Here is a 72089-nt window from a genome sequence, read left to right as displayed (position 1 = left end):
CCAGCAAACACTGGCCCCGTTATACCCAATTTTTTTTTGTTGTTGTAATTCCTTCTCTCATCGTCCGGGGCAATTTTTTTTTTCTCCCCCTTCTTTTTTTTTCCACCTCCTCTTCCGCGAGCGCCCACGTTGTGTACCCCAGGACGAAAAAAAGAGGAGGGTTAAAAAAAAAAATAGGAGTGGGTGTGGAATGGGGGGGGCGAAAATAAAAAAAAAATATTTCGCACACGTCCGCGCTCTTCACGCAGTCACTGTCTTTCTGGCTTCGAGGACGGCAGGCCGTGTTCCTGGACGATGGGTACCTCTTCCTCTTCCTCCGCTTTGCGCACACGCACGCGAAAAGACACACACACACACGCACACGCACGTTAGTCCTTTTCTTTCGCGCTCTTTCTCTCTCTCGGTCCGCGAGAGGCAGCCCCGCTGGATTCTCACAATCGTTAGAACTTTATTATCATCATTAATTTCAATGAACAGACGTGAGCCACGGGGGTTCTCGTTGGAGGTCCCGGCAACACAGGCGCGCCTGGGTGTGAGCCCCGCGTATATCGGCGACGAGGCGAACGATCGGGACTCGAACCACGGACCGAACTAGCTCGGTTCGCTTCCCGGCCGCGACACATATAAGCGGACCAGTCAGGGCGGGAGCCGCAGCCACCACCCCCCAGCCCACCCCCTCCCCACCGCGCTTCGAACCACACCCCGAGCACACTACACAGAGCGCGCCCGCTAGTTGGTAACCCCGCGCGCGCACACACACGCACACACAACACACACACACACGGCCTTCGGGCACGCGCGCCCCGCGCGGCCGTACCTGCTACTGTTGTTGTTAATATCCATGTTGCTACATGTGCGCCACTCTCTGCTCTGTGTGTGTGTGTGTGCGGGTGGCTTAATTCACACCGAGGGAAGATCAATGTCAATTGGAGGCTAATAAACAGGGTTGGTATCCATGCCGGCGCGGGCCGGCTTCGCCGCTTTGTGTTTGATATTTGGGGCGACACCAACCCTCCCGCCCCACTCCCCCCCCCCCCGCCCTATCTCTCTCCTCTTCACCCACAAACCCCCTTTACCGCCATTGCACTACCCCCTCTCTATCAGACCCCATTCACGCCGACGTTGAGGGTGGGAAGGGGGGTGGGGGGTTTACTGTATCCCCTCCCTAACCCACCCACCTTTCCCCACTCCGGAGCACTAACTGATAGTTCGGGGCCACTATTATCCGCTGGCCTCCGTTGGCAAGGCTGCCGATAGGGCGTAACGTGAAAAAAAAAAGGGGATTCGGGTGAAATGCACAATACGTAGCCATTTTTTCCCCATTCACTTTTTACCGTAAAAAAGCGTGTACTTATGCACGAGCGTTGGAAGTCACGACAACTACGGCGTGGTCAAAATAAAACCAGAGAGTTCACAATCATCCTGAAAGTACACACGCGCTATGCCTTCAGCCGGACGAATGAACTGAAGCGCGCAGTTAACATCAAAAGGAGGAGATGGCAGAATTGGAGTTGTGGGTGCAATACTAGAAATGTGTTTATGAGCGAATTATTATTTTTTTTTCAACTCGTTAGTTTCATGAACTATTTATCGTTCGTTTGAAAACCAACCACACAACGCGATGAAACGCGCATGCACATTGGGATTAATCCAGTTACTTTTTCCGTTGCGTGGTGCGCACGTATTTTGTTGCATACTAAATTTTTTGTCTTCAACGCGCTACCACAAGTATAACATCAAACATATTTTCTACGCTGTAAATGTGCACAGCAGTGTGATTGCAATAAATATGCCTAAAATTAGTTCCAAGATATTGTGATTTTTTTTTTACTTTTGTTAGAGTATTGACTAAGGCCCACTTAGAGGAACCTGGAAACCTATTTTAGATATTTATTTTTTTATTTAAGCAGCTTTCACAGTTGTTACTTTGCCGGTAAGTAATTAAGGCAAAAGAAATACTAGACGTACTGTCGAAATATTCTTAAGAATTATATCCAACAATCCCTCGAAAATTCATTAGTGGCAAAGTAATTTTTACATTAGAGGCATTTTATTGTATTTTAACTTTATTGCACAAGTTTTCTCCCGGAAAATCAAACAGCCCAAACAAACCTTTAATATCCCATGTACTGAGAAACTCAGTACCAATGTTTTAAATAAAATAAGTGCCTTTTAAATCGTCATTACTCAAGCATTTGTAACAAACGCATGTTATTAATTTAAAGAAGTGTACCACTAATAGTATTAACAAAAATATTTATAATTATGGTACCTACTAAAATCACATGCATTATACATAACCATAAGTAGGCCTTTTTTAACTTCGTAATGTGTTATTTCTTTGGTAGTTTTAAAGCAACGTGTTCTATTACCCCATGAAATTTGTTTTTTATTTTCCAACTGTTAATAATCAAACATTGTCAGTTTAACAAAAAAAGTATTAAGTAATTTATCAATAAATTATTTCATAATTTATTGTTGTTGCAAATACTATGTAAATGTTATTTATTTTAACTGAGCATTTACATTCAAGGTTCTTAATAAATTCAAAATATGTGTATAAGTGATTAGCAAAGAATAAGATTGGGACGATACTATGGTATTTAGTTACATTATAACCGTACTACTACCATACTATAGGCCAAAAGTAAATTGAACTCCATTAGAAAATCTTGATATTTACGAGACTTTCGATATGTCTATATAGGTATTCACTTGCTTCACTTAAGTAAAATAATATATTTTACACGAAGTAAAAGAAATTTTACACAAAATAATGTGATATTGCACTAAAAACATAGGTTATAAAATTGATATTTAAAACAATGTATACATTAGTTTTGTACTTGTAAATAATGGTAAAAAAAATTTAAACTATAAAACACTTGGAAATCGTCTGTAAATAATTAATTAAATACTTTATATTTTAAGAAATATTTCAGGCACTGACAAAAGTAAATTACTTTACGTTTTAAGTTCTTTATTGTTTTATTTTTTATTACCTGATATAGATTAGCATATCATATTTTTAATTATTTTTAATACATTTTTAATTTTGAAAAAAAATTTTTGTGAATTAAAATGGGAGGGGGTAGGGAAGCAAAGAGTGGTGTTACACAAACGTCATGAAATCAACATTATTTTTAGCTACATTTTGTTACTAAAAAATATTTATTCATTAGAAATGAGGTGCCTTTATTCAATTCCCTTCTTGGTTATTCTTTTCTTTTGTAATACATTAGTTTGAAACCTTTTTTTAAGGTCATATTTTGATGTTTTACTTTGGACCAATTTGTATCCTAATAAAACTATACAACGCTTAAAATAATTTTATCTCTTCGCAACTTTCTACTTTCTTTGTCTGCTATGTTCTTCTGCACGTATTTTAGGGTTTTCCTTCCTACACAGTAAGAAAATTTGTGTTACTTTCCTAAATATATATTGGCATATTACATGGAAAATATAATAAACAAAAATTGTACATTTCCTACTAAATTGACGTTTTCCAAAGAAAATTTATCTGGGATAACACATTTTAAAGGTAAAATAATTTTACGATTGAATTGGTTAGTAAATTTCAATAACGTTTATAGGAAAATACCAAAAGTAATTTTTTTTTAGTCTAACACTACATATGTTCTATGTTCCCTCAAATCAAAAATTTTTGTGATATCAGGATGAACTTCACATAATTATACCCAAATAAGTAGACGTCTATTGTCCAGTGGTTGCTGCCGCATTTGACCATCCGGCTGGATTGCAAGTGACTGGATGATTTAAATTTTTTTAATGTTGTTATTGTTACTTAGATGCTTGTCAAAACCACACGTGGTCGAATAAGAAGACTGTTCAGTTCTGTAATTTTGTGTTTTCCGTCTCTCTACAAATAATAAAACTAGCTTTTAGTGTCTCTACTCAACAATTATTAAGTCAAACCAACTGCACACCAACTATTCAATTCGTCAAGTGTCACTATTAAATTGTGCATCAATTAGATGGTACGTTCTAGAAATTTGGATTTTATCGCCTGTTCCCCAATTTATTGTCAGCGTTATTCTCCAACACTACATTATGAACATTTCAGTATTTTGCCAGGTTTCCTGTGAAACATGAGTACAAAAGTTTCGAAATATAATTTTTTTGAATCGCTCTAAATCAAAGCCAGTTTTACTTTTTTTTAAGAACATTAGTTGTTAACTTTTAAATACAACCACTTAGTCCAGACATTGCAGTTAATCCAAATACTACGAACCATTTCTTCCCTCTAATTACCAATTTTCTTATTTCAAAATTAATGCATTTTTTGTTTTCATCCTACAAATTCATCATTTGGTCGTTTTCTCAATTAAAAATTATTTTCTATAAGGCAGTGTACTGTAATCTTACTACATTACTATTAAGATTATACACAGATTCAATCGTAATGTCATGTTCAAATCTCATTGTCAAAACTGTAGTAGGGATTCTTTTTATTTCTCAAACATTTTTTCTTTATGTATTTTTATGTGTAATAGTTGAACAGTAGTAAAAAATACTACAATGTCTTTCATTTCATAACATTAAATGCTGAGAGGCATTTTTACATAGAAAAAAGTCAATTTACATTTTGAAGAAAGATTTGTTAGGAAATTAGTTCCTAAATATTATTTTTTTAATGAATAAACATGATAAATGTCTGATTCCCAAATATTTTTATAATAAATACCAAAAATTGTATTTAAAATTTTTATGTAAATAATATTTAGTGTCCTGAATGGATTTAACATTGATATATTCTAAAACAAATTATTGAAACATTTTTGTGTTACATTTTTGTTACAAAATTTGGGCAAACGTTAAAAAAATTGTGGAATGTATAAAACTTGTTGCCATTCAAGAAAACGCTCTGAGTGAAGCGTAATTTGTTTTTTTTTAATAAGCCAAGAATTATATTTTACTTAGGCCTATATTTTATCAAGTTATCTCGCATTATAATGAATTATGTAATTGATACGATAAAATGGCTTTCCCTACTATTAAAGTATACACTTAAATAAAAATATTATGCTGAGATATTTCCAAAATTTAAAGAATATATATTTTTTAAAGTTAATTTTCCTCTAAATATAGTTTGAATCCTCAAGCATTGATATATTTTTTAACCAACTTCAAACAAGGAGAAGATTCTCAATTCGTCTGTTTATATGATTTTTTATGTATGTTCGGGCATAACTTCTTTGTTTATGAACAAATTTTAATATTTTTTTTTGCCTTCGGTTTAATACAGTTCCAAGGTGGTTCGAAAATAATTTCATTATTGTTGGACCTTATACTTCGAAGATACACAAGGTAACTCCTCAAAATCAAAGCAAAAGTGTATAGTGATTGAGGTAGCGTTAGGTCTGTGACAATTCCAAAAAAATTTGGGTACCTAACTATAGCCAAGGAGCTGCAGGTCTGGACTGTACTGGACTAGACATGACTTGGACTAGGAAGGTTAACGGCAAACAGCACGAATGTGTAGATGGGTTATTAAGGATATTATATCAATACTATAGAACTAATCAGAAACTCTACAACAATACAAACCAGCATAAATACGGTGAATAAACATGATAATACAATAGAGATTAGCAAAGGTGTGCTCATTTTTTTAAACAAATTAGTTGGGTGATTTGCTCAAACCAGGAATCAAAATTACTAAGTTTTCCCATTTATGCAGGTCAGAAACACAATACTCGGAAGTTGAGATAAGATGTTTCTACGAAAATCCAATTATCTGTAACTAAGAACTACCATTAGTTTATTATGTGTGAATTATACAGTTTTTAATATATGCTGCAAGTAAAAAGGATAATTACTTATTATACGATATCAATTACAGGACGAAGTTATACTTCCAAATCGTAAAATTTCTGACAATGCACTTTCGTCGTGTGGCCTAATCAATAATTTATTTCATTCTAAACCCAAAAATACTATTTATTCCAATGTTTTCAAACGACTGAGAACTACACACACACCTGGCCTTTAGAGAAATTTTTTTTTCCTAAGTTTATAACAACTTTATCTAGTGTAACTCTTTACTTGTAACCCTGTAACTCTTTACTTGTAACCCTGTAACTCTTTACTTGTAACCCTTTAACTTGTGTACCGTGACTGCCCAGCTTAGAATCAAAGGTAACATTCGGCACTCGACGTCTCCGTATTCTTCAGTCGCCTGAAATGTTGCAACAACAAGAGTTATCGCAACCAAACCTTCTTCATCTTTCATTCTGCTTCCAGTCGTATCATCATCAAATTTCATTACTACACATTCAGGTAATTCGCCTTCTTTGATTTGTTCTCTCCGAAGAGCAGTAGATACACCTCAATTTCTTCACCATCCCTATTACTCCATTTACAAGCCCGAAAATTTAAATGTAAAAAAAATTAAGTATAAATTTGGTGTATAAAACAATTTTTTTTTGCTTTTTAGTGAACTTATGTTATTTTTGTGTATTTTGAAGTCTCTTTTTAAACGTTGTTTATATTTGTGTACCAAACCGGGTTACTGCTGTCCAATAGGAAAACAACTTATTTAATTATAACAATTAATTGTTATAATTAAATTGGAACATGTTGATGTTCTTGTAAGCAATCAATCAATTAGTTTATTCTTTTAGAATTTTGAAGCGAAAAATTAAATTTTTAAGCACACTAAGCCTAAAGTAACAAATGAATCTGACATCGATATTAAATGAGCGCTTGGTTATTAGTTAGATAAATATTACATATTGGATAGCAAGTTGTAACGGTTCTTTCTTGACTTAATTTTGATACAAAAGAGATTAGTAAAGGTGCGCTCATTTTTTAAAACAAATTAATTGGATGATTTGCTCAAACCATGAATCAAAATTACAAAGTTTTCCCATTTATGCAGGTCAGAAACACAATTCTCGGAACACAACACTCGGAAGTTGAGATAAGATGTTTCTACGAAAATCCAATTATCTGTAACTAAGAACTACCATTAGTTTATTGGAGGTACATTCAGTGCAAGAAAGTTCATAAATTTACTTTAATTTCTAACGATATACGAAACAATATACAAAATAACTGAACGTATTGTACAAGCACATTGTGTTTGTCTGTGTTGTCCTTAATTTTGTTGTATATGTACCAAGCTTATTGGTACTATAGTTTTCTATGCTGTATTTTTTTTATCCAGATCTGTTCATCTGTTGTCAACAGTTTTCTTCTTGTTCTTAAGCTAATTTCATTACTCGTTCCTCGCTTAAAATATGTTAGTATTTTGTACATTATCAGTAAGAGAAATACTCAGATTGTTCAGCAACGCGTAAACTAAATGTAACAAATTATATGGCTTGTCAAGTTAATCGATATTCCAAACAAATATTTAAAATTGAAATATCAATGAATCAGAACTAATATACCACATAATATAATATATGAAGATAGCTTCAAGCAATATTAAGGTTTAAATACACATTTGCTCACATTTGTTTTAGTTAATTCGATGTCTAAAAATCGCAGAGGCGTATACTTGTTATTATAGCCTAGCTTTTTGGTCTAAAAGTGTTGTTTTCTTATAACTAATATAATAGTGTGTTTATAAATACAACAAATTTTACTTTCGCTTTTAACTAATTTACAGTTTATGGGAATGTACTGAAACAAACATGTATAAACAGGGATGTAACAACAATGGAAAATAAGTTATAGGTTAGATTGTAAGAACGGGTTATAATTTTAAAATAGCGCTAATAATTTATCCATAAGAAATAATAAATGAATAACACTGGATGTTACAGCACTCACGCCTATATAAGGAAGAATATTTTAGTTTTCTGCAGCTATTCAATGATTTTTTTTTAAATTTTGAATGGACTTATGTAGTCATAATATACTTGAAGAAAATTAAGAAAAATATAAATTTTATGAGACAGTTTTTTGAGTGCTTTCACATTCATATATGAATGTTCAACATTATTTGTCAGTTTACATTTTTAATTGGCATTTTTTTAGTTTAGAAATATAATTGAAGACTACAGGAGAACAAATAGCACCCGTACAACACTACTATCTCACACTGCTTATTTCTTACGCCTCTGCTTAGCTTAATACGCCAAGGCAATGCTTCAGTAATAGCTAGTAGACAGGGAGACACCACAATGCTAGCATGTGTACATTTATGAGCACCGAATAAGTAGAAACGTCACATATGCACATACAGACATGACTGGCACATACTTGCACACAGAGCTCAGCAACCACATTGCATCAAACGAACCCTAAAGAAACTAATGAACGCTGGGCCTAGTACACACAAGTGCATACACCGCAGACAAATGAATAATGTTCTTACGTGGTGTTCTTTCCTGTAATAATAATGTCTTAATTTGCTGGCTTCGAGATAAATGTTAAAATCAAAATGCAAAATCATTTATGCAACATCAACAATAAGTAAATTAAATTTCAGTACTGCTTTTTTACAAACACATAATTATACAGTTCGTATAATATGTTATTTTTATTCCCATATTGATCATTTTCTACAGCTTATACATTAGAATAAATATTTTGTCCGTAAGAAGACATCAGTGTAGTCCATTATATTAATAGTAAATCAACTGAATGTTAGTGGCTAAGTTTGTAAATTTAAATAAATTAAATTTCTCTACCATAAAAATACGACAGTAATTTATGATTTTTATCATGGTATATGAACCAGATAAATATACGGAGTAGACTCAGAATATGAGGTCACAGGAGAATGTGGAGAAGCTTGATTACCAAGAATAAACTATATAAACTATCGATGTAGTTATAATAAAATAGAAATAAAGTTTTAAACTAATAAGTTTAACTTAATCTTAAGCATCAATTAATATGCGCTAGACTACAGTCAATACATTGGATGGTGGAAGATAAAACTAAACGAATTTGGCTTTCTTTTATTTTTATTAATGCAGCAATTGAATATAATTAATTACCTAGGGCCAGAGAATGTATTAACATTTAACTTATACGCCCCCTCATTCATGTATTGCTTTCAAAAACTGCAGTTTAATTTTATCCACATTCTTTTCTTACTTGGATAAGTATAGTCGAAATAAATTAAATGAAAACTTACCCGAACCTTTAAACAACTAACGTAAGGGTGAATTTTGTCGCAAAGTTATCATCGGCGTTAGTGAACAACATATCCGACATTCTCGTGTATGCTTCTTTGATTATTAGCCTCTTGAACTTTTTAAGGCCTACAATTTTAACTATTTCACTCTTTCTTATACTTTGACGCAACAACAGACATGTTGATCTCGGATTGATTTTAAAAAATTCGAATGCATTTGATTTAAAAAGATAACTTTATTTTTACAGAAATAAGGACATACAAAAATTGTACATATAAATCATATTATCCTTTGCTATTATATAATTAATATTATTTTAAAAAGTCTCATAAAAATTTGGCTGTTTTACAAAGCACATTTCAACGACGTATCTACTTGCTCGGTGTGAGCGATGGTGCTAAATGTGTAGCTAAATAAAGGGGAATAGACATAACTTATCAACTACATTATCATCCCCACCCGCGTACACAAACATTTCACCAGCAAGCACATCCTACAAATTCAATCGGTAGTCAGAACACCACACGCATTAAAGAAACCAAAAACAACAAAAAGAAAGGCGGTACATAAAAATCTAGACTTGCCGAACATGCATGGGACAAAAGTCACAAAATACTTTGGGACAATACAGGAAGAACACCCAATTATAAGCAAACTAAAGGAATCAGTATTTATTGCCAGCAATTAAAATATTTTCAGTCAAAAATGTTTTCAATTAAAATATAATGATAACTTTAATTTAAAATGAAACTGATGTACCATAAAAATCTCTTGCAAAACAACAACCCTCACAGCATATCAGCTCTTATATATGCGGCCAATCAGGGGAGCCCTCGCCTGCCATTGGCTAGGTGCGCGACCAATCAGGGAAGCCTTCGCCTTCCATTGGCTGTGTTAGGTGAGTAGGTCAAACATATCTAAACCCCCTGTTTTCCAGTATTAGATATAAGTCTGTTTGTGGCTTATGACGGTAACAGATGCCAGTTCCTGAAACGTCGCAATTGTTTTGTCATTGGATACTGATTTCGTTGGTGTTGTCTTCGTTATGTTATGTTGTCCATAATACATGTTTAGGTATCTTCATCGTTATGTTCGTATATTTGCTGCGTTTTATTGTCTACCTGCATTTGCTGTTGTTGAAATTGTCTCGTCGTTGTTAGTCCAATGTGTTCGTCTGTGATGTTATTAATTTTTCATTACTAAATTATTTCCATGATTATTGTGCTGTCTTAAGTTTATTGTGTTCGACTGTGCTGTCGTAGTTGTTTGTGTTCATCGTTGGGTTTATCTGTATGAGATCAGATGATTTGGCTTGCTCTATGTGGGCTTATGTATTCATTTTTAATTCTTAGTTTGCATTCTCGTAATTTTTTCTGAAATGGCGTATGTCCAAAAAATTGTATTATATTAGAACACGACAGTTCAGTTGTCTGTTATCTGAGTGAGAGTTTTCTTCAAGTATAAGTGTAGTAATTATGATATTGTATTAATAAAATAAAAAATTATGATCACAGACGCTTGTAAGTTTACAAAAAGAAAATTTAAATAGCAATGATGTACTAAATATGCACTTTCCATGTAAGCAAACCAATGCAATTATATAATTCCATCACATATTTTTTTATAAAAATCATGATTAAACTATATATTCTTAGTCACTTAAATCATATTTAAAGAGTAATAAGTCTACAGCTAATATATAGTTTAATATTTTTTATGGTTGTGTAAACACATGAATATATATTTATAAAACTTTAAATTTTTTATAGCGTGCTAGATGATAGTTAACGTAAGAAGCCATAGCTCATCTTTGAACGTGCTTTATGCCTCGAAAATTCAACTTGCCAAATTTTGAAAATGACTCCGACTCGACCCTGTTCGATATCGTTTAAATTTTGAAAGACTGCTTTCGATTGTCTTACAGGAAGCAACTTACTCGAATGGTTACGGCACCAGAGCTCAGTGTGGGGATGGCTATATATAACACAGAAGCGATTTATGTAAATTCTGTCAAGTTTGATGTCCTACAGCTGTGCAATTAAGCAAGACGTGCTGAATCTTGGCAGTCGAAATCATCTTTTACTTGAGAATGCAGACATGCCTTGTTTGAATATCTTGATATAGTAGATGTCTTACAGTTGGCCTTTAAAGTTACTGAAAAAACTATTTAATACTAATTTTAGTCATAATTTGACCATCTATTTTGTAATTAATTTTTTATATCGCCTATAACTATAGCTAAATAATGATGTAGCTATGCTTCGGTGAAAAAAATTAACATTGACCTAAAAAATCGAAAATGTGAAATTTTACTAATTTTTGGAAGACAATATCTGATTGGGTACCCTCCAATTTTGTTGTGATTAGTTTCATTGGAAGGAGCTAGAGTTTAACGTAATGGATATTTTAATCCCATAGTGTATATCCTGATATAGAGACCTGCAGAATCACTTTGAAGGTGCTATATATATTCTCATTGATGCTAAATGTGCGTTTAACTTTTAGTCATCGTTCAGCTGCAGATTGATCCATTGTAGGTGATTCTATAGCAGAACAAATCTAAAGAGTTCGGGGAAGCTATCTTCTGCATGCTCTCATGAGCTACACATTTTGGTGGAATGTACACATACAACTCTATTTCGTTTTCGCTGTTCTTTAATTTTTAATTACGGAGCATTTACCATTTATATATCTGAAACTGTTTTCCATCTATCCATCCTTAATACAATATACTTCCAGGGGTCATTTGAGAAAATTTGTCGAGTTCGAAAAAAGAGCTTTAATTTTCTTTCATATTTTCTGGAAGAGACGTTCCTCGCTTGTTACTTAACATAACTAGTATACCATTCCCTATTTTCAGTTTTATAAGTGTTTTTATATGTCTTCTAAGAGTTTAAATTCTTCTTTTGGGTTTTTATGGACAAACTTGCTGATTCTAAAGTCAGAATTAGATTTGTATTTCTATTGTTTGATATTACATTTTTTTGCTTAAATTCAGCAATAAATTGGTTGTAATCCGAATAATCTGAACGTAGTTTATTTGGACCAGGCTTCATCCACTTGTAATCAAGCTAACATACAGCAGCTATATTTCTTGAAATTGTGTCTTTTAAATGACTTATATTTAGTTTTACATAGTTTTGCATAGCTTTACTAAAAGTGCATATAGATTTGAGAGGAGATACACCAAGGGCTGTCAGACTAATTTTTACAGGATCAGAAATATTCATCCTTGCATTATCTTTAACATTGATACTTGATAACAATGTACCTACGTATCTTTAAAACAAAATAAAATAGTTGTAATTTATCACACCAAATGCAAATCTACACTGTACAAAATGGGATCAAAACTGCTGAATTGACAGAAAATATTCACAAATATGCTGTAAACAGAAATATAGAGCATTTATTAATGAGCAGTAAAAAAAAATAGAAATATTCAGGTTTGCCAACCCTAACTTATGAATGTCTCCTTCAATAAAAGTATAATTCTGTGATTCACAATTAATTAATTTCGTCACACTTCTCAATTCTGCCAGCACCAACAACATGCATTTATGACTGTCTCCATACTTTAACACTTTTAACTGCTCGCATCAAATTTCTCACACAAAAATGAAAACTAGCATATAATTATAGTGTTTATAATAAGGTTCTGTGACACGCTCGGTCTACCATCGATGTCTGTCTGTCTCTTTCTCTCTCTCTCTCACCATTGGTACTGACTTAAAATGTTGAAAGAATTTTTACACCATAGGGGGAGAACAGTCCGCAGGTGAACATGTACAGCATAGTTAGCTGCCTGACCACTAAGGCTGGTGTACCTTTATGCAGTTGATCTTAAAATGTTGCCAGTTTATAATAGGCGATTTCTTCTATATCAATTGGTTACATGTTCGATTTTGACTAATTCACTTGAAGCATGCTTGAGAGACGTGCGTTGTGCACTCCAACGAAAGCGATCGAAAAAAGAGTTCAGCCAAAAAAAGTTACGCAAATTGGAGCTGCAGTGACATTTAGTGCGACATCAACCTTCCAATCACCACGTAGCATACTGGTATTAGAAGACAACTTAATAGCAAGACAACTATAAAAGGTTTGCAGGGGACAGCTGTCTTCTGGACGCCCTACGGTTGTCTTTCTGTCTCTCCCCCCCCCCCCTCCTTTTCACTCTAGATAAAAATAGGCCACAACCAAGAAGCAGATAAGAATTGTGATTAAAAGTTAAGTACATCTTTAGCTTTAATGAGTATATCTGTAGCATCTCCAAGGTGATTCTATAAGTCTCTAGCTACACGATCCACGATAGGATGAAAATATCCATAAAGTTAATATCCAGCTTCTTCCAGTGGTACTAATCACAATACATTTGGAATTTAACAATTTTAGATATTTGCTTCCAAAAATTAGTAAAAGTTCACATTTTAAATTTTTTAATTATAATTTTAATTCAATGTTGGCAAAATAATACTTTTTAGAAGCGTTGCTACATAATGTTTATCCATGTAGACGATTTATTAAAATCTCAAAGTTTCAATTCCTAAAAAAAAATTCATAAAAAAATTTATCGTAATAGTATGACTGAAATTGGAAATCAAATGAAGGATTTTTTTGATAACCTCAAAAGAAAACTTATCAGCCAGCTTATCAAATGAGGCATTTCTGCATTCTCCACAGAAATATGATGTAAAAAGGCAAGACTCAACCCGTCGTCTTACTGAAGTGCAAAGATGGAAGTCATCAAACTTGACAGAAGTTACATAATTCAATTCTGTGCTTTCAACAGCCAGCCACACACTGGGAACTGGTGCCGTAACCATTTGAGTTAGGCACATCATTTTTTCTTCAAGACATCTGGAAGCATTTTGCCAAAGTTAAAAAAAAATAGTTTCTCGAGCTGGAGACATTAAGAGAATTAACATGGAATCACCCTTCTTTAACTAACCATTATAATTGGTTTTGAAACAAATACTGACATATGAATGATAATATTCCATTCCAAGTGCCTCGTCTTCTGCCCCTTTTCTAGGCGTATTGATGCCTTTTGTAAAATCATATTATACCTTTAGAAACACGGATTTTATATGATGACCATTATTAGAATATTTATTTTCTAAACAGCTTTCAATATTTTAACATGAAATTTCCATGAAGGTAAATTAGCCTAAACACAACCAACTGGCGTTTTATTAACTCGATTAGAGCTTCTAAATCAGTGTAAAAGCTCTTGAAATGTACTCTCAAGAGAAATATACTATGTGAGTAGTATTCTGTGTGTGAGTACTACACACTGAATTTTAAAAGCCATTGAAGTAGTATGATTAACTTGTGTTCACAATAAATGTATAACGTGTAAGTTGTATTCAACATGCGAGTACTGCACACCGAATCATAACAGGCTCCTGAAGCAGTGAGATGAAACATGTAGTGTGCATTAGTGAGAAAGCTCTTGTAAAAGGCTCACTGGATATTTATACCATCCGTAAGTAGTAGTCTGCTTGTAAGTACTGCACATCCTTACTAATATTATAAATGCGAATGTGAGTTTGTTTGTTTGTTACGCTTTCACGCGGAAACTACTCAACCGATCATCGGGAAATTTTGTGCGCATATTTTCAAGGGTTTAGTAAAGGATATAGGAAACTTTTTATAAATTAAAAAAATAATATTTTTTTGAAGGGCAAAAACATTGATATTGGTATGTATGATCGTCTGACTGAGATTTTGAGTAAGTTTAATGAAATTTAACGCCATTTGGCGTTTCAATAAGTAAATTAAGTAACTTACCAATCTAATATTGTAATACCAGCGGTTAATACACTATTCAATTTAATTTTTCTGTCACCGCCAAGCAATAATTAAATTTTTTTTAACTTTTGGGGTTAGTTCTGTTAATTTTCTTCGGTGATGGTTGTTTGGACGTTGATGCTGAAGGTTATATTCTACTTTTAAGAGATTTTTGTAATTTAGTAGAAAATGATGTGGATCTTACTACCCAAGTTTTTCCGGACTTGCAACAAAATTTGAATAGTGATCAGTGGTTGTGCGCAAGAGCAATATTGGCAACAAAAATTAAATCTTTAATAAAATCAACATTTATATTTGAAAAAAGGTGCAAGGGGAAATGGAGTATTTGTCAACAGATACAATCATCACTTGAACTTTCGGGTGTACCCTCACATAAACTTTAAATGTAACGAAATGTACAAGTTATGCTTATGCGAAATATAGACGCTCCTCGACTATGTAATGGAACGAGGCTTCGGATCATACATTGGGGCAGAATATACTTGGTGCCACTATTTTAACAGGTGTCCGTAAAGGGGAAAGTGTTATCATACCTCGAATTCCAATTATCCTCACTGATCTACAGTTCCAATTCAAAATAGTTCAATTTCCCGTCAGGCTTAGTTTTTCTGTTACCATCAACAAAGCGCAAGGGCAAACATTGCAGGTAGCAGGGGTGAATGTGGAAAAGCCATGCTTTTCCCATGGCCAACTATATGTAGCCTGTTCGCGTGTGTCCAATGCCTGAAATCTACACATGTTTGCACCGGACAGAAAAACTTATAACATAGTATACAGGAGCATCCTAAAATAATACTATGATTGAAGCTCTTTCAAAAAAAAATTAATTTATTAATCGTTAATACTTTGAACTTATTAACATTATAATTTTTTTGTAATAGTGAAACATATTTCAATAAAGCATGTTTTCAGTTTTTTAATATAAATTGTATGTTAGAATTTTTATATAGGCCCCTATTGATGATCCCAGTCACGCAATAAAAAAACCAATTACCATATTATTTTTTTTTGCAATGATCTTTGATACTTATTTAAGGATATCAACGCGAGCGAAGCCGCGGGTAAAAGCTAGTATCAATATAGTTGCTCTCGGAAGCAGTGTCATATATATTGCGGTGTGCAAAATAATTTTCTAGGCCCTTCTAAGTACAAACAAAATCTGTACAAACCCACATCTTCATCTTAAGCTAAATTACATTTGTTTTTATTGATTAATAATGTGTAACATTATTTATACGAAGTCAACTTCAAACTATCAAAGATCGGTTTATAATATCCACGTTTCGTTAGTATGTACAAATAAATTTTTGATAAAATATAATAAAAAATACTGAAATAAAAATCTTTGAGCGAATTGTAAATTGTAAATATTTTCTTGACAGCTGTTGTTTATAGAATGATTTGTTGTGAATATCACTAATAATAAAGAGACAAATAGGCAATTTAAATGAAAATTACTGAAACTGTCAAACTGATCCTTTTTTTATTCAAAGCTCACGAAATTACAGAAACTGACGTAGCACCAGTATAAAAATAAAACTTATTAAAAGTGTCCACTTTAACAAAGAAACTTTATTTTTGGTTACAGATTACTTCTGAGCTTTGCCCTTTGTGTTAGTTTGATTACAGTTTTGTCATGAACAGTTTTGAGATCGAATGTAGATATAATAAAATATAAAGTAAAAATTGCAGTCCGAAGTAGCCCCATTTTCAAGCAACACGTTTCGTATTACTCATGAGAACGAATGAAGAACGATGTTCAGCAGTGGCATTTCTTGCCGCAACTGCCGTGGATTTTGCTGCAGCTGTGTCAAGATATCACAGTGTCTGTTACTTTATGCTTTACCCGTGTATAATTTTTTCCCTCTATTATAGGCCAGAATAAGTATAGAATTTAAAAAAAAACTTTGCCTTTTCTTTAGATAAAAGACAGCAGGTTTCCTGAAGTACTAATGGAGAGTTAAAAAATGTTCTGGAATGTGTAAGCAACTTAAGTTTCTTGTTACTATGAATACCGTATCACTTTCGCAGAAATTTAAAGGAAAATTAATTATCAACTTGCCTGTCTACTGTATGCTGTGAACAGCCTTTGATTGCTAAAATATTTAAAATACATGTCGTGACATCGCTGCAAATATACGAACACAATGCGAGACAGGCCGGTTGTCAAAAATAAATGTTTTAAATACTTCATTTTATATTTTTTCAATTTAAGGAGGGTGACATTTCTGTATTATATCCTTAACAATATGACATTTATTTTGTATTTAAGATACGGTACTACTCAAAATATTTAATTAAATTAATTAAATTTATATAGCTTAATAATGGAATTTTCTTGAAATTTTTAACAGCATATACAAACACCATTTGAATTTCGTGTTTGGAAGGACAAGCATAATATGTAACACTACCATAATTAAATAAGTACATAAATTAATATAAATAGGGATCGCAGGTTGCTTAGTATAAGATGTTTGCACTGATTGGTATTGGTGTTTCGATATGACTTTAAGCATAAAACAATTAAATTCAATACATATAAAACAAAATACGAACCTTTTTAATAAAACATTTCGATCATAAATATATTGGTAGTGTTGCTAGATATATTAAAATATTTCAGTTTAGTCCATTGTTATAATATCAGGGTTAGTCTCGTATTTTAAATTACCAAAAATTTTATTTGACAAAAATATTGAGCATATTTTTATCCAAAAATTTTAATTTGGTTACCGCGGGTTACAACGAAGTAATATTTTTAACTCTGGGAGCCTTTTCGTAAAGGTAAAATTTAAAGATTATTAATAATGGCGTACAAATAAAAATTTAAACTGATAAACACCTAGAAAAGTCCCTTTATTTTAATTGATAGGATAAGAAAGTAAAAAAAAAAAAAACTTTTATAAAAGTAGGTAAAATGGTTTGAAATGTATTTCATTGCAACTAAAAGTTTCAGGATTACAGTATAATTAGTTATTTAATGTCTAATTTATGTGATTTTGTTTACAAAACAAAGTTAACCAAAGTAACGTTAGGTATTCAAACACTGAAACTTAAAATATTATATACTTACATAAATTTGTTAAATAAAAGTTTTAGAATACTAAAATTTATGAAAAAAAATAGCTGATCAATCATTTCTTTAATAAATATTAAATTTTAATCAGATGTTAAGTCTAATTTAGGTACATTTTACCATATAACATTTTTATGCGTTTGTTTGAAACAATATTTTACCACAAATTTCACGATTTTATAAGATGAGAAGCACCCAGTTATGAAATTTCATCGAAATTGGTTAACTATAAGTATTAAAATAGTGTTAAATATAAAAAGTGGATACATGGTTCAAATATTTACTAAGAATATAATCATATTTTTAAAAAATATTTTTTTTTTGTATTTTTATGCAATGCATTTTTTAAATTTTTCTAACAGGCCACATTGGTGAGAATACTCTGTGAAAATTTCAGTTCAATATCTTAACACTAGATTTCAGTAGCGCAGTTTTTGTAAACACATGTTTCATAGTTGTGAGCATGTCGAAACACAACACAACCTAGTGATACAGTGTTCTTGTAGTTTGTGCTTTACCTAGTCATTATTAATTAACTTCAGTGATGAATATAACTGAGACAGTTTAAAAGAAGAGACGATTAATGCATAGGTATGTAGATAAGAAACGAGAAAGTTCAAAAATTAGTAAAGTTCGAGGTGGAGAGTATATTACACACAACGGTGAAGTATTTCCATCAAAATATTCAACATTGGTTAGTGAATGTTGTAAAAATAGATGTTACGAAAATTTTCCACTTCAAGACCAGTGTAACTTATTTGACTCATTCTGCAATGGACAAAATAAGGCACTTCATAATGCCTACCTATCAGCTTGTATGACCCTGTCTGCTAATATCAACATTGGTAACAGACAAAAGGAAACCTCATCTCAAAACTTAGTTTTACTCCATGAAGCAGAATGGCACTAAAGTTATGGTGTGTCAAAATATTTTACTGTATATTTTTCAGATATCTGTTAAAAGACCGTGTTATTCAGTCTAAGTCCTTAAGTGGAGGTTATATTCAATAAATGCTTAGTACTCACGATCAATGTCCGCATGTTACATGGTGATGATGTAGACTTAATGAAGGCTCATTTACAACTTATACCTAGTGATTTTAGCCACTATTGTGCTCATGAAACAAATCCGAAGTATTTTGAATATCCTTAAATCACTGTTAAAAGTCTTTTTGATATGTTTAAGTAACGACCAACAGCCTCTCAAACTTCCATATGAACGCTATATTAAGCTGTTAAAAAGCCATTTTAAGTACTGGTTTATATGTTCTAAGACATACACATGTGATTTTTGTTATGATTGTTCCTAAAATCTGTTTAGAGATGCAAAACGATACTTGCAAAGTGAATCTGGATATCTACCAAAGGAAATACACAAAACATCACTCTCTAAGGGAAAATATTACTTTCAAGGCTAAAGATGACAATGCGTCTTAATTAGTTGTAGAGTTTGATTACAGTTTTGTCATGAACAGTTTTGAGATCGAATGTAGATATAATAAAATATAAAGTAAAAATTGCAGTCCGAAGTAGCCCCATTTTCAAGCAACACGTTTCGTATTACTCATGAGAACGAATGAAGAACGATGTTCAGCAGTGGCATTTCTTGCCGCAACTGCCGTGGATTTTGCTGCAGCTGTGTCAAGATATCACAGGGTCTGTTACTTTATGCTTTACCCGTGTATAATTTTTTCCCACTATTATAGGCCAGAATAAGTATAGAATTTAAAAAAAAACTTTGCCTTTTCTTTAGATAAAAGACAGCAGGTTTCCTGAAGTACTAATGGAGAGTTAAAAAATGTTCTGGAATGTGTAAGCAACTTAAGTTTCTTGTTACTATGAATACCGTATCACTTTCGCAGAAATTTAAAGGAAAATTAATTATCAACTTGCCTGTCTACTGTATGCTGTGAACAGCCTTTGATTGCTAAAATATTTAAAATACATGTCGTGACATCGCTGCAAATATACGAACACAATGCGAGACAGGCCGGTTGTCAAAAATAAATGTTTTAAATACTTCATTTTATATTTTTTCAATTTAAGGAGGGTGACATTTCTGTATTATATCCTTAACAATATGACATTTATTTTGTATTTAAGATACGGTACTACTCAAAATATTTAATTAAATTAATTAAATTTATATAGCTTAATAATGGAATTTTCTTGAAATTTTTAACAGCATATACAAACACCATTTGAATTTCGTGTTTGGAAGGACAAGCATAATATGTAACACTACCATAATTAAATAAGTACATAAATTAATATAAATAGGGATCGCAGGTTGCTTAGTATAAGATGTTTGCACTGATTGGTATTGGTGTTTCGATATGACTTTAAGCATAAAACAATTAAATTCAATACATATAAAACAAAATACGAACCTTTTTAATAAAACATTTCGATCATAAATATATTGGTAGTGTTGCTAGATATATTAAAATATTTCAGTTTAGTCCATTGTTATAATATCAGGGTTAGTCTCGTATTTTAAATTACCAAAAATTTTATTTGACAAAAATATTGAGCATATTTTAATCCAAAAATTTTAATTTGGTTACCGCGGGTTACAACGAAGTAATATTTTTAACTCTGGGAGCCTTTTCGTAAAGGTAAAATTTAAAGATTATTAATAATGGCGTACAAATAAAAATTTAAACTGATAAACACCTAGAAAAGTCCATTTATTTTAATTCATAGGATAAAAAAGTAAAAAAAAAAAAATACTTTTATAAAAGTAGGTAAAATGGTTTGAAATGTATTTCATTGCAACTAAAAGTTTCAGGATTACAGTATAATTAGTTATTTAATGTCTAATTTATGTGATTTTGTTTACAAAACAAAGTTAACCAAAGTAACGTTAGGTATTCAAACACTGAAACTTAAAATATTCTATACTTACATAAATTTGTTAAATAAAAGTTTTAGAATACTAAAATTTATGAAAAAAATAGCTGATCAATCATTTCTTTAATAAATATTAAATTTTAATCAGATGTTAAGTCTAATTTAGGTACATTTTACCATATAACATTTTTATGCGTTTGTTTGAAACAATATTTTACCACAAATTTCACGATTTTATAAGATGAGAAGCACCCAGTTATGAAATTTCATCGAAATTGGTTAACTATAAGTATTAAAATAGTGTTAAATATAAAAAGTGGATACATGGTTCAAATATTTACTAAGAATATAATCATATTTTTAAAAAATATTTTTTTTTTGTATTTTTATGCAATGCATTTTTTAAATTTTTCTAACAGGCCACATTGGTGAGAATACTCTGTGAAAATTTCAGTTCAATATCTTAACACTAGATTTCAGTAGCGCAGTTTTTGTAAACACATGTTTCATAGTTGTGAGCATGTCGAAACACAACACAACCTAGTGATACAGTGTTCTTGTAGTTTGTGCTTTACCTAGTCATTATTAATTAACTTCAGTGATGAATATAACTGAGACAGTTTAAAAGAAGAGACGATTAATGAATAGGTATGTAGATAAGAAACGAGAAAGTTCAAAAATTAGTAAAGTTCGAGGTGGAGAGTATATTACACACAACGGTGAAGTATTTCCATCAAAATATTCAACATTGGTTAGTGAATGTTGTAAAAATAGATGTTACGAAAATTTTCCACTTCAAGACCAGTGTAACTTATTTGACTCATTCTGCAATGGACAAAATAAGGCACTTCATAATGCCTACCTATCAGCTTGTATGACCCTGTCTGCTAATATCAACATTGGTAACAGACAAAAGGAAACCTCATCTCAAAACTTAGTTTTACTCCATGAAGCAGAATGGCACTAAAGTTATGGTGTGTCAAAATATTTTACTGTATATTTTTCAGATATCTGTTAAAAGACCGTGTTATTCAGTCTAAGTCCTTAAGTGGAGGTTATATTCAATAAATGCTTAGTACTCACGATCAATGTCCGCATGTTACATGGTGATGATGTAGACTTAATGAAGGCTCATTTACAACTTATACCTAGTGATTTTAGCCACTATTGTGCTCATGAAACAAATCCGAAGTATTTTGAATATCCTTAAATCACTGTTAAAAGTCTTTTTGATATGTTTAAGTAACGACCAACAGCCTCTCAAACTTCCATATGAACGCTATATTAAGCTGTTAAAAAGCCATTTTAAGTACTGGTTTATATGTTCTAAGACATACACATGTGATTTTTGTTATGATTGTTCCTAAAATCTGTTTAGAGATGCAAAACGATACTTGCAAAGTGAATCTGGATATCTACCAAAGGAAATACACAAAACATCACTCTCTAAGGGAAAATATTACTTTCAAGGCTAAAGATGACAATGCGTCTTAATTAGTTGTAGAGTTTGATTATGTCCAAAACTACCCTATTTCCAAGCTTATTGTGAACAGCCAGTTTTACCAAATATGTCTTTGGCTGTGTGCCTTTAATGTTAATGTGTTTAAAGACGATTCGTCGTACTTATATTGCCACATGGAAATACAGGCGAATAAAAAAAGCAACTCGGTCGTATCCTTTGTATATGACACATTGAAGAAAAATCTGCATAAGTTCCCAAACACCAAAACAATCGTTTGAATGTCTGATGCAAAGGGAGGACAGAACAGGAATGCTACTGTAACTAAATTTTGTACCTGGTTTGCAAAAACTCATGAAATAGAAGTGGTTCATTTATATACAGTACGTGGTCGCTTATTCCGCCAGTGTGACCGTAACTTTGGTCTTGTTTGTTCAAAAAGAAAGAAGAGGGAAGTGATTGGAAGTTCAAGTCCTTCGTTAGAAGCTATTGTTACTTGTAGGGAAAATCCTTCATGATTTTAAATGACGATGGATCGAGCCTTGGTCAAAGATTGAGTAACGCCACTAATCCAACTTTTTCTTCCAGCACCAACATCTTTTTAAAGAAAGTTCACTATAATGAAGTTTGTGATGATGAAATACACTAAAAGTGAACTGTATTGTGTCCAGAAAACTACTCCCCAATGTACATACCATTCCACCTTCTTGGCAAAATATTCAATTTTGAAACTCTGAAGAATGTTGAACTATCAACCGTCCCTTTCCCACTGTAAGTGCTTGTAAAATAGATTATGCAAAAAGGTTGTGTACACACTTACCCCAAAGAGACTGTGATTGAATTGTATAAATATTGGATGAGCCTAATCAGTAACAAAGGCCATCCAACTTTATGTTATCAACAGATTTGATTTTCTAGGCCTCTTTAATCACATATAGTTATTTTTCTTCCACATTCTTATTAATACAACCATGATATTCTATACTTTTTTAGTGTACAGGAAATTAATATTAATTTTTTTAGATATTAGAGTTCACATTATTTTAAACCTAACCCCTGGTTGGAAAAAGGGCACATAACAAACTCATTTCATTAAATTGTCTAATTGAAAATAGAATTTTTAAGATAAAGACACAATACCGATAAAACTTATGTAAGTATTTATATAAACACTTATGATATAAATTAAATAAATAATTTATATCTTAAGAGTTATAAGTGTTTAAAAACTTTAAGGCTTAATATCTCAAAATAAACTTTTGGCTTATGTACCATTTTTTCCGGATGCCGCCTCAATTTCAAACAGCGCACAGCTTATTTGATTACAAAGTGAGTTTATACACATTTCACTTAACAACTACATAGTTTGTACACATGATATGTAATATATATTATATATATGGCAATCACGAAACATATGAAAATTTAAAAATTATGAAAAAAATTCACTGTCGTAAAATATAATTGGAATGACAAATATTTAATCCACTACAAACTAACAAATTACTAAGCATGGGTAATAAACGTTTATTTCAAAATACGTCAAAATAATTTAATGGTAAATCAACATTTTTCTTAAATTGTAGATACCAATTCTGTGTAATTCTAGGACGGTCTATGAATGAGTAAAATAGGTTAATTTCCAAACACTGTAATCTAGAAATTTTTTGTAAGTAAGTAAGTGTAAAGGAATTCGAATGTTTTTCAAAGTTAACGTTTTGGTTTTTCATTATGAAAACAGGAAACAATTGAAAAATTGCATTAGGACCAACAAGAGCTTTAAATTTTTTTAAATGTTTGGACTGTTGTTTATCTGTAAGAATTTTAGTTAGGTTATTTTACACACATTTAATGTAAAATAAATATCACTAACCACAAAATTCCTGGATTTTGTAATAAAATTCATATTAAAACAATGTAAAAATATAAGGCCACAGTTAGTCCAACATTTCAGGGACCTAATTTTTTTTTGTGTGTGTTAAAGATTTTTTTTTAACAATTTCGCTAATAATGAATGATTAATTAAACTGTTATATAGATTATAGAAAAAAATAAATTTAAATAATTTATATTATGTGATAATTATTTTAATAGGTTTAGAGTATTTTATTAACGTATATGTTAAATGTTCACGCAAAGAAATAGTAATGATTTTAAATAAGAACATTCCTCGGAAAAACTAAACTTTAAATTTATATGACCTATAATTATAATATCCCATGTAGTTAATGGATAAATAATATTTACTCAATTTCCTTTTGAATTTCAGAAAGCAATGGCGTACCACCGAAAAATCATACCCTTACGATGGGTGACGCTCAGAATTGAGCATCTGTATTCATCTTCATTCGTATTAATGATTAAAATTAAAATTTATAGAGATATAGTATCAGTAAATATGAACCTCTCTTTAGAAAGTTTGAAAGCTCTAGCGAACTAATTTTAACTAGATATTATAGTTACGTGATATTTTACTTATTCCTTAGAAATAAGCAACAGTTTTGCTTGTAATACAAAGTTTATACAAAAAACCTTATGAGCAGTATTTTATAATAGGAAGTGAAAATTTTCTAAATTTACTATCTTTCATACATTTTATATCAAATAGTTAAAAAAAATGTTTTTTACGTCCGATAGAATTTTAAAAATCAAAGTCTTATATTTTTCTTCAAAAAAATACTGTTACTTTGTGAGTTTAATTTGTGTTGAGATACCATCCAGCAAAAAATGTGTATAAAATATTATTTGTCAATTTTATGTAATGGTAAATAGAAATACAGTCAAAAGTTGTGTTATACATAAAAGTTAAAAGCTTTAAAATTAAAAAGTTATACATTAATGTATGTTAGATGAATGGACATTTACTGAATTTTTTTAGTGGTGTAATTTTTACACTGATCAGCCTGGTTTTATTTATGTTCTTTTGAGGTACAATGCAAAACTTTTTTTTTTTTTTTTCAAAATTCATGCATGCAGTGGTAAAGTTGTCTGAAAGCAGAAATAAAATTTTGCACCTAAGACTTGTGCGCTGTTGCGTACCTAAAATAAAATATATAAAGCAGTGATTACTAGGGTTTGGAGTTAATTTAACACAATACTATAAATACTGTAACTATCACGCCGTTCTGTGTGCAGACGTTTTAATGACTTGAAACTTTCTTAATGATACCTTTCACATTACAACAAACAATAATAATCAACATCTATATAGGTAAAACTCACAAGCACGATCACACCTTGGAAACTAAATTAAAGACAATACGTGTTTAATTTAGCAATGATTTATTGTCACGATATAACTAATGTACTATGTATATGCTGTTTTCATATTCCTTACACTTACATTTAAGTTGTTTAATATCGCTTTGGATATGGGTAACACGCATGATGTACGATGAGCACAACAACACAATATCAACAGTTCTCACAAGAACAATATTAAACTGTCAGAAAATCGATATATTTGGTTCACTAACTATTAAATATATATTAAGTTGGCTCACGATTTAGTTTTTCAGGGTAGTTATATGCACAATTTCTTTTGCAACATCACTGGTTTAAACAACAGCGATACACTGATTTTGCAGTAATGTTTGAAATATTTATTTTACCTTTAGGGATCAAATAATACAGTCTTTTAGTAGAAAAACCCGTAAAGTTCATGTATCACGTAAATTTTAGTTCAGAGTCTTTCGAATTATTCTACATTTTACGTTACATCAGTACGCAGTTACCGTTAACAGGAGATTCTACAACTTACCTAGGTTACCGATTGTCTTTAATTTTAAAAAGATCTCCTTTTAGGTATTGTCAGATACCTCTCTATACAAATATTAACTGTTGCATCCGGCAATCCGTAACGGATGCCTAGCTAATTTATTACTATGGCTCGATATTTCCGGAGCGTGTCAGTGACATACACACAATGGACGCCGGGCCTAGAATGAATTTTTCTTTGATGGTGCATTCAAAATTCAACTTAACTGTCCTGATGCCAATTACGTCACAACAAAATTTCAGAGTACTGCTAAAAGTCTTAGCCTTGAAAGAAAAGTTTGAAATTAATTACAAACATTTATACCGATTGAATATACACTAAAGATTGTCATGTGATTAAAATATTTTCTTCATGACAAAACAGTTAAAGAATATCTTTTAAGTGGTCATGCATGGGTATTTTTTAAAATTTTAGTAGGAACTGTTTTAGAGTTTTCAGGGTTATATTTTACCTTAATGAAATCACACTAACCTCCATTTCATTTCTTGAGGTACATGATTAAAAAAAAATTAATTACGCACTTATTTCATTTAATTTAAGTGTATGCCATTTTTTGTACTAAACTGTCATTTACTATGATTAAAGCTATGCTTATAATAGTTAAATAATTTCCACTTATTACATATACCTCCCATTATTTAAGGATAATTTTATACAATCGCCTTTATATTTGAAATGTAGAGTACAGATATTAAGTTTCGTATCCAGCGTATTAGTTGATTCTTAGTTTGCTTAGTCTAACTTAAACCAAATCCCCAAATTTTTCCCCTTCTCCTCTTTTCCAATACGGATGCCCAAGTAAAACTTAAGATCTAAGTAAATATGACAGTATCCGTCAACTAAATAAAAACCGAACTCATCCAGTTTTTTTACTGCAAATATTAACTCCCAGTTATTTTAAATAAACTGATATTAATATTGAGTTAAAATTTGTCTTGCCAAAACTGATTTAATGGGTTCCATGAGGGTTTTTATTTTTAAATAAACTATAAACTCTTGTTACAACTTAAGAGGAGATATTTCGGAAAACGTTGAATAATTGAATGAATTTAAGGAATATTTTATTATTATTTTCAGTAATTTTCATTAAGTTAAATGAGAAGATATTATTATTACAGTTAAATCCATATTTACAATTTTAACATTTAAGCAGTAGTGCTTCGGCAAGTTATAAAAAAGAGATGCTACATTAGCACTTTTATCAATCATACCACATAACTTACATCCCACTTGATTAGCTTTATAGATACGACTTTTATAGTAAAAAATGACAATTTTTCACCTTTTTCTAGTCGAATTCAGAAAAATTCTAAATGCTAAAACATGATATTAAATATTTATTTCGTACGTTATACTTATATACGTTTTATACATTTAGTTTTAATTTTGTTGGATATATGATTATTACTATATTAACTAACGTGCCCCATTTCACTTAAAAAATTATTTGAATAAGTAAATCATGTTCAGTTTCTTACACCCACCTTTATTTGCTATGGAGATATGAATTGTTTATGATAAAACAAAACTTGCTCCCTTTTCACATCCTTTAAATATTAAATCCAGAAAACTGACAATACAATTTTTAACTATATATGCTTAATGTTAATTCATACGAAAACTACCGTAGATCAGGCAGATTCGGAAATATGCAATCTTTTTTATTTTAACCAAATTTATCCTTTTTAAGCATATAAGGGCGGATTCAAGCAAATAAGTGAAATAATTATTTTTATGTTTTTGCCGCTTAGTTAAGGTCTTGCTAAATTAGTTCTGGATATAAGGTTTTTAAAAACAAATAAAAACTTATCCTGTTTTCATCTCCATTAAAAGACGAATTTCAATAAACACAAAAAATGTAACTCTATGTGTAAGACTTCTTTAGTTTGTTACTTCCAGTTAAAATTGAATTGCATGTGTTATTATTTTTTTAATCTACGTAATCCCTTAACTAACCTTAAGAGTTGAATTTCGCAAAATAGTAACATTTTGGTTCGTAGTTTTTGTATGTTTAAAATTGGTAGCTTTTTTATTATTTGAAGTAAACTATATTTATCTTAAAATCATATTCACACCTTTTTACCCCTTATGGCAGGAAGTTTTTCAAATGGTTAAAATGTGGTTGGCAGTTTTTGTGCGTTTATTATTAGTCCCTATAGTCTAAGATCCGGAATAAGAAATTGATACCCTCATCTGTTATTTATTAGCGATAAGAAATAAATGATAGATAATTTATTCATTGCCATATCGCGAATAGGTTGCCTAGTTTAATATCGTGCGGATAGTATTAAATAATTAAATTTTTAATTAAATTTATTAAATATACTTCTCTCATTAGTTATTTTTAAAAAATCGAACACTATTTAAGAGAACATGCCCCACAGAATTGAAAAAGTAAAGGTTGCCTTCTTCCGCCTCTGCGCAACTGTGGAGTTGCCATGAATAAGCAGGTTACTGATATACTATCATCAGTTATTTAATCGTGTATTATATCAAATTAAAGCTTATTTTATTCTGAACCTAATTGTATTAGGTTGTCTTATTAAAAAGTTGATCCAATCCATGGTTGCCTAGATTTTAGATGTAAATTTTAAACGCGAGCGGCGAGATTGACAGAGATGCGTTGCGCGCGCATTTCCATGCGACAGACAATAATGAAGCGAGGCAGGTGTGCTCCTAGCAACTGCTTTGTAAAGGAGAGTCGGAAATGCTTCAGTTTGAAGTAAATCTCGCTGTTACATTGTAAACAAACGTGCTATTGCATAGACGAATTTAAATAATATCAATTTTGAAAATAACTTAATTGTATTTAAAAAATGAAAAAGTGTTTATGTGGTTCAGAGGATTCTATTAATGATTATAATAATGAATCTTTCAAAAATTTATATTTGAAATTATTATTTCGAAGGAAAAAAATAATTCGTGCATGTTGAAGTTAGGTTATTTTTAGATTTGATTGATAATAGGTATTGGTTATCATTCTACTTGCTACAAAAAAGTTACTGTTTTAAGCAAGAAATATAACGTTATCTTTAAAAGATTTGTGCAATGGGAGTGCATGACTTGATTTAAGTTTTTGGACATACGCCATTGCAATGGCGTATGTCCAAAAACTTACATCAAGTCAAGAAATATAACGATGAATTTACGCAATTTTGCAATCAGCTTTATGTGAGTATAACATATTTAGTTTATTATTTGAATAAGTAAATTCAATAAGTAATTGTTCATTCTTTGGTCGACCACTTGAATATTCATGACTTACTGTGAAATGATTTTTCCAGGTATCGACACACTCAATCTATCCATATTTTGTAGCTATTATCGCAAGTAGTTAAATTAATTGTTAAAATTTATGCAACAAAATGTTTGTTCTAGGTACCCGGCGGTGTACCGTCAGGTGAGGTGTATTTTGATTCTTCATCAGTGACACCTGACCAAACAGCACCGAGTGATTCGGTAATATCGGGTGGCGGGGCCTCATCATGCATGGAGCCCGGTGTTGATGCCGCTTCTGCTGAAACTTCCTCATCGCGGCGGTCGTCTACCACAACGGTTGATGAAGCAGTTTGTTTATTTTGCAACTGTACTCGGAAACAAATTGGTCAGTGAAGAGTAAACGTGATGTTTCCGAAGTCTGAAGATACTGTCACCAAACTTAAAAAAAAAAAAAAATTGCGTCAACATTGTATGGTTCTTCGGTACTTGATAAACTTGAGATTCAAACTGTCGCGTATCATCCCACCTTTTTCTCGTCATATCAAGTTTTTGGATGGCTATTTGAAGCCTAGATGGTTCGTAGGGGACCCCACACTTTTACAAGTTGAGGATATACTCAAGAGTATCAGAAGAAAAAGAAAACTATGAAGAATTAGAATTAGATTTTGAAATAGCCACTATTGATGTGTCAGAATCCGAATAACTTTTTACTGATCTATTTTATTGATAAATTCTTGTATGAATAAAAAAAAATTCATATAATTATGTCATTTTAAGTAAATAAATGTGTGTGAAAATAATTTGATATTGTTGTTAATATTTAATCTGCATTGAATTCAGTATTTGATCCATAGAACGCGCTTAGGCTATGGGAAAAATATTTATTGTCAACTCGCTTCATCATTGTCTGTCGCATGGAGTTGCGCGCGCAACGCATCTCTGCCACTCTCGCCGCTCGCGTTTAAAATTTACATCTTAAATCTAGACAACCATGGATTAGATCAACTTTTTAATAAGGCAACCTAATACAGTTAGATTCAGAATAAAATATGCTTTCATTTGATATAATATACGATTAAATAACTGATGAGAGTATATCAGTAACCTGCTTATTCCTGGCAACTCCACAGTTGCGCAGAGGCGGAAGAAGGCAACCTTTACTTTTTCAATTCTGTTGGGTATGTTCTTTTAACTAGTGTACGATTGTTTTAAATAACTAATGAGAGAAGTAGATTTAACAAATTTGATGAAAAATTTAATTATTTAATATTATCCGCATGCAATTAAACTAGGCAACCTATTCGCCATATGTCAACGTGTATATTATCTATCATTTATTTATTATCACTAATAAATAACATATGAGGGTGTAAATTTCTTATACCGAATCTCGCACTACTAGTATATTTTACTATCCTTGGTTGGTTTATTACCCTTGGTTGCTTTTAGAGATAGAATTATCTTTAAACCATATTTACTTTTTTTCACCCTTAAGGGTTTTTATTGTACAAAATGGTTAAATTGTGGTTGATAGTTTATAGTATGTTTATTATTGGTAACCGAAACTATTTATTACGCTTAATTAAATTTTAAAAATATATATTTAGTCTTAAAACCATACTTACATTTTTCACCCCTTAGGGTTCGTATTTCACAAAATATAAAAATTAGTTTTGGTAGTTTTCGTATGTTTATTATTAGTTCTTAAAATCGTTTAGTAGGTTTATTTAAATTCGGAGTTATAATAATAATTATTAAAAACATATTGACTCCTTTTGACCCCCTTACGGGTTGAATTTCGCAAAATATTAAAAAAAAAAAAGTGGTTGTAGTTTATGTATGTTTATAATTGGTACTAAAATCAATTACTACTGTTATTTAAATTTTGAAACATAATTATTAATATTAAAATAACTTACCTCAATTTCGGCCCTCATGGTTTGAATTTTGCAAAATACAAAAAAAAAAATGGGTTGGTAGTTTTCGTATGTTTTTTAAAGGTACTCAAATTAATTTTCTATGCTCAATTTAATTCGGTGATATAATTAATAATCTTAAAAATACTTCTACCTCTTTTTTACACTTTAATGTGTTGAATTTATAAACTGTAAAACTTGTGGTTGTTATTTTTCGTATGTTAATTTTTAATACCCAAATTATTATTAAGGATGATTTAATAAGGAGATATGATGAATAACCTAAAAAAATACACCATTTTCACACCTTAGTGTTTGAATTTAGTAAAAATATAAAAATCGTAATTGGTAGTTTTGTTATTTTTATTGTTGATTCCGAATAAAATTTAAAACGCTTATTTAAATTTGGAAATAAGTTATTAATAATAAAAATATTCTTAACCTTTTTTACCCCTTAGGGGTTAAATTTCAGAAATTTAAATATTGTGTTTGATAGTTTCATATGTTTATTAGTGGTAACCAAAATTATTTATAATGCAAAACAAATTTAGATATATGATTATTAAGCTTTAAAACATTCTTACCCCTTTTTCCTTCCTTAGGAGTTATATTCGTAAAAATATAAAATTAGTAGTGGTAGTGTTTGTATGTTAATTTATTATTCGTACTTAAAACCTTTTATTATGGTTTAAAAGTTTCAGAGATATAATTAACTATCTTGAAATTATATTTACTCCCTTTTTACCCTCTTAGAGGTAACATTTTGTAATTTTCTTTCAGTCTAGTTTTTTAAAATACTAAAAGACCTCTCTAAAAAAATAATTCATCAAAATCCGTAAGGTAGTTTTCGATTGATACTCGAAAAAACACACAAATAAACCAAAATTTTAAAAACTATATTTATGAGTTCTCAATAATGTTTCAATGCCATTTTTAATACTTTATTTTTCATAATTTCATTTAATGTACAATAGTTTTGTCTTGAATAATTTTATTTGTCAAGATTGATTTACTATGTATTAAAATGTACCCTTTACATATTTCGCTTGTATTTATAAATTAATTTCATGTTTATTCTTTGACACTAGTTTTCTTGCACTTCAATTACCAATTATTAGTCTCTATATTATATATTCTTTGAAATTTTTTAAATTTAATTTAAAAAAAAATCCCAAAATCAGTCAAAAATGCTATCTTAAATACATATTTTATTATAATTTTTTTTCACATTGCTGATGTTTTATTAAATATATATTTTGTAATTACATTTCTGACAATATTTTGTTGGAACCAATCAGATTGGTCAAGACATAAACCAACTTTTAGCATATACTCCAGACAACGGTTAGGAACAAGCAGATGGTTCTGGCCATTGATAGAGTTGGATACCAATTATATTCGTCGTGCATAATTTGATTTTTCGACTTGTAGCATTGATATGCACGGTTAGGCCTATGCATTATTGATGTGCAAACATCTTAGCTCTTGTTACACAGTATTTAGTAGGAGTATTTTCGTGAAAAAGGAACTGAAGTCGATGAACGGAAATGTAAAAAAATATGGTAGACCCATGTTTAGCAAAATAAAACTATATATATGGTCCCTTTCGTAGAATTTAGGGTGAATTCCAATTTATTAGTGTGCCAAATGAAACTTTATGATAAGGAAACTACCCTGAAATATATTTGGTAAACTTAAATATTTATAGAAAAAAATAATCCCAAGTTTAATAAAAAAAAAACTAAGAGAACTGACATTACAATGAAAAGTATGCAAATTCTCCCTATGAATTTCTAGTAGTCCTAATAATGTTCACAGGCTTTCGCAGCTTTGGTGAATTATTCGCCAAGTACGTGGCTACAACCCAGAAGCTAAGCTACTTCTAGAAGTCCTGATGGCAAAGTGGTATAAGGAAACGCTTGTTAAACTCAAAAGAAACTTGGTTCAAAGCTTGTCACTGAAAAAATTCTTTACTTGTTTTAATAAAATTATAATATAATAATGAAAAATATTAATACGCTCACTGACAAACTCTGTAACGCTGAATGAATTAAGTTTTCATGCGTTTACAGTGTACCATTTTCATTGCATTTTACTAGCCTGTATCTCCTAGCATTACTGCCGAGTCCGTGGCGCCTAGATCATATACATGGGGGCATAGCGTCATATTTTGACGATGCCTATAGTTTCAGCATTTTTTAGTGGTAAAGTAGTGAGCCGTGGCTTTGCCACGTTTTGGCCGCGTATATCAGTTTAATATAGTTCAAGTTGTTGGCTTCCACTTGCAAATATGAATCTACCGACCACCGTTTTGTCAATTTTCCAGCGCTAATGATAGGATTAGATTGATCGCGAGTAGATGTTGAGGCACATTTGAATTGTTGCATGCTTATGTTGTTGCGGACTCTATTAAATTGAGCACCTTCATACAAATCGCACTTCCAATAGGTATGGTTCCCATCCTGGTTTATAATAAATCGAATCCACAGCAAGGAATGTTATTGAATGCCCAGAGACAATTAACATGCAATCTAGTTTTCAAAAGGTTATTCATTAAAGACCATTTTTCGTCAAAGATATTTTTATCATTCTATATGATCAGAAATAATTTTCATTCGCTCAATATTAAAATAAATTTAATTTTAAATACATATTTTGTATAAAATTAAATAAAAATGTTGTCATATTAATATTTTTTCAATGGGTGCCTTAGGCTCTTTTCAACTAATTGGTATTATATAATTTTAAATTTTAATCAGCTCAATAAGGTTAAGGTTTTGATTTTTAGGAAGTTATTACAGACTGATTTAAGTTGTTTGAGCAAAAGAACAAAAATTCAAACATAAACTTAGTGTTATGTGTTTTAAAATGTTCATGTTAACACGTTAGTGATGTCATAGAAGTTTAATTTCTAAAGTGTGAGTCCGATGATCCCTAAACATGCTCGGGTGCAAGTTGCCACACGTGGGGTCCGCTATCTTCGTCTCGTGGCTATAGCAGTTTCTGCACGCATGCGCATTGAACTTTCAGCATGTCAAATTTTCGTTGTGTAATGCGCGCTTATTTAATTGAATTTATAGTACATTATAAAATTTCACCCTCAACGCGTCTAAAGAAGTATAACACCAAAAAACGCAGGCAATAATATACCGGTATAGGGAGAAATGTCACAGGTTTAGCGTTGAGGCATTTACATGTGTAGCGTTCGGTAATTCCGTTGCTCGGTTAGCCCTCAGAAATCAATGGTACCATCTTGTTCATTAGAATTTTATTTAGGTTGTAAAAAGGGGAAATTTTTTTGACGATTTTCCTTTAGGTGAATACTTTTCGTATATTTATCACGCTCAGCATTATTTTAAAGATTTTTGTGTTAAATTTCGTGTCCAAGTTTCATATATAAATTTATTTGCAACATTAGAAAATATGAATTTGCTTGTTACCAAGGTTAGATGTTTACACATCACTGGCAAGTACAGAAAGACTGCCTCACATTAAAAAAAAAAAAAGAAACTAGATCACGATATAGAAAAATAATATTTCTACAAATGATCTTGGCGATATGATTAAAAACCATAATAACGTCGAGTATTGAAGACTTATAGTTACTGGTGATCTTCCCTACCAAATATATATAACCGATGTAACAGTTCTATGTTCTACGAATTAGTGAAGAAGTGAAATTGAACATTTCGTCAGAACTATTTATATTGGTGCTACTTTCGAGTTTTTTCTGTGTTCTACGTGAGATATGAACTTAGTTTTGCTGGTTGACCGTATGCGAGTCTTCTCTCCATAGTGATTGGAGAGACTTAGTAGTGATCCCATACTGGTGGAGTCCCGATCAGCCAGTTCCCAGCTGAATGAGTCCCAACCAGCGTGTGGCACAAGTTGAAGGACTCCCAATCAGCGTGTGGTACGAGTTGAAGGAGTCCCAATCAGCGTGGGGTACGAGTTGAAGGAGTCGCAATCAACATGGGGTACGAGTTGAAGGAGTCAAATCAGCGGTGGTACAAGTTGAAAGAGTCCTAATCAGCGTGTGGTACGAGTTGAAGGAATCCCAATCAGCCTGTGGTACGAGTTGAAGGAGTCCCAATCAGCGTGTGGTACGAGTTGAAGGTGTCTCAATCAGCGTGTGGTACGAGTTGAAGGTGTCTCAATCAGCTTGCGGTACGAGTTGAAGAAGTCCCAATCAGCCTGTGGTACGAGTTGAAGGAGTCCCAATCAGCGTGTGGTACGAGTTGAAGGAGTCCCAATCAGCGTGTGGTTCAAGTTGAAGGAGTCCCAAACAGCATGTTGTACTAGTTAATAGAATCATAATCTGCGTTGTAATTGAAGGTTTTTGTAAAGAAGTTTTAATCTTTAAAAGCTGTTGGTACCAAAATTTAAAACATTACACGTGACAACATAATTTCATATACACGTCTGGTTTATACATTGAAATAACAATTTTTAAGAATTTAAAACTTGAAACCAAGTTTTAGATTTGGATACAGTAGTCCGTGCTATAAATTCACTAAGCCAAAAGATATAATTAATTAGCTTTAAATTCTGAAAAATATTTCTAAAAATTATCCAAAAAATTAATTATTAATTTACTGACTGACGCCATCGATCCTTTTTTAGATTCTTGGAAATGCAAAAGTATTAATTTTCGGTAGAATAAAATTTACTGAATTAAATATAATGAAAAACCCTAAAAGAGACTTAAATTCCTCATTTGCCAGCCTCCAGTAAGACGCTGATATTTTGGCCGCCATCTTTAAATTCTGTAAATATCATCACAGATATTCAAAACAAATTCTTAAAAATATTAAAAAAAAAACACATATAAATATAATGATTTATTGGATTAATTTAAGCTCTTAGTTAGAACAATGGATAATGCAAAAATACATTAAATTGTCTATTTAATTAATCATTGTCACTGCAAACAAGAGCTCCTGCCCGCCTGAATAAATTGTTACTCTATATTACTATGCCTAAAATTGAGGCATATTTGGTGCACTTTTGTAATAATAGAGTGCCAACTATAGGCATATAGGCTAAGTGTCACTGAACCACAATGTCTTTTATCAGTACTTACTGTGCAATATGTCCAAGTTAAAACCAATGAAATGCATATAGAACGAGTGTCTGCAAACCACGAGGCCAGGCCATGTCCAATATCAGGCTTGTATACCAAGTGTATCCAAAACACGAGGACTTTGTTTGATACTTTGCATTCCTTTCAAACAAATCATTACCAATGGCAAGCAGATAATACTAAATTCTATGAAGCACAATACCTTCATCGATACTTGTTATAACTTAAAAATGAGTCATGTTCAATCTCAGGTGTATATACCAAGTATATCCGAACCACGAGAAACTTCTTTTCCGAAACTTGGAATACATCTCAACCAGTAACGTCCAATGTAGGCCTACACACCAGACGTCTCTGAAACACGAGGCTAGGCCATGTACAAAGTCCGGCATATAGACCAAGTGTATCCGAACCACAAGAATTTCTTCGGCGATACCGATATACATGTCAAACAAATATGTCATAATTCAAGCAGATAAGATAAGAGTCTCCGAACTGTCATGACTATTGTATGGATACAAGCTACAAAAATAATATAGCCCAAGCATCTAAGCATGTTTTACGGTTACTACAAACCCAAGAATCCCTAACAAATATATTAGTCTATTAGCAGACCAAGAGGTTTTGAGCAATTAAATATTCAGTCTTGACTACAGACTTGATTACGTATATTTAACAAAAAAAACATACGTTGGTACAAACGTTCAAATCAGTAGGATACGATATCATTAAAGTAATACGATCCCATATGGATAAGATAACATCATTAGTTATACATCATTAAAGTGGTACGACTTAATCAAAGGGATATGGTCCCATCAGTTAGATACGATCCCATCAGTAGGAAACGATCATATCAAAGGGATTAGATCAGTAGGATACGATCTAATTAGAAGGATACGATCCCATCAGTTGGGACACGACCTCATCAGCGAATTACAATACCATCAGTAGGGATATCATCCCATCAGAAAAATACGATCCCATCAGTAGGATACAATCAACAGGATACAGTAAAATACAATACTATCAGTAGGGATATGATCAGTATATAATTTTATTAAGTTGATTACCAAGGACGGTAATCGCTAAATCAGTAAATTGTTGAGTATTTTTAAAAATTATTTTTGTTTTTTTTTCCGAATTTCAAGCTAAATAATTATATATTTTCAAGATGGTAGCCAAGATGGCCGATAAGATGGCGTATGTCACGGTAGTAAATACTACTGCACTCTAGCAAGTAAAAAAATAAACTAATATGAGGACAGCAAACTCTAGCAGATGATGTGTGCACTACCTGACATTAGTGCTTCTAGTATCGAGTATTGAAAACAGGATGGTGGCAGCGCCTTCTAGCAATCGATGTGTACACTGCGTGACACTAGCGGTTCTAATATGTTGACAAGGGTCATGACAACACTGATAGTTAATGTAACAGCGTCCTTGTGAGCATGAGACTGATTGAAGCTGGCACAATATAGGAAGAAATAATAGAAACAAAAATTTTGGAAATTACATCATCCAAAATGGAGACCTCCAGCTGAACAAAAAAAAATTATGGTGGCTGTTACATCATCCAAGAAGACTACCTCCAGCAGGCAAAAACAAGATGGTGGATGTGACGTCATAAATGAAGAAATTGGCATATCATATCCAAGATGGCAGCTGTGATGTAAAAATTCAATTGCTGAAGGTTCTACCATAACGGAAAGTGGAACAATCCGAAGTGGCGCACTCGATTCCAATTTGGCGGACATGATGTAATAATTCAAAATGGTAGGCGTGGTAGAGGTCAAATGTCAAGATCATAGGTCAGGTCAAAGTTAATGGTCAATTTGCAGAGGTCAAGGTAAAATGTCATGGTAAATGTCAAGGTCATATGTCTTCCAAGATGGCCGCCGTGACGTCACAATCTAAGATGGCAGACTTCGGCTCCAGCTCCACGACCTGGACCCAGACCACGGACCTATACACTACTATTGTACTATCGTATTGAGTGTGTTCTGGGTGGTTCATGATTTCAGATTTATTTTCTGTTAATTATTTGTATGTTTTAACGCTAATATGTTGTGTTTTTTTAAGCCGTGTGCTTCAACACGAAAAGTGCAAGAACACTTTGGTATAGCACTTAATATCTTCTATGTATAAATCTGGGCTAATAGTTATATCATTTGAAACGAAAAGAACCTTCCCAAATCTACCACGACGAATTTATTGAATGCGCTATAGTTTTTTAGTAAGTTACACTCTGGTGTGACATAAAAAAGGTATCCTACTACAAATTTCCAACGACTTCTAAATTATAACTGTGTTAGATGTGTCTTGATTATGCACTGAAAACTGAGCTTTCTAATACCTGCTGCTGCTGAGCAGTAGTGGAAAAGAAAGGGCAGGTGGGGGTGGAATGATATTTCCGTGGCAAGCAGTCTTATGACACGTCACTTGGGAATATTTTGCAAACATGAAACCGAAAATAAAGCGACGCAGTTTTTTTATGTTGCGCTTCAATTCCAAACATTTCTGTTCCGGAATGCAGTATGAACGGGGAATTGCTTGCACGCGCGTGCAGGCGTGTGTTGTTTCCGTTACATTTTCATTTATTTTTTTTATAGTTGATGATTGTGTTTGAGTATTTTTTTTAATGCATGCTTCAAGCGCTGCATCCCATGCCTACACACTTACTTCTGCTGTACTGCCACCCCCTCTTCAGGTATTTGGACCTTCCCCTACCTCCCTCCCCTACTTTACACGCTGGCCATCATTACCAGACAGAGGTGGGAATTTTTTTTTTCTCTCTACATTTTGTCACGGGAAACTGTTCCAATGGCGGAACAAACAGTTGCATGGCGGGTAAAAAAAAGATGGCGCTCTTTTCCAGGAGTATGGAGGGGGTTCGAGCTTTTCCCGCGTCCAGTTGCAGTCCGAAAACTCTCCGTTAATAAATTAAATTAAAGAAAAATACCCCCGCTCTCTCTCTCTCTCTCTCTCTCTCCCTTACCCAACTGTACCTTGTCACTCTCAAAGAGTATTTTTAAACTCCAATGTCAATATATTGCACTTAAAAAAAGGCCTTAATTAGATCGACATTTTTCTTCTCGCCACACTTTCCCCTGCGGCAGGGCTTCGACTGTATGACTCTACAGCTCCATAAAGTAATCAATAAATACAATAAATATTGAAATGTATTGTACAGCAAAGTTACTGATGAATAGGAAATATATATTTAAACCGACCGTAGGAATATAATTTGCTTCAAATTTTTTACCACCGAGACGTGTAGACATATTTTTAATACCTGCTGAACCACCCAACTACTGTGACTCTTCTTGAACCAAGCCAACACTTTGTTGTTACGTCAGGATAAAGGATAAACAAGTTAGATCATATCTTAAAACTCATGTTAATGAAACAACCGTGGTAGCTACTTTCCCTATATGCCAGTGATGCAGCATCGATCAACTGAATTTATCGGTATTACGTACAAACGTCACCATTTCATGTTAAATTGTCTTTTCATTATATGGGTTAACTAAATGCCTCTAGTCCAACATAAGCTTATTTAAGAAAATATTAAAAATTTTACTTACTAAGCTCACCTGTAAAGTTTCGTTTAATTATGAAGTCCATGCACATCTACAGAAGCAGATGCAACGATTTTCCTTCCAATAAATAGTCGTGATAAAAGAAGTTCAATATAAAAAATGACTTTTATAATACTTACGGTTCATAGGGCGAACAGTTTGGATAAAATCATATTTCTTTACGTGTAATTTTTATGTTTATGTGTGTTTGCAGGTGATCGTATAAAGATGAAAAAATTGTATTTATTTATACATTTAATTATTGTCATTGGTTTTTCCTGTTGTTCAAGAATTGTATTTTTAAATTTCATGATAAATTTATATTTATTTCAGCCGCATTGTGTTGAATAGATTTTAATACATATTCCAATTATTTAGAAATTGTTTAGGTATAAATGATTATTACAACTATTTAGAAGCTCTTTTTTTAGAATCAAACTATACATACATATTAAGCACACAAATGTAATAAATAAACGCAACACCCAAAAAATTTTCCTCCGAATTTCTCTCCTTTATATTGTACTTAAAGATAAGAGAATCACATACTATTAAGATTAATATAAATTAAATAAAAACTCATTTTCATACAAAAAATATCCTCATTTGAAATACATCGTTAAGTATCCTCTTTTAAAATACATCGTCATTACGTGGATTATACCTACCCAAATTTCTTTTTAATAAGTGAATTCTACTCAGTAAGATAAATAAAAACAGTTAAACTTTAAATTTTCTTTTATGTTTAAACTTAACCATGTTTTATATTAAAAAAAATTTATACAGTTTATGAAACATGACTTTACATCCAATACATTTGGAATAATAAACCGTAAGTTATATAGTACGTATGACAGTCTATAAAGCAATGCATAGCTTTAAACCCATTTAATAAGCTACTTTAATTTTTCCAGCCACAATTAAGTTTTAAATGATAAATACATCAACAAAACATTTGGCTGAAATTGATTTACGTATTTTTCAGTTTAAAAAAGTTGAAAATACCACCGTTGAATTCAATTAATAACGTCTTAGGTTTTTATAAATAAACAATGAAAAAATGCCGATTATTTTGTACATGAAAACGACTGTCATTTTACCAAAACTGCAAAAAGTATTAATTTATTTGTAATTCTTTAAATATCATATTGATATATTCCATATAAAGGACAGTATTAATAAATTAAAAAAACATTACCTTCTGAAAGTTTCAGGCTATTTATGACTATGAACTTCGCTACACGGCTCTGGTTACCGACGTACTGTCCTTGAAATCTTGCGGGACACCATCCGTACTTGAGGCAAGTTGCGACATAAACCACGGCCGCTTTACCGGCGGTTTTACGTTCAGACGGTCGGCCAAAGTGATAACTAACACCGACATAATGTTTCCATCAATTGTGGGCCTTGAACTCCAAAGTACTGATCAGGATTGCATTTGCGCCCTAGGAGCCGCGAAAATTTGAAGTGGTATTTATCATAAAATAAAACTTCTTTTTAACGTGTGGCACCACCACCCAGTAAAATATTTACTACTTTGTATTTTTGAGTTTTGATTTATCAGTACGCATTTGTGGGAAGTAACTTGTGAGCTTTAGTTTGGCCCCCACAGTGAAAGGGATATTGTGTAATAGTAAATGATAAGTTAATTCAAGTCATTTTCTTTAGTTTCAGCCTTTCATGTGAAACAGGCTTGCAAGATATTTGCCAGGCATTTGTACACCCCCGCGCCACGCTGCAGGCTTGCTCTCAGAATAAATACTTTGTTCACATCATGTGATTGTAACATAATTGGGAATAGCGTACTTGTTTATAAATGCGCTATGCATTTAGCCACTTTGCATTGATAATTCTTTATAAGTTATTTATAAGTTCTTTATAAGTTAACATTCGATAAAGAATTAAATGGTTGATATCCCCAAATAAATTTATTATACACAATGGACCAAGTGAATTCTATATCAGTTTTGATCCCTTCCTTGCTACACTCGTTCGCCAGTGTATGCTACATTTAACTCATTAATACTACAGTATCAATTTAATAATGAAAGTACAACAGTATTTTGTATTTATGAAAGTAACGCGGTGTTGGGAAAATTGTTATTTAGGGGCCTTATCAGATTTAACTGTTAAAAATTATTATAAATAAAAATAGTACTGTATGAAAAGTGAGAAAAAGAAAAATACGATCCCAAAAGACCGCAAGGAATCTCGTAAAACTTTCAAGAGCCACGTATAGCCATTTGAAGCCATTGTGACAAGGTGGAGTCATTAGATTGTACATATTTGAGCGATTATAGCAATTTAGAGACACTGGACTTAATATTGTGGAGCCACTTCATGCTACTTGTAGCGTTATAGGCGTTTTGAGTCATTGCAGTATAAATATTTGGGACAATAAAATGTTTATAAAATTATTGTCTGACAACGCAAGAAAAGAGAAACCTGGTAGCGAGTACTGAAAACAAGATTGCGGTTCTGTCTCAACAGGCGTTGCAATTATTCCTTCAAATTAAAAAAAAAAATTCTATTATGAGTAATATTTATTATATGCCTATCTTATTTAATTCTCAGTCTGGTAAATGTCTTGATGACCGATATGTTAAAGGCGTATGGTTTCCAACCCAGAGGTCATAGCTGTATTGGTTTATATCAGCATTTATAATATATTTTGCATTAAAAAATAAATTTAATATGGCGATAAGGACGATAACAACTCTGGTAGGTAAATACCTTATGTGATGAGACAGAGCAATGTTGGCGCTCTCTACGCGTAAACCGCGGAAACAAAGATGTCTTTATACAATATGGCGGCCACTAGCAGAACAGAAAAACAATATAGCAGTTGTGACATAAGCCAAGATGTCGGCCTCCAGCAGATGAAAATAAAATTGCGGTCATGATGTAAGAATAGAAAAAAACTGACTGTTACATCAGATCCAAGATGGCGGACATGTTTTTATTATTCAAGATGGAGGCCTAACAAAAATTACAACGTTCTAGAATCCAAGATGGTGGCCGTAACTAAATGTGCAACGATAACTTCATGCACATTGAATATGACGTGCGTAACGAAAAGTGCAACATTAGTGAGTGGGGTGCTCGATTTCAAGATGGCGGATCCAATATGGTCTTAGAGGTCAAGGTCGTCAAAGGTCAAGTTCAATAGGGCCACCGTGACGTCATGGTGGTCGTTCATTGACCCCATCCTCAATCCTCGCATCGGTACCAGCGCCAGAAGGCACCTATACTACTTAGATCGTTTACAAAATGCAAGATCAGGTTTAGAATCATTCTTTCTAAAGTTCTAAATAAAGGGCAAAGTAACGCTGCAGGTCTAAGTACTTTTTGTTACTTATGGTAGTTTCCTGGTACTTATAAAGACCTCCACAGGAGCATTTATCCACATCTCAAGTACACGAAGAGTTGTAAAGCAGAATACCATCATCTCTAGCCATCCTGGTGGGGCAACTGTACATCACAAATAGCAATGTGAATTTGAATCAATCGCTTAAGCAGTCTAAAAAAACAATATTGAAGAAAATGTAACAACAATTTAGACAAACTTTAACTTTGTAACTAACGTATTGAAACGTTTGTTTTATTAATACAGAGCATTCTTCAATAAATTTTCTTTTTTTTCTCAACAGGCTATTCTTAAAAATATAGTTGTGCTATTTAAATGTAAACCGCCGATAGTAAATTGAAACTACGCGATAAAATTAATAACCTTCCACTACCTGTAATAAACCTCTCTTTAAGTAGTCAAACTTTTTTTTAAATTTCTGGATTTCATTTCATGAACTGTAGTTTATATTAACTAAGATTTATGAAAAAATTATTCTTAGAGTAGTTTTATTTCATTGTTATTATTACTTATTAAAATTATATACTATTTATATTGGTAGTTTTATTCAAAGTTAATTATTTTGTTTATTACTAGTCAATAATCCGCTGCTTCTCTTGCGTAATTTCACGGTATTTTTGATATCTTACCACTGAAAGAAATGTATGTGATTATTTCCCAACATTTTTACTAAAAAAATAGACACAATCAATAGGCAAATATATGAAATATTAAATTAATAACTAAACCGTTTAAGAATGAAAATAAAATTCTTTTACAGGCCTTTTTAATTTTAAGTATGGATAAATTATCTCATTTCAAACTTCTGTTTTAGTATGTTTAAGGATATATTTTATCCTGATGAAAACAAACTGATCACATTTTCATACAATGAGGTATACAAAAACAAAAAAAAAATTATCACCCTTATTTCATTTTAATTAAGTTTATGCCTAAATTTACACTTACAACTTCTTTAATTAATATAAAATATATGCGTAGAAAAATTTTATGATCCATTATTTTAAGATATTTGATACAATTGTACCTTAATTGAAATTTGGAGTACATATATCAAATTTCTTATCAAACGAATTAGTTGATTCTTTGTTATGCCTAGTATAACCTAAAGCTAAATTCCTAAAATTTTGACCCTTCTCCCCTTTTACCTCACGGATGCCAATGTAAAAATTCAGAACTTAGTAAATATGGCAATATACTTGCCAAATAAAATGAAACCCATTCCGTATTTTTTTAACTGCAGATGTGAAAAAAATAATTATAATAAACATATAATTATATTTAATGAATATTTATCAGGCCAATATTTATTAAGTGGATTCCATAAACGTTTGATTTTTGTTAAATATAGCCTATCTTGTCATAACTTCAGTTATGACATTGCAGGTAACGTTGAATAAGAGAAGGTAGATGAAGGTATGTTTATTTATTATTGCAAATATCTTAAGTTAAGTTTGATTTGATTAAAAGTTAGTTTTAATGTTTAACCCATGTTTATAATTCTTCACTCCATAAGAATCAGAATTCAAGCGAGTAGTAAAAATGAGTTGGTAGACATTGCCTGTTTATAAATCATAACGCAAAACTTATATCCTGCTTGGTTGGCTTCAGAGATACGATTTCAAAAATAAAAAAGGACAGCTATTTCACCCTTTTTGCAGTCGAGCATAGAAAAATGGCAAAGTTAAACAAAACATAATACCAAATCATATAATGTACGTTATACTTGCTTATTTCTTACCTCCATCTCAAAGAGCTTAGATATATAATTTATTACCTATTAAAACCAACGTACATCGGTTTCACTGCCTTTGAGGTCAAATATCTAAAAATGGTGAAAGCACCCTAGGTAATTATTTTTTTTAGGATATTCATACACAGTTTCTTAAATCTAGCTTTATTTTCAATTGAGATATAATTTTTTTTATAAATATAAACTGTACTCCCATTTCACAACTTTAAAAGTCAAAATCCGGAAGTTTGAAAGTAATAAAATTCGTATCTTTATATTCTCAGTGTTTGTTTTTAATTTCTAACATATATACTTATTAGATTCGGATATATTTATTTTTTATCTTTAAACCAAATTTAACACTTTTACACACCTTAAGGGCGGAATCTTTCAAAGTGTAAAATAATAATTTGTAGTTAATTATTTTTATTATTCTTACCAAATAACTTGTGTTTTTCTTAATTAGTTTTGGAGATACATTTTAAATAAAACAAAACTCACCTTATTTACTCCCACAAAAAAAACTAATTTAAATAAGACTAAATATGGAATATGTAATTCTCGATGCAAGTAGTTTTTCCTTAGTTGCTTACTTTATAGTTTAAATTGAATCAGATATTTATTTATTTTTTGTTTTAAACTTACCTAACCCGGTTACCCTCTTAGTCTTAATATTTCGCAAAATGGTAACGCTCAGGTTGGTAATTTTCGTAAGTTTATTATTGGTACCCAAATTATATATATATGATTCTAAGATATAATTATTTATCTTGAATTCATATTCACACCTTTTTCAGCCATTAGAAGAAGAATTTCGCAATGATGTGGTAAAATTATGCTTGCTAGTTTTCGTATGTTTATTATAGTAGCCAATATAAATTTCTTATGCTTGATTTTATTTTAAGTTATAATTATTTATCCTGAAACAATATTCACCCACTTTCACATTCTAGGGTTTAAATTTGGCAAAATATGAGAATTGTGGTTGGTATTTTTTGTATGTTCAAAATTGGTACCCAATATCTGTCATTATTTTTATTTACATTAGGAGATAATATTCTTAAAACAATATGTACCCTTTTTTACACCCTTAGGGGTTAATATCTGTAATTATGTATAGCATAGTTTTTGAGTTAGTCAAAGACTTTTCAAACAAAATGTATTTATCAAAATCCGTCCAACAGTTTTCGATTTATGCTAGAACAAACAGACAAAAAAGATGAACATCAAATAGACGAAAATTGTAAAAACTATATTTTTAATTCTAAATCTACATATCCATTAAGAATAGTTTATTCATCATTATTTGTTTCCAATGTATGGACCTTTTACTTCCAACAGTTATATTATTAGTATAGATTTCACTATGTTATTCATGAAGATTTAATTTTTTTTTCGATTTGGGTGAATACCTTTTTTATTTGAGCTGGTAAAAATATAATTCTTGAATTTTAGAGAATGTAATAATATCATTTTTGTATAAATAATTCTATTTTCAAAATGTTTCTATATATGTTCATACATTTAAAAGTAAATATAAAATACAGCAAGTTATTTTTTTAGGGAAATAAAAACAATCAATATTTCAATTTTGTTTTGATAGAAGTTATCATCAGTAGGATTTCTTACAGTTATTTCAAGAGGGACTCATTATTTTTTTATGAGCTCACAAAGAATTTGTAGATACGTGAAAACGATATACCTAATAACGTCCTCAATAAAGGTTGCATTTGTTTAATTCGATTATAAATTATATTGATATAAATAGTAATTTGTATTTTGTATTTAACGAATGAAATAACTGAAGGTATTAATCAATAAAGATTATTTTGTGCTTCAATAGAGAAGTCCACTCACAAACCTTAGATGTATGGGTCAAATAATTACATTTTGAGATAACACAATTTCTTTAGTAACTTTAAGGGCAGAAATTATTTCTTATTTATGTCTTCGGCACTTTGTATTTTAAACGAATATATTTAGTAATATAGATAAGTCAATGATGTATACCAAAATATTATTTATAATTTGTATTTAATTTTAAATATTCGTTATTTCAGTGTCAAAATATTTTTTAATGTATGCCATTTTACTATAAAAAAAATATGGTTATATATTAATTAGGTTTTCAACGAAACAAAAATCATAAAATGAGTTTTAAGGAACTTTTGTTCAAAGATAATACATGGGTATAATATGTATTTATAGGAATAAAAGAGTAATATAGCGTCGTTTTTTATTCTGATTTTCTATATTGTGATCCTAAAAATAGTAGTAACCTTTTTTAAAACTTTTATCATTATCTAGTATCGATGCCACTAAATTTTATGAATATGTGTCATACAATTGTTTTTAAACGATAAAAAGTACTTAAAATTCATATAAATTTGCGTAATTGTTTTAAAAATGGTAAAATATTTATTATATTTTCCCAAAAATATATATATTTATATGCGAAAAGTTGAAAAAAAATGCTAAATAAAGTCGTTTAAGGTAATTTATAAATTTGATCTAAAAAGGGCGCAATGGCTTAATAAGTGACCAAAATAAGTATGGGGAAATATTTACCAACACAAAAATTTATAATTCTTATTTTTCTTATTTTTTAAATATGAAATGCATTTTTCAGAAATTTTTAAATTGGTATTGAACTCTTAAGATTATATTTTCTATATAATTTATTAATATTAAATGAAATTCAAGTAATCTTTAATCATTTCTACACAACTGAGGTATTATTATTATTGCTTTTAAATAAGTTAAAAAACAAGTCAAAATTGTATATTTTGTATTTGTTTGAAATTGTTTGAAATTGATTGAAATTTAACATATTAATGGTGAAATTTAGATTTAATTTGTTAACGCACGGCCTTAATCGTACTAAATAATACTTTAAGGAAATAATTACCACGAAAATTATCTTTCCACAAAGAATGAAAAATAAAAATTGTTTGTTCCAATGACACCCTCTACCAATTTTTGAAATTTTATTGCATCAAAATTTTTTTTTCATATATTTGAAATTATAATTTAAGAGAATAAACGCAGTCACAAGAGTTTGAAAAGTATGTTTAAGTGACGAATCGGAGGTAACGTGCGGAACTACGTACGGACCTGCGAGACGTGTCAGGTGCTGAAGTTAACATTTTCAATTTTTTTATTTTCATCAAAATAATCTTCTCAAAAAATATCCATAAATACCACAATTTTCTTCCGTACGGAGGGTAAAATAATTGTCTGAACACAATGAATTTTCCAGAAAAGTACACCAGGCAGCTTGCATCATACACTATTACAAAACCCGTTTGAAAAAGACCGCTCAAGCTGCAACTAAAATAAATCATTTTGATCTTAATTCAGGAGTCACGTTTGATATGATGTTTTATAGACTATAAATATCCTATCAAATTTGTGTTTCATTTATCGTCTAGAAAATCTCCTAGCTCGTTTGAATATATTCAAGCCCGTTTTTAAAACTAACATAAAATGCACGCGTGATAAAATTAATTGCTTTGATTATTTATTGTCAAATATTATGAAATAAAGAACATCTGCTTTTTTTAAGACCAAGACAATGTACTTCCTGTCACGCTGCATTGATGGTGCACTATGGAGTCGTAGTATTGAATATTTTTCATCCTATATAAATACAATATTTGTAAAAGAAATATGCAAAACAAATTTGTTGATTTACATTTTTGCTAAACAGAAATATTATTTCTACGAGTAACGTTCGTTTGATATTATCTGTTGTAAATATCAGCTTGGCTTTAAAATGCATGGGTTTTTTCGGGTTTATAAATTTAAGAATTACATAAAATCAACGAAGCCTAATAAAGTTTAGCTAAGTTTTATTTTATTCCCACACTTATTTTAAAACATTTTTTAAATTAAATTTTTAATTTGTGAAGTTATTTTGCTAGCAAACTAGGTTTACTTATAACTTCTAAATGTTAACATTTTTTGAAATAAATTAACTTTTTTTTTGTGGAAAAGATAGCAAACTTTGGTGTAGCAAATTTTTCAGCACATCAGCATGACTTACGTCAATACATTAGTGCACAACGTATTTACAAAGTCACACCAACAATGCCAATAAACAGTGTGACGAACAAGAACCTTTTGCCAGAAGAATGTGCTGATGTGCCACAAATTTGTGTTGAATGGACAGTTGTGGCTCACATGATAGGTTATGACTAGAGACCTGTAAAATTCGGGATTTCAAATCCCTAAAGGATAGACTCCATGATCTTATATGCACTCGTGCAAATTACATCTGCTGATTGGTTACCGACTCGTAACACCTGTTGACTGGAATCATCATGATTCGCCAATTCTTCTTTCTGTTTAAGATTTTTCATTGGCCCAGAGTCCTTCAGATAAACTGTGGCCCAATCACTGAAGCAAAATAATGTCAAAAGTATTTGGACTCCATCCTATCACGAAATGAATCCGCGAATTTTACAGGTCTCTAGTTATGACTAATATTATGTACGGCATAGAATAAAACAAAACTATTTTGTGTTTGTGCAACCTAACAAGTTGTCGCGTTCATTTCAAATTGGGGTCATCAGCCTTCGTTTCGCATTTTTCACTATAACACACCCACCGTCATTTGAAGAGACGAATGTCCAAGGTGATTCAAAACAACATAGTGACCCTGATGCAGTGTTTGGTAACCTTAGAAGATAAATTCAATGAAATTTACACCACAAAAACAACTTTGCTGTAAACACTCTCATTTGAGATCAATACCAAACAAATGGGAGGTGTTTACGTTCATTAGATGATTATTTGAATGAGAATGGCTGATTTAAAAAGTTTTTTATTTTTGCATTTGCCATTTACGCAACTGCTTGTATACACTGTACGTCATTGAGTTAACATACGTCCCTGAAGTTTTACTATAACATTCGGCGTAATCATCATTGGTGTTAAATAAATGAGAGTTGAATGTGGTTGTCACAAGAATTTAACAAGCTTTGCAGTCAAGTTTTTTTTAAGAATAGTTCATTATTGTTTTTCATAGGGCTAAAAATATTTTACGGTTTGTAAATCTTTTAATTCACAAGATGACGACATGATTGTACAGTGACTTCTGGGTTGCTGAGAAAGGCAATAATTGAACAGTTCATAAGGATTGTTTTATGAAATGGTTCACTGGTCACTGTGGTATTTCGCATTGCTTCAAACGAAATTCCTTCCGAAATATATTGTTTTCACTGCATTTTCTATAAAGATAATTCATCCTTTTCACTGTATGGAACGACAAAGTCAAGGGCAAATGTATCTGAAACGAGTAAAGAAATATTTATTTCAATTTTATTTTGCTAAAGCTCGGTCATTAAATTTATATACCATTAGCTAAATTAATAAACTGGTTGACTGTTACAGATGTGCCAAAGCGTTTACAGATATTTTTAATTGTTTCAATTAATTTAAAATGTTACTACTGAAGCAAAGATGGTCTTTATTAACAATAAATATGTAGTTCAAACGATTATAGATATATTAAATTGTTTCAATTTATTTTTAAATGTTACTACCAAAACAAAGATGGTCTTTAATAACAATATTGATATAGCAATATAATTCACTGGAAATATAATGTAGTAAACACAAGTTAATTTTCAGAAAGAAGATTGAATAATTCTAAAAGGAAATAAATCTATTAGTTTAATTGAATTTACTGCATGAAAATTAATGCACGTAATCAATCCAATTTACTCTATCTTGAGAAGTTTAACTGTTTTGACTGTAGTGAACGATTACTTCAAGGGGAATAAAACTATTCTTCGTTTTTGTATAATCTACACTGTATTACCTATTCTATGGCAATGATTATTGCGATAAATTTCTCTTTATGATTCTCGTGATCCTACACAAATTATTTGTTATGGATATGGTGTCAGTTCGCAGTCCTTCGCAGGTCATAAACTATAAACCGTGGGCAGAACGCAGGCATAACAAATGCAATTATTTAAAGAACCAAGTCAAACGACAGAATGTTTGTTTCTCTAGAAATGAAGTCTTACTTAATAAAAAGTTGTAGGTTGCTTTGAAATTGGCTTGCTCGATACATCGAATCAAATATTTCATAGGGCAGATCTCCTATTACCTCAGGAACAAACGGTAAACTATTACACAGAAAAAAAAAATTATCTGTTCTTTTAGAAAAGATTCCTTTCGAAAACAGTTTCCCAGAAAGAGTTTGTTATACTAAAAGCAAATTGTGTAACTTTGTTCAACATATGGCTTTGAAATATGTATTTCGAGGTAATACTCAGTATTTCTTGCGGGAATTGGTAGGCTACATAATATTATATTTTAATTTGTTTTTCATTCAATCCTAATTTTTATACTATTGAAAAGATAATTAAATACTAAAATATTTAACATTATTTTGTATTATTGTACTTATTAAAGTGGCAAGTTAATACTCTAAAACTATTCAGGGAAAGGTTTACAAATAAATTTAACTATTGAATTCGCTGGGACAACACAAAGCATAAATTCCCGGGTAAAAAACCAAGATCAATGTTACTGAAAATACTATTTTGTAATGGTGTAGTTGTTTTCATCTAAATATACACATTTACAAAAATATTTTATATTTCATTTAAATATTTAATATCAATTTACAAAAATTACAGTGTAGAAATAACACGAAATTTATAGAATTTTCAACAAAAATGCACCTCAAATAAACAAAGATTTAGTTGTAGTTACAGCTAAGTGAGTATTCGAAAAAAAATGTACAGATTCCGAATTACAAGTACTTTGTACAATTGTTAAACCCGGAAAACGTACCCAACAGGGAAGAAGATTGAGTCTGCTGATCTTTCAATGTATTGAATAAAACTGATTGATCTTTTTCAAACGTTTTGTAAATATTTTCAGATGATTCTTCAGCGTGCTCAGCTCCAGTTAGCGTACGAATATATGAGTTACCAAACAATGTCCCTGGATAATGTTTTAGTAGGCGGTTTAAAGGGCACAAGTATCATAGCAAAAAGTTAACTTGTCCATTTTATATCACCCACTAAAAATTTCATAGCCAGTAATCATCACAAATTTATAAATAAAAATTTTAAAAATATGTATCAATTTTTGTTTTGTGAATACAGCGTTTTTCAAAACAGTTTAGCAGGGAAGAGTGTGTCATTGAGTTTCCAACAGAAAATATATACATGCCGGTTACAAACTCAAAGTAAAGGAAATTAAGGCACAAATGATGCACTAGCTAGGGTTTCTAAAACGATCCGACTGCTTGTGCTCTGTTGAAACGAAAATACGTGCAAAGTCTGTAAAAAAGAAACTATTTTTTAACACTTTTCAAACGATATTTGTTTAAAAATTGGTTCCCATATTTTTAAAACTTTACAAGCTATGAGAATCATATCTTATTCTTCAAAACGCTTTTTCATAAGGAAGAGTATGTTCTTATAGTAGCTATCTTCATGTTTATCAAACATGGAGACGACAATGAATTTTTTAATAAATTATACTCAAATATAGCATTAAAAATCATCATATTACAAAATGTCCAATATTATAATCATTTAAGTCTTATTTAGAATGTTTTATTATAGATATAGAGAGTATAAAAATTTATTATGTTGCATTATACGAGCCAAATTTCTCCTAGATCGTTTATGATTCAACAGTAAAGAAGAGAAATGTGTAAATATATTTTTTTCAATTGTGACATTTTAAAACAATTATTATTAACGATTGGATTAAATTGCAGTGGAGCTCTTATTTGGCCAATTAATAAGGCTTTAATAATATTAAATATTCACTAATATAAATCCGGTCTTAAAAGGGGCGAAAACCTTCTTTGTTAATAACATATAGTCTATCTCTTTGTTATACATCCAACCTGCGGAAAATATTACGTAGGCGTAATCATTGGCACACGAAAACATTGCACCTTTTTCTGGCATAATGTAGGAGAGCGTAGCATTACCGAGTTAACGAATATAAATTTAAAACAATTTATGCACGATTTAAGTCTAGAACGTTAATTAAACGTACAGTTTTAATGCTTAAAGCACTTTGTTTTGCTTGCCACCTAGAGACGGAACCTGTCCTACTTTGACATAGGGCGTCTAAAGGACCAGCCTTACCCGCCATATTGGATTATATATTTTGCTTGTTTGGTATATATTTGAGAATTTTTTGTTACTATGTATGTTAAATGAATTGTCTAAAACAGAACTACGGGTTTAAAAATATTTACAAAAAATTTTAACACTATATGTTTCAATACAGAATTATCGCAAGTATATGTTGCACTAGTTGGTTGGTAACAAAAAACACTGCATTCAGCTTATATTTATTGGCAAAAATACTAAATGGATACAAACTTAACATTACCCAGTGTACAAAGTGCACTTTTAGTCAAATATTCTGCCACATAAAAACAGAATTACCTTCACAATAATTACAATTAGCGACAGTAACGGAGGAAAGCAAGGAATGTTTATTAATCTCAGCAGGATGAGACATCTAAATATTTCGTGAAGAAATCAACACAGCATCTATTTATGGTTTTGAGAGAGACTTCCATCGTTACCCTCGATATACCAACCAGACATGTCAATACCACGTCGAAGAAATACTATCATACTGGGAATGTCAATGGAAAGTAAAGGATTTTCGGAAGAAGGCTAAAAGTCAAGATAAAAATTAATGCTTTATTCAGTTAACCAGTTGTCTTAACTATGTAGAAAATCTCACTACTTAAAATTAATCGAAAGCACCTACTTGGATTAACAGTTTAATATTTTTAAATATTATCTAACATGTACTATATAAAGCTATATGAAGAAATGTTTCTGTAAAGGAATGATTTTTCGAATTATTTTAAATACAAATTTCAATTTATGTTTGGATTCTCTTATATCCAATATGTGTTCTACATGTCTTTAACTCCCAGAACAAATTTTCTGTGACAAAATTTTAATAAAAAAGTGGACATTAATAACTCTTTGGCGATAAGCTTGTGCTAAAGCAATACTTGAAATGTTGCGTGATCGAGATCCATTTATAACTTAAAATATAATTTGATTTTGAGAAACAACAAGATTGTATTATTTATTGGCAGTTTCATTTTATAGTAGTAACAGAAAGAAGATAAACGAACTTTTCCAAAAAAATTCAACCATTCTAAATTTCCCTAAAGATCAAAATATTATTTCTTAACTTGAGTTGGCAATCCACAGATATGTGTAACTATATAACACTTTGTGTAGTCTCTGATGAGTTTGAGGAGAAATTGAAAATTCTGTTACGATAGCAACAATTATGAAATGGTTTGGTCAGTATGCATCACGAAATACTTAAGTGTAGAGCTCATCTTTCCAATGACAGGGCGCAGTCACATATCACGATACTAGATGTTTGGGTTCATCGAAATGGATATTAAGAAATGTGAGATAATCCAAACACGTAAAGGCATGTATGATTTGGTTTCTAAACATTCAACTGTCAATAAAGTTTAGTTCATCATAGACATATGAAGTAAAAAAGGACAGCATTGCTTTTACAAACTAAAAAAAAAGGTGCGTGTGCTTATGTACGCGCTTGAGAAGTTATACTTCTTTGGCATCATTAAAAATAGTTTTTAATTGCATGCAAATAATTAATTACAGTAAAATAATAAAAGGGCTGGAATAAGATAGTCAACACAGTCAATAAAGTTTAGTTTAAATTTGAAAAATTAAATAAATAAAATTTATAGAATAATAATGACATAGTTTGTACTAAATATTATTAGATTCTTATTTTTTAATATTTATTATTGATTATTTAATATTTTAAAAGAAAATAAATAAATTTAATAATAAATTCAAAAAATTTAATTTAAGTTTATTCATTTTTTAAATATTTTTTTTCTTAATTTAATATTCACTTTTGATTTTTATCAAAAAGTTTTCATTAAATTTGTTCATTTATTTTTATAAATATTTATAATTAATTCAATTTAATAATAAATATTTAAAATTAATATTTTAATTTGATGTTCTATTTTAATTTTTATCACAAATTGTTTATTAAATGTTTTATTAATTGTATTTCTTTATTTTTTATATATTGAATAACCAATAATAAATATTTAACATTAATAATAATATTATTATTAATATTAATTATATTAAATAATATTTTAATTTATATCAATAAATAATACATACAGACAGTTAACCTGAATTATATTGGGCCACTTGAAAAAGTATAAAGCCACAACTTTTTTACTAATATTTACGAATAGTAAATAATATTACTCAAAATATTCCATTTAAATCACTACTGAATATAATTTATTAGTACATATATAATTCGCACTTGTATGAAACTAAAACACGTGTTGTGAATGTACAAACTAGAAACATGTGGATAAATATTATACATATAAAAACAGTGATCAGAGGCGACGAGCGTGCCAACATGCGCGACTAATAGAGGTTCTATTTATATTTTGTTGGTAGCTAATTCCAAGTATCAAAGAAGATATTGATTGTTGTGAATTACTAAATGACAAAATAACTATAGATGACATAAATTCATTTTTGCCACTTAAGCATATTACCAACCAATTGGATGACTTAAGCATATATAGTTATAAGATATCGGAAGTCGAACAAATGATTCATGAACAAGAATGGAAATTACGTAATAACAATAACCTGTCAAGAGTTTCTGTAATATCGTATGTATGTATTCTTGTAGTGTCTTTAATATTGTGCTTATACATATGTAAGAAATGTGGATGTTTGAAATGTATATATAATAATGTATCCAGGAAATGAAAAGATGATGATTGTTGTGGATGTAGATCAATTTGTTTCAAACCTACCATTATAAATACTATCGACAGAACTGCAGATGTAGTGTACTATCAAGGAGGTGAAAGGACCTATCGTTCTTCCAGTGAAGTGAACATAAGTGGTGACAGAATCGAAGGACACAACTAATGGACAGATTCCGTCATCATCAAGACATAAATGCTATAGATAACTCTGTTAGCTGCTAAGAAACAATTTTTGGCTAAATTGTTTCTTCCCCAAGAAGGGAGGTGTGATATATGTGAAACTTTTACTGTATTTATTGAGTTATGTGAATTAATTTTGGGCTGTCGGGCAAGCGAAGCCAGGGCGGATGTTGTCGAGATGACTGAGTGTGTACAGAGTCAATAGTTTATCCGCGGGAGCCTGAGGTCACGGGACAACAGGAAATGTACCATTAACCAGTAGCGGAACTTGGGTAAATAACACACAGCATCTTGGCCTGGAAGTACAAACATGTGTTGAACCATGTTTACAGGACCAGGGCAGGAACTGACCTCTCAATCATGAGGTTGAGTGACCTCTCGGTCACGAGGTTGTTACAGTGTGACCCCCGGGTCACAGGGTTGAGACAGAGGAGGAGAAAAGGTAGATGAAGCTATCGGGGTAGAGAGAGTCTTTCGTAGAAGCTGGATGAGAACAGTCGTAATGTAGGGACCAAGCAGGGTCCGAGCGCTTGGCAGGAAGCGGCATGATTAGTTAAAGTCTTCAGAATACTGGAAGCAGCTAAGGTAGACACTTCGCAACCGCCATGGCTTGGCTGTCATTAGTAATCTTAATAATGAATTAAGAAGTTTATGATTATTGTAAGATAACACAAATTCAGAGTATAATAAAAGAGAACATAGTATTACAGGAGTAAAGTTATTGCTTGAAACTTCACTCGCTTACCCGTATAATCGCTGCCTAATAGAAACCCTCGCCGCTCGGATACAACATTAGTAACAAAACATAATTGCAAAGTCTAAATAGTAAAACATTCGTAAAAACTGCTCTTTAAAATATAATGATATGAAAGTGCTATGGCTAACTTTTGAGGTGTTGATATTTTATAATAAACACTCTCAGATCAAACTCAAGCGCTTAGTGTATGGTCAATTTTTCAGCTATCCTATTCACCTGTAAAAGATCTTTCAGAACTCACACGAATACTTAAAACATTTTACATTTATTGTTCATAAAATTCTTAGGGATTAATTAATTTCAGCCATTTATCGTTTACAGTTGGCCAATCTAATGCAAGTGCCTCATAAATTTTAGTTTCATTAGAACCTTTATTGCGGGTAGAAACTAAAAACATTTCTCACTGTTGCTTAAACTTTTATTGCATTTTCATGGTTTAAAGTCACTTGTTTCCGAAATTTCACATCGCCAATGTAGTTATAAAACTTCGATCGTGTGATTATATATGATTCTTAGTAACTGAAATAAATCAGCCAATTCAGAACAAAATGCACTCGAATGTAAGAGGAACTGCCAAGTTTGGCTTCACAAGAGAATAATCCATGATAATTTAATTTTCAAAATCTGTGTTTTAACAAATGGAATACTACGTTTTAGAATTTTGAAGGGGCCAGAACTCAACCGAGAGAGACTTATGGCTCTTGATGCTATGGTGCCAAATTTTCATCTAAAATTTACAAAGAACAGTGGTTACAAATTTTTTTAACTAACTTTCGTGGTCATAAATTTATGGATACTACGTTTTCTCTTTAATCATAAACTCACCAAACCATCTTGCTAAACAAACAAAACTTGTGACTTCTAAAGCAAAAACACTTTCATTCCTTTCAAATGCGAATTTACTCAGTTTAATTCAGATCACAGAAGTCTGAAGTCGGAGACCAGATCAGTTTCCACGAGTATTCTGTTATCTGTAATAACCTTTTGAATATCTAAGGTGCATTCTTCGTTGAAAAGACCGCAGTTTATTTAAATTTTTTAACAGTAAAGTTTCTGGACAGCTATGGCAATACACATTGTAATTAGCAACGTTAACCTAAACGGCTCTTTGGCAGTGGCTACAACTTAACACAAAATATCGGAAGTCAATTGACGAATAGGCATATAAATTGCTTTAGAAAACAAATAGCAATTTAGTTTTAATTTTTGAATACATTATATAAATAAAGGCCGAAAAAAGTTTTTCAATTATGTGAGCATAAAACGTAGTCCTACGTTCGTCAAGAGATGCTGCGAAAGAAAATTTAGGCCTATGTTGTGACAAAATAACACAAGTAAAATAATTTTCCTGTGTTCTGAAATCTTATTTGTTTTCTATGGTTTTGCAGACACTGCAGTTGTGTTCTCAAAAGATACGTCCTAACTCATTAATGATGCTCTTATATTAAAATGATATATTTTACAGTACTACAATGATTTTAAAGCCATTCCTTAGTAAAAATGTCAGATATTTCTCATTGCTATTGTGTTGTACAGCGCATATTTTCACATAAAAAATCTATCACAGGAAGCTAATAAAGACTGAGCTAACGTAAATAATTGAATTGATTTGAGCACAGAAATTGTATGTCTACTTTTATGACTGACTTGACTGTTAACAGTTTGACTATCCAATGGTTCATGCAATATTAAAACACCGTAATTTTTTTCGACATACCACATTTCTTCACATACTAAATTTACCTCCAATGCTTCAGAGGAAATAAATATCTGAGTACCAACAAAATGTACATCTACAATATTTGTAATCTATATACCATCGGTATACAACATACATAAACCATTATGATTCATTCAAAACATTTCAATGCAGAATCAACCAAATGACCTGGCAATACTTTCGGGGCTAAGAGCACCTTTTTTTTACTGCTCTAACCCTTCTCTAAATATTTTTAAGTCTTAATAGATAAACAGTTATTGTGTTAATAATGTTCAATTTAAGTTAAAAAAATATTTGTTTGCAATATATAACCGAACAATTATTCAAAAATAATATTTTAAAATTATTATTTAAATTATTTTTTTATAATTTTGATAAAAATGAAATTCATAATGTTGTTCTATAGTTCTGAAGTTAGAGGGAAAAAAAATTAACGTGAGTTCAATGGAATGCCGCTTCTCCAAAAATGTGCCAGAAGATGTCATTAACAGGATGTTCAGAAATAAGACACTAATCATATTTGGAAACTGTAAGTAACATCGTGTTATGTAACATAAAATATTAAGTCAAAAAATAAAATAAAACATTTTAGTACAAACACCACACATTCAGCTGTTTATTTTGGAGATAAGCTGTTTGAGATGCACACGTAAAGTGTGTATTTTATTATTGTTAAATAAGTCGACATTAAAGATAATTAATTCCGTATTAAAATTAAGTAATGTGTGCTTTATATGAACATGAGAATAAAATACACAAGCACGCGAATATGTATGTTTTGCATGTATAAGTTGTTTCTCTTAAACTTTAAATATTATGTTAATTAATTATCAGTAACATTATGTCTTTCTCTACGGAATTCTGTTTGAAAAAATAAAAAAAAATATATTAAATCACATCACTGACGTCACAATATTGCTTTCTGTATATTTCAAATGTCAAACTATACGCATTCTTGAAAACAAATATATGCATTTGACATATATATAGTAATTACATATAATGCATAAGTGTTACTATTGTATTCTAGTATTTTTTAATTTGTTACAAAGATATTAGCAATGTATGAATTGTTATCAGCAAATATGTTTGTGACTCAACATATGAAGACTACATACAGTACAGGTTTGTGGCCATATTCACTGAAAAAAATTTTGGCTTCTGAACTAACGTAGTGTCTGTGAAAGGATAGAATAGACTTACCCCATATTTCGGCACGATATGTTGTAATAATCATCCAGGGTGACTAATAAATGAAGATATGTTGTTCTGGCACATTTATTTATTACAATCATTTACATTTAGAACAGATTGATCAATGTAAGAAGCGGGTTAGTTTGGTGCAACAGAATTAATTGCAGCTAACTCATTAAATGTGAAAAATAATTATGATGCAGAACATAGAAATACAGGAATATATATGTAATTTTTTAAGTGTTATTGGGGTATGTTTTTGTTACCACAGGTTCATGGATAATTCTATGGTCGTAGGTGGGAATAATTGCTGTGTGTTATGTTTCTTCAAAGGGATAACAAGTCATGTTTGATTAGAGATGTGTTCTATGTATAATTAATTTTGTTGCATTTGATGTCTGATACACGTAATTTTAGAAAGGGAAATCTTTCCTAAGTAGATCTAGCTGCAGGAATAACAACATTATAATAACTTAGATTTTCTTAGTAAATTGACCAGCTTACTTTTTACCTACTCCCATTATTCTTGCCCGTTGTATCTGTTTGCAAAACGCCCTAAAATCCACAGAGTCTTACGTCTTCCTACGGACTTTGTATCACTTGGTTTGTAGTCGAGTTACTCATTTTGGCCATCGTTCATCTTTCGTACTAAAAACGTGTCCTTCCCATTTAAAATCGCCTAGTTTTTACTATAGCTTCGATGTGTGTCACGTTGTGTCTACATATGCAATCCTGCATTGTGAAAAATTTCCTATTTCAGACTTCTGTAAACGATCTCTCGTACGAAGATCTTCCGCAAAACATCACTTTCAAAAACCAACAATCTGTTTTGATTTTTTTTATTGTACACTGTGTGGCACATTATTGAAGCACTACAGGATGTGTTCCTTGAAAAATTGCTGGTGTTTGAATGAATGGGAAATTCAGGCCACAGAATGAGATTCAGGCCATAGAAGGAGATACAGGCCACAGAAGAAGATTCAGGTCACAGAAGGAGATTCAGTCCATAGAAGGAGATTCTGGCCTAAGTAGGAACTATCACCTGTCTGTTATCTCGCTTGCATTTGAAGTTTGTTGGATGTTTCTTCTCTGATCATTTTAACCAGACATTTCAATTTTTAAAAATGACAGAATGAACCTATGTGTAGATGTGAACATCAGAGTGAACTCTTTTGAGGTCATGACTTGTTTTACCTTGGATACTGTTTTTGAAGTTTGCAGATTTATTTCAGTGTTAAAAAAAGCTCTTAGGGTATTATTCTATTCAGTGATGATCTTACTATGTTCTTGAATGCTCCAGGTATCTCTGTTTATCAGTAACCTTTAATATTTATCACCTTGCGATACATTGTAACATATAAAGGAGTATCTAGTAGCCAATGGTTACCCATATCAGTTATGTGATTTTATTTGCATAATTTTCATTGACACAAGAGCTAACTGCAGATTTTTCTCGCAAGTTAATTCGTTTTGGCAATAATCACTAAATAAATTTACAATCCATTCACGAAACCAGAGTAAAAGTCAACTAACTGCATTATTACAGTTAATGCAATGCCTTGCATTAGTGAAGTAGTTAGTGCTATTAAAAATAAATCTACATGCTTTCTTGAATATTTTCCTGGTAGTAACAGGGAACCTTATGTATCTGTTATAATGTTTCATACAAAATATTAATTTCGGATTATGTTAGCAAAACGAAAAAAAACAAGGAATATACAAATTTAACCTCATTAATAAAAAAAAAGCCTACATAAATTTTATGCTTGCAAATCAAAAGTATAATCAACAATTTTAGCAACAAGTTTAGATATTTTTTATGTAAGATCAATAGTGATTATATTCTTTATGGTATTACAAACAATTGCAAGTCTTAACTTTTAACTTCTGGCTGAAAACTCTTTGTTCCCAGCCTGCTCAGGGGCTCTTAACATGTGGCAAATTTCCTTCCTTGTTTCAAACATAGGTGCTGTATTGTCCCTTCAACACTGTTCTGCGAAAGACAATGGTCATTCACCGAAGATTCATCTCGCCTAGTTCATCCAAGTCACGCAACGGCCATTTACCCATGAACATGGCTGGGGATGTCTAAAAGCCTCCAAACCAGTTAATCCAACACCTTCGCCATTTTTAGCACCATCATCACCATCATCATCACCAATACATCAATTAGCATCCCCATGACAAATTTGGACTTTTTCTGGTAGTTTAAAGTAGATTTAAAAGAAATTATAGCCGTTACCATGGTAAGATTTTCGGAAAATTAGTATATAGTTTTCATTTCATGGTCAATAGACCCAAAAAAACACGGAAAAATCAAAAGTTTATAAATACACTATCACAATTTTGTGGACACGATAACTGTCACATTTTTTTACAAATCACTTTCAAACTGATACATAAAATATAGTAGTGGAAAATCTCGGTTGAGTTCATTAATGGGCAATATCCGACCAAAGGGGTAGAAATGGGGAAAGTTTTTTGTAAAACAGAAATATCGCTGTAACTCCCACGATATGGAAGATATCACATCCATTTGAATGTATTATAACTCGTAGGAGTAATATCGAAATATTTTGTCTGACTGAATACTTTTTGATGCAACAAAACATAACTGCAAGGGGCTAAAAAAACAATGGTTTAAGGACAAAAAAATCTTAACTCCCTTCATACGCACAACATCAAATTGTTGCAAATTGTGTATTAATCTTATAGTATTTATAAAAAACTTTTGTCTGAAAAATGTTTTGATTATAAGATCCATTGCTGCAAGGGTTTAAAAAATAACGGGTAGAAAAAAAAATCATAACTTTTTAATTGGTACATTATCAAATTCGTTCAAATTGTATTATAAATTTTATAATTTTTATCTAAAATTTTGGTCTGAAACAATTTTTTTATAAGAAATCCCATTTTTGCAGGGGGTTGAAAAATAAAGGGGTAGAATTTATAAAAAAATCACAATTTACTTACAATGTACACTGTTAAAATCCGTTCTGTTTTATTGTAAAACCTTAAAATTATATCTTTTAATTTTTACTGAATAATTTTCTACACGACCCATCTTGACTGCAAGGAGTAGAATAAACAAAGTTTGGAAGTAAAAAAAATAAATCATAACTCCCTTAGTAAAGACACAATCGAATCATTTCAAATGGTTTGTAATTCTTATATTTTTTTCTAAAACTTTTTTTGAAAAACAATTTTTGTTAAGATGAGTCATTGCTGCATGGGGTTAAAAAAAACAAAGTTACAATTTTTCAAAATTCATATTTTCGGTTTCATGTCTACTATCAAATTCGTTATAATTTGTTGTAAAACCTTGAATTGTTATCTAAAAATTTTGTTTGAAATATTTTTATTTGACCTACTATGACTGCAAGGGGTGGAATAATTAGGTGTTGAATGACAAAAAATTCATAACTCCCATAGTAGGCACACTATCAAAGCCGTTCACATTGTTTGTAAATCTCATATTTTTTATCTAAAACTTGTGTCTGAAACAAATTTTAATAATACAAGCCATTTTTTTTAGGGGTTGAGAAAAATTTGGGTTGAAATAAAAAATAATGAATAAAACTTTGCTACCATGTACATAATCGAATCCAATCTTATTTTTGTTTTACTTTCTAAATATTTTCTAAAACTATTGTTAAAATAAATTTTTATTTACCTAACCAACGATTACTGCAAGGGGTGGAAATATATAGGATTGAAAGTAAAAAGTAATCATTACTTTATTTTAATATATAAACTATGAAATCAGTTATAATTTCTTTTATGAATTCTAAACTTCAACTGAAACTTTGGCTGAGACAATTTTTGATTAAACAAATTACTACCGTAAAAACAGGTGTTGATATTTAAAAGAAATTCAAGGTTTTTTTTACTATCAAATTATTTCAATTTTATTTTAAACCTTCTTAATATTATCCAAAAACTTGGTGCAAAGGAATTTTTTTATAAGACAGCGTTATTAGTGCAAGGTATGAAAAATATCGTTTGAAGGACATAAAAATTAAATAATTACCTTAGTTTGCATATATTATGAAATTCGTTTTAAGCTATTCAATGCTGTGTTGTAAACTATTCAATTCTGGATACATTGAGTTAAAAATATTCGTAATACTTTTGCTGAATGGAAAATGAGTAAATATTTAATCCATGATTTGGTATTATTGGCTAACACAAATATGTTTTGTACATTAATTTCTTAAAATGTCCCAGAAGTTTCCAAAATATTTTCAAAATAAATAGTTACTTCGCCTGTAGGCTGTGCCAAAAGGGATTTTTTTTATCAAACCTAGAATTTTGCAAGGGTGTGGATAGTAAGAATCTTTAAGATTCCTTCATGAAGTAAATATTTTCAAAGAAAGATTACAAAACCGATCAGCAAGGATTTAGTGTCAAATCTAATGTTAACAATATTTTTTGTTTTGTTTTCGTTATCCAGATGTGAAGATAATGGGGAGAGAATTTCACATTTGGATTTCAATTAATTTCGAATATTAACATGACCACGACTGACCATAGCCACTATCTATTATATATTTTTAATGAACCAAGCCACATGAGAGAAAATGAATGAAAAGTAAAGGAAAACTCTGTATTTGACGAACTCGGGAAGAAAGCTATTCTGGTCGGATGCAGGGGCCTTAAGCCGTGATGCCATCCGAGCTGAACGGCCAGTCATAGTGAGAGGCCCACTTTGCGGGCAGACGCCACACATAGCCTACACAGAACGAGTCTGGATTCAAGAGTCAATCTTCGGCTGCAGTTGAAAACATTTAAACACGACATATGTTCTAAATAGCTTCCCGAAGGTTGTTTGTTATATACGTCTTTGAAGTTGACGCTGAAAAAATAATTCATGGTAAATAGCAAAGGAAATATTTTAGATGGATCACTGGATGCTTAATTGATTCACGTTCTACAACCACCACGAATTTTGTGGCTGCATCAAAATTATATATATATTTTTAAATAGTGTTGGATAGATTTGTGACGTTTTACTGCTCCCAATTATTTCAATGAAATGAATACGAGGTGGTTGCATAACTTAATCGACTTAAACATAATCGAGAAATTCAGTGTTCCACCTTAAATACTTTCTCTACCATGTGCAGTAAATATGTTGCTCAGCCCAAACTTCAAAGGAGTGCACCAGCCTTAGGAAGCACTTTAGACCAAAAATCGTAAAATGTTTTCAACTTAATTTGTCATGATGAACCTGCAACCTATGTTCGTCGGTCGAATTCCGACCCAACATGTATACATATATATATATATATCCAGTGCAATACGATAGAGCCCAGGAGTATCTGACGCGAGAAGCACCACGCTGCTCCGACGTGCATAGTAATGATTGATAAAACGTCAAATTTATGTCGTATCTGATAGCCGCTGGCCGCGCAAAATGAAAAAGTGGAAGAGAGAGACGGAGGCACCCGCTGTAACGGCTTATATTGCAGTGGACGCGAAAGAGCATTATCCTTAATTTTTTTTTTTTTACTTTCCTCTCTTTCTCTTCTCTCTCCGCGCGGCGTGTACACATCATCGTCGGAACAACCGGCGGAAAAGGAAGGGCGTGCGAAACGGCCGAGAAAAAAAAAAGAGGGGAAATTTTTTTTTTTTCCGCGAGGAACCCAGCCAGCTCAGGTGATGTGCAAGCGGCGCCCACCTATCACTCAATAACTTGGGAATTTCCCCTACTTTTCCCTTCGTTGGCAGGGACCGGCCGTGATTGGCTCCTGGACCGCGACGCACGGCGTTTCATTGGTAAATCGATGAAGCTTCGCCGGCCGACGACCGCCAATGCGAAAATAGAGCTTATAAGGGCCCGGTTCAGATCCCGAGCAGATCATTACTTTTTTTTTTTTTGTGCCCGGCTGGAGTACGTGTGTGAGAGCTTCGCTGGGGGGTTCTTTTTTTTTTTTTTTTTTGACGAATGGGAACTAACGGGCAAACATTTTTTTTTTTTTAGGCCTTGCTGATACTGTACCCCGTGCCGGGCAAACGGCGCAACGCGAGGCCTGCCTGGGATGTGCAGTTTTATTTTTGCACGCGCCTAAGTAATTAAATGAAAATAAACGTGGAGCGTATTTTCCCGAAAGATGCAATGTTAATGCGTTTTCTGTTTTTTTTTTTATTTCCTCTATCTCTCTCTCTTTCTCTCGTTTCCCCCCATCCTTCTCTCTCTCCCTCTCTCCTGCATCACCAACCTTCCTTCCCCACGGACAGTGGTGCAACCCCGCGCGTGTGTGTGTGTGTGTGTGTGTGTGTGTGTGTGTGGGCGCGCGTGTGCACATACGAGTGCGCGTGTGTTTAGAATGAGATCTAGTGCGCGCGGGGCTACACACATCCATCACTTCAAGTGCGCTTCCCATATCTCCTATTCACTGAACATGGAGGGGCTAAACAACTCTTGTCCAAAAAAAAATGCGCTGCACGCATCCAATCCCCCCCACACAGAATTTCGAGCGAAATATTACTCCCCGTAATTTTTGCAGTCTCCACAGCCTTTCCTGTTTGTTTTTTTTTGCAGCATGAAACGAGAGATATTTTATATGCACCGATGCAACGGACACTGGAACCCTTGTCAAAGTATCATATTTTATTCACCGTTTTGAAATATGTGTGTTGAAACCAATTTTCGGCCATGATGGCTCCATTGCGTAGTTTTTCTTCCCGTCCTTAGCCTACAACTTCACGCTACTATCGGCAAAATGACTTATTTACTTTTTTATAATATAAAATATATATTATTGGTAATAAAAGCTATAGTGCATTAAGTAGTCACTAATCTTCCTTCGATTGATCTAGTTTTTCTTAGGAACTTAAGTCTATGAGACGGGTCCGAGGAATCTTGCAATGAGACTCCACTGCATTGGGTTCCTGTGACAGGCCAAGCAATGGAATTTTATACCTCATATTTCTGTTGAGAATCAAAAAGAGCTTATTATGTATTTGAAGTTTTTTTAAAACGCACACAAATACGGTTTTTGTCATATCACAGGAATGATGCCATCTTCAAAATGGGCCGAGAGTTATCACCAAATTGGTTCATAGCGATTTTATGCCATCACCGTGTTCTGTGGTTCAGTATTGAACATTTTCCTTCGTCAAGGCAGACATCACAACAAAAGAGATTTTCAAAGACTATATAACATAGTTACTATTGGCAGCATTATTATAGTTGTAGAAGTTCCCAAATTTTTATTTAATACTGAGCTCCAATGAACCCACAGGAGAGTTTTTTTTGTAGCAGTCAGTCAATATTTTCTTCAGGAATTCTTCTTAATTATGTATTATGGTTGATAATATAATGACATTTATATTGGTCTAACAGGTTTTGAAACCAGGAATTTCCTATCCCTCCCTTTAATACATAAGGAACCTGTACCTAAGATTAGTTAAGTCATTATTCTCAAATGTATTTTAAAGTTATTTCTGAAATAGTTTGCACAAGTAAGATGAAACAACCAGTTATTAAATATATTAAATAATATTTTATTTTATATAAAACATAAATAGTGAATTTATAAAGCCCTAAAATGTCCTATCCTTTTTCAGAAATGAAGCAGATAAACGTAGAATCCTATTTCTGTGATTTCTGTAGAGTAAGTTCCATACATTACCAGGTGTATTATATTTATCTGAAAATACCGAAAATGACCCTTACAGTTGATACACTATAAATGTAAATCATATTACTAGAGAGTTTGCCACATTCTCAAAATATGATATTTTGCAGCAAGAGTAGGCATTCCTTGAACCTTGGGTTGTATTTGAGTTAATTTATTGGTTTATTTTTGCTTTATATTTTTATTAAACATTAGTCACATTTATAGAGTTTTTTATTCAACCTTTGTACGTTTAATTTTTATAAATTTAAGTATCTTTTAAAAGGTGAAAATCATTTTTTTTCCAAAGTTTTGTTTTGTAACCATTTTGATGTAAATTTTTTCCCTTAAATTTGCAAATATTTAAAGAGATCTGTTTCGTAAACTGTGCCTCGTAAAGAGTTTTCCTTGAAATTGTGACTCCTTTTCGCTGTGCCAGTAAACTTCTGCTTGATATTTATGTCTCCCAAACATATAAGTAGGCATTGAAGTATTATAAAAGTTTTTTTTATATATTGTACAGAATTTTTATATTTAGGTATTAACTTTAATAAATTTTAAGGTTTTTTTATGAAAAATTTCAATAATTGTTACATATTCTTATATATTTTAAAATAATTTTGTTATAACATTTTGTAGTATACCGTACTTTGTAACAACGATATTCTTGAGATCAAAGTCAAGGCAGGAACAATTAATGTCGGTTTTGTATTTAAAAAAATAGTTTGTAGATTTCAGCTTAAAGACTTTTTTCCAATAGTTTAATACTATTTTTTAATTATTAAAACTCTGCCCTGCACCAAAACATTAGCTTCTACGACTTTTGTATTTAATTTTTTACTATTATAATTATTAAAATGCAAACAAAAAAATTTATAGAAATTAAATTTTAAAATGTGCTATAATTAAAAAAAAAATACTTTGAACAACTCTTGCGGGAAAATATTTAATCAGGTGAATAGGTTTTCATAAAGTAAAAAAAAAAAAAAAATAATACGCTAATATTACAAGTTATTTTTATGAAACTCTATCACAGAAACAAATATAAAACAGGTTGAGAGTTTAATTATTGTTAATATTTTTATTTTAAATGCAAAATATTATATAGACAATTATAATCACAACTAATTGCTATCTAACTAAAATAACCAGTATTCATTTCTTAAAAGGAAGCGATCAGCTCTAAAGAGTCTTTGTTTAAGGCTATTTTTCGGTTAAATTTGCAGTGCAATTTAAGATCACACCTCTGAAAATATCTTACAACCATATATGTAAAAACATTTTTTGTACATTAAACCGTTCAGATCCATGGTTAGAGCGAAGATTAAATAATTTGTGGGTGGATTTTTATTAATTTTATGGACTCTTCTGATTTTTTTGCATGATCAATCAAAATACAATTTTTAGTATTATTATTATTTCAATGGGTTGAATATAACATTTAATTTTTGTGTAAGTAAGCTCTTCATAAGCGTAATTTTATCTACCTAACTGTCTGCGTTTGTGTTAAATACCACATTTTCCTGTATTGTCCATCTTGAATTTTTGTATCTGCAAATATTTTAATATAGATAATAAAAGATTAACCAGTTTTTCAAATGCTAAGCATATATTACAATTTGTAAAAATTTCAGTTGTAACCTTTTTTTTTGATAAGAACTAAACGCGAAGCAATATTTGTTGTGGTTGAGACCATCTTAAAGCAAATGTCTGTGAAAAAAAAATCACCATTCAAAAGCAAGCAGAAACTGCTATAATAAAAAAACTATTATTTTGCCTTAATGTAAGTTCATAAAACAAAACATCCTTTTTGGCACATTTGCGTTGAGTGGTCACTATAAAATGTTTTTTTCTGTAGCTGAAACACAACGTGACACATTAATCAGCTCTTGAATCCAGAAAACCATTCATTCTTGTTTACGTTGCTGCACTATAAAAAAAAGAATTTAAAAAAATCACGCATTTCATTGACCATTGACTGCAAAAATATTAAAATTGTTTCAAACAGATTCACTGATAGAAAAGTCATAACTATTTTTCCTGTTAATGTCAGTGACGTTTAGTAATTTCACACCTTATGTTCAAATAAGGGCTTTTCTCATATCGGATGACATGCATTGTACAAACGCCTTACAACGTGTGGCATACTCTCCTTGTTCAAAAAAATAAATTCATTAAGTGCTGTAGGAATACATTAAAACAATCTTTCCAACCAATGCATGGCTTATTTAAATCAGATTTAAGTATTTTTCCACGACTTTTTTTGGATCGTCTATAGCAGCTACATATTTGGGACAATTTGCTGAGTGAGATTTGGATCTAAATAGCATGTACTATTATGTTTAGTTAAACGTACAGCCTACACAGAACACATATTTGGACACCGGTACCAAAAAGTTTTCTAATGATACATATTATGGTTTTAAACTTATTAAAATATAAATATACCTTCCAAGTACAAATGTTTCGTATTTTTCCAAAGTAACTTGTCTATAAACATGTTGTAAACATATTTTATCGTATTTGTACAGGTAAAATATTGTTTAATATTTAACATTGATGTAGAACTTACCAAATGTGTGATGTAAACATATGTTCACCATTATTTGTGGGGCTACAATAAGTGCTTTTTATGGGGATTCACTTGTTTGGTATGTCGCTTAGGAATGTCTTGCGCCGTTAACACTATTCTCTTAGTAGGTTCAGAAGAACATATTTTACCTACTTCTTTCCAAAAAAAATTCGTTGTATTTATATAATTTTTTCAGTGAAAATCATTTAACTTTTTAGTAATTGAATCGGGTATTCGTCTCTGCTAAAGTCTGCTCCATAATAAAATAAACTGCAAGTCGTGAATTTGCTGATCTTTAGCAAAACATATTTGAGGTGGCCCAAGAAATAATTATTATCGTGTTCGGGTGGGCTAGGACGTGGTCTAAGTTCTTTCGACTGTTGGACATGTAACTGAAGTGAGCGACGACTCGTCCAGCACTCGAATAGCGAGAGCATGCTCGACGCCCTTTGTCGCCACCGTTAGCTGAAACATGTGTCTGGACAACTGTAAAGTCACCTTCAGATCACCTTCAGACATGACCCTCAACATTCGCCCGGAGAAGCATGCTTCAAACATGTATTGCTGAAGTTCCGTAATCCTCAAACTGAAGTTTATTTAGATGCAAGGCTGATTTAAAAAAAAGAGGATGTTAAGATAAGTTAACAACGACATGCTTATGTAGGAATCTTGTAATAGGTGAGGGTTAAAAAAAGTTATTAATTTTCTTCTTGCACTGCTGGGTAGTGCAGTAAATTTAGAAATTAGAAACGAAAAATTCACCCAATTAAACGAAAAATACTTAGTAGCTTCAGATGATTTATTCTTCGTAAAAACTTTGCCATAGTCTTACTTCCCTAGTTCTATTCCAGAATTAGGTGGGGTTGAGGTTGTGGTGATATATTTGTATGAATTAAAATAAAATCTAATTACTTAGGTTCTAAATAATTTGTCTGATTGATATGGAACGCAGTATATTTTTGCTGTGTACGCAAAATAGTTTGCATTCTTGGATCCATATTTACTCCTTCTGTTTAGTTGTGGCACTTTGTTACTGTTGTTCACCCACGATACAAATTATTCGTTAATTTTTTTAATTAATACGTTATGATTGTTGTGGGATTGTGCTACTTCGTGAGAAGTACCAAGTTAAAAGTTTCTTACGTGTTACCAGGATTTGTTTTGAAAATTTTGTGTAAAAATTATTTTATTTCAGTGCGACGAAAATAATGTTTTTTAAGATACTACTGTGGAATATACATTTTGCATGTTGTGAATTCATGTTGATCAGAATTTGGGAAACGGATATATTTGCTTGTTTGGATAAAATATTAATTATATTTATTACACCGAATTGTAGTAGACTTTCTATCGTAATTGTGGATTTACAAAAAAACATATATTGGCAACTAGTTTACAAATACTTATTTGTGAGATTAAAACAATCTTATGTTGTAAAATAATATACATGCACATTTTTAAAATCTTAATTTTAGTTAATACGTCAGTTAAAAGCACATATTTGCAAAGCCGAGATATTTGCTGCATACTATACTGATATGAGCTGTTACAAAATTCTTATATTATAGCTCAAAAATAAATGTAATAAACAAACACAGCTTAGTTAATACGATTAAATAGACGGGTGTTTTACAGTACTTTTTTAACAGAGAAATAATATACTTAAAATTTAGTTGTTTAACTATTACTTAAATTATTAAAAATGTTCAAAAAATAAATGTTTGGCTTCAAATACTTTCTCTTAGCAAAGAATATTTGCAATTATTAAAATATTTTAGTTTTTGATTGCATTTCAAAAAACTTTCATTTACAAGTTAGTTTTTTATAAACCACATATAACAATCAGTTACTTCACATCCCAAAAATATATGTTTGATTTTTCCTATATGGTACGAGTTAAATTTTAAATAATATAATAACCAATTCTCGAATATATTTTTATTTTTGTCTTTGGTTTCTTAAAACACGAACACTTCTTTTGTAATTTTAACTTTTAAAATAATTTCATTGAATCTATTTAATTCCGAAGATTTTTAAAATGTATGGTTTGATTTCGCTTTCTAGGCTTATATCATCAAATAGACGTTCACAATTTATTTTTTAATCAACATATAAAATAAAAACACCTTTACTTATTTTAAACTACTTTTTTTTTTCAAATACAGAGTAAAGAAGATTTTTTCAAATGAAAAAAAAAGTCAACGGAAATCAGCTTGTAAACAAAGTAGAATTTT

The sequence above is a fragment of the Bacillus rossius genome, chromosome 10, assembly GCF_032445375.1.
Source record: "Bacillus rossius redtenbacheri isolate Brsri chromosome 10, Brsri_v3, whole genome shotgun sequence".
NCBI classification, from domain to species: Eukaryota; Metazoa; Arthropoda; class Insecta; order Phasmatodea; family Bacillidae; genus Bacillus; species Bacillus rossius.
This window is presented reverse-complemented; position numbering follows the sequence as displayed.